At 43.5% G+C, this 56,474-nt stretch overlaps 2 protein-coding genes across 2 annotated transcripts; both read left to right on the forward strand.

The window, feature by feature from the left end:
• Positions 1 to 2,963: 2,963 nt before the first annotated feature.
• On the forward strand, positions 2,964 to 21,061 carry FKTN (fukutin). The gene is made up of 9 exons (XM_015849615.2): positions 2,964 to 3,280; positions 3,717 to 3,776; positions 7,781 to 7,984; positions 9,520 to 9,797; positions 11,057 to 11,189; positions 12,272 to 12,401; positions 13,518 to 13,651; positions 15,633 to 15,760; positions 18,546 to 21,061. Exons 1-9 carry the CDS (start codon positions 3,176 to 3,178, stop codon positions 18,757 to 18,759), a joined length of 1,386 nt encoding a protein of 461 aa, XP_015705101.1. The 5' UTR covers positions 2,964 to 3,175; the 3' UTR covers positions 18,760 to 21,061.
• Positions 21,062 to 36,023: 14,962 nt separating this feature from the next.
• On the forward strand, positions 36,024 to 47,259 carry TAL2 (TAL bHLH transcription factor 2). Its single transcript, XM_015849639.2, has 2 exons — positions 36,024 to 36,219; positions 44,591 to 47,259. The coding sequence occupies exon 2, from the start codon at positions 44,601 to 44,603 to the stop codon at positions 44,952 to 44,954; it is 354 nt and encodes a 117-aa protein (XP_015705125.1). The 5' UTR covers positions 36,024 to 36,219; positions 44,591 to 44,600; the 3' UTR covers positions 44,955 to 47,259.
• The last annotated feature ends 9,215 nt before the right edge of the window (positions 47,260 to 56,474 follow it).

The raw sequence follows: 56,474 nt of genomic DNA on the forward strand, positions 1-56,474 counted from the left end.
GTACAGTGTTCAGTTTTGGGCACCTGAGTGCAGAAAGGACATGGAGGTACTGGAGCAGGTCCAGAGAAGGGCAACAAGGCTAGTGAAAGGCTTGGAAAATCAACCCAATGAGGAGAGGCTGAGAAAGCTGAGGCTGTTTAGTCTGGGAAAAGGAGGCTGAAGGGAGACCTTATCGTCCTCTTCCAGTACCTGAAAGGTGCTTACAGTGAGAATGGGGCAGGTCTCTTCTCACTGGTGACAGATGACAGGATGAGGGGAAATGGCCTCCAGTTGTGCCAAGGTAAGTTTAGGTTGGATGTTAGGAAATACCTCTGTACAGAAAGGGTAGTTAAACACTGGAATAGGCTCCCCATAGAGGTGGTTGAGTCACTGTCCCTGGATGTGTTCCAAAACTGTTTGGATGTTTGCTGTGGATGCCCCGTCCTTGGAGGTGTTCAAGACCAGGTTGGACGGGGCCCTGGGCAACCTGATCTCGTAAATATGTATGTTTGGTGGCCCTGCCAGGCAGGGGGGTTGGAACTACATGATCCTTGAGGTCCCTTCCAACCCGGGTCATTCTGTGATTCTGTGTGATTTTGTGGATGTGGTGCTCAGGGACATGATTTAGCAGAGGGTTGTTCAAGTTACACTAGATGGTTGGATTGCAGTTGGACTCGATGATCTTTGAGGTCTTTTCCAACCTGAGAGATTCTGTGAAGAGAACTGTAATGGGAGGTGGTATTCCACCCTCTGCTTTGCTCTTGTGAGGCCCCATTTGGAGTACTCAGTCCAGGCTGGGGATCACCCAGCAGAATAAAGACATGGAGGTCACAAAGTTGATCAAAAGGATTGGAGCACCTCTCCTGTGAAGAAAGGCTGAGGGAGCTGGACTTGTTCAGCCTGGAGAAGAGAAGGCTCTGGGGAAGCCTCGTAGCAGCCTTCACATAGTTAAAATACTTAAAAGTGGGAGATGAGCTTTTTTACATTGTCTCCAAGTGATGAGGCAAGGGAAAATAGTTTTAAACTAAACAAAGGGAGATTTAGCGTTGATATCAGAGTAACCACTTGGGGTGGTGCCCAGGGTGCTTATGGCCAGGTTGGATGGGGCCCTGGGCAGTCTGAGCTGATGGGGGTAGGCCAGTGCAGAGTGGAACTGAGTGGGCTTTAAGGTCCCTTTCAACCCCAACTATTCTAGGATTCTATGGTTTTAATTATGAAATTGTTTCAGAAAGTTGTAGTAAAACCTGATTATATGTGAAGTGTTAAAGTGTACGAGGGCTGCTCAGAAGGTAATGCCTCCTATTTTATTATATTTACACATCTGACAGGCAGATGTTGGTGCTATGGCACTAAAGATCAAATCTTCTTGGCAACATTTTGTTGCTGTGTGAGAGGTGGCAGCTGGGGCAGTCTGATGGAGTGCTGTCTGACTTGGAAGTGGGAATGAAGCAAAGTTGCATCATTGAATTCCTCCATGTGGAATCAGTGGCACCCACTGACATGCATCGACTCTTGCTGAATGTGTATGGAGACCAAGCAGTGGATGTGAGTAGAGCTGAGGCAGTGGGTGGTTTCATCAGTGGCCATAGGGGGTCACTTCTGCTGGAGCAGACTTTTACAAGCCTGCATGCTGTGCTCATGCTCACAGCTAGAAAAAATGCAAAGCTAATGAAGGTGATTGTATGGAAAAAGTGTTTGGTAGCTGAGAATGTGCTCTATCAAATAGTATTATCTTTGTTGTATTTTCCATGGAAACGAGAGGCACTGCTTTCAGAGCAACCTAGGTAATTTTTTTCTTTTAATGCTTAGGTTGAAGGAAGTGTGAAGTGTTTCAAAATGTGACTTTTCTGACTTGCGAGTTTTGGTCTAACCAACCTCCTGATTTAACATGTGACTTTGTACTCTTGAAAGATAAGTTTGTTACAATAGTTTGCACAGATCTTTGCTGCTAACAGCTAGTTCCACTGTTTTTTGTTGGTTTTTTTCCAGTAAATGGGGATAATGAAGAATTGCCTTAAGCACTTTAGATTTTTTTTTAGACTCTTTTGAGCTAGTGTCTGTTTTGACTTGAGTACCAATATATTAGTGATACCGTTGATGCACTGTTTGTACAAAGTCTGTTAATGATACTTGTTAAGAACTTGCTCTGTGGGTAAATAGCGATACACACAGCCTTTGGAGCTTCTTTTTCCTAGAGGCTTCCTTGGGCAAGCCTTTAGGGATTGGAGGGGCAGTTCTTTGGGGATTACCTTCTGTCCTACGCATTAATACAGCTAGTGACTTCAATAATGAGCCTCCCTGCTCTGGAGCCAGAGACTGTCAGGTGGCAAGTCAGAGGAGATCTTCTAAATGACCAAAATGAGATCTTACTACTACTTAGCTAAGCAGTTACTGGTAGTATTTCAGCGTTAAAATACCTTCAGCATAACTTGTAAGGAACTGGAGGTTTCCCCTGAATGAATATAGTGGGAGGTTATCTTCATTTCTGTAAGAATCTGCATGAACTTAGGAACGCAGATTGCAGAAAGGATGCTGTAAAAGCATCCGGCTGGTAGGTGTTCCTTTAAATACCAAATTGAGAAGGCAGAGGGGGACTTGTCTTTCTTTCCTCATCGCTTTTTCTCCTCAAAGGACGGCACGAAGCTATTGCACAAACCTCCTTCGCTGCTTCTCGTATTCAGACAGAGGAGGCGGTTGTTCCCAGCGGGGCACACCGCTCCCAGCTATAGGGAGCCGGGCCGGGCCGCTCCACCGGAGCTCATCTCATCCGCCATCACGCTTCAGCCCCCCTGCCCACAGGCCTGTCTCCGCCCGCTGAAGGCAGGGTGCCGTCTCTCATGTGTGTGTGTTGCAAAGCGTTTTGTATTGCTCAATAAAGCTGAGAGCTGACCTATAGCACATCGCCTTCTTTGCCGCGCCGGGGCGGAGACAGAACCGGGGGGAGGAGGCAGGAAGGCGGGCGGGGGCTGCTCCTCAGCGCCGGGGCGGGCGGTCATGCGCGCAGAGGGAGTCGCGGAGGTCGGGGTGTTGTGGTCGCAGTTTGGGGCGGCCTTTCCGTGCCCAGCAGGGCCCGGTGCAGCGGGGCAGTGCCGGCGGTACGGTGTGCGGCTCAGCGCGGCCGCAGTGACGCTGCTGTGGGGAAGATGAGAGGCGCGGCGCTGCTGTGGGGCGGCGTTGTCGTGCGGCCCCGGGACTGATGCAGAAGGTCAACAAGAACGTGGTGCTGGCTGTGCTGAGCCTGACCAGCCTGGTGTTCCTCCTCTTCCAGCTCTACTACTACAAGTTCTACCTGTCGCAGAAGGTAAAAATCGTGCTCCCGCCTTTGGCTGCTTTCCCGCAGTCCGCGATTGTGAACGAGGCCGTGAGTGATACGTTCCTTATCGTCTCTGGAGGCTGAAAGCTGAGTCGCTGGCTGCCGTGACTTCATGGCGTCAATATACTCTAGCAACGTGAAGTTGCTTTTCATCTGGGAAGAGCAGAGCGTTATCCGGCTGCTTTGCCCCCGTGGTGCTCGCCTCACGGTGCCTGTGTTTGTCATCCGGCTGTTGATGTCGGCACACAAATCTGAGACCTGATGCTGCGGTCCTTGCAGGTCCCCACGGCTCACGTTGACCTTCTAAATGTACTGCGCTACAGCAGCAGGCCTCGATTTATGCCCCTGAAAATAATGTTAAGAGGTCATAAGCGGTTGTTCAGCTGAAACTTATCTATTTTCCCCTCTTCTTTGTTTTTGATAGAATGGAGCAGTTTTTTCAAAAGCCAGAGGAAGCCAGTCTGGCCAAGACAGCACTAGATGGGTATGTACATCACTGACCGCACAGTTGCTTTGCGATTCTCAGAGAACTTGCGCATGCAAAGCCTAGTTCTCTCGCCTCATTGCTGGGGCTGCTTTATTGTTAACTGAAAGATGCTTCTTTCACTGGGTGAGGTGGTTACATGTTTCAAAACTGTTCAGGATGGAGCTGGGAGAGGGTTGCAACCTAGCAGTCCTTGCCTGTGCAGTCCTTGCAGTGTTATACACTTACAGTCAGATCTCCTGACAGAAGTTTTGATCTAGGCTTTCACGTGCTTTCAGACACAGTATTGAGAAGATTGGCTTTTTGACCCGTGTCTTGTTTGATAGTGTCATGGTAGAAGAGTCAGCTACAGGTTACAGGGTAGTACTCCTTACTTGCTGCACACGCTTAGCCATCTGCTGAGAGCTCCATGTTATCTGGTTATGCTCGATCATAAGGTTCTTCATTTCAGCATTCGCTACTTGCTGTATTCCAGCACTCAGGACATGTTATGTGTTCCCTTACATACTCAAAATTGCATGCTTTTGTTATGTTTTGCTGAAGATTTACAGGATGCATTGCAGCTAGAAATATCATCTTGGTCCTGGGAAATGGAAAACTCAGTCAGTTAAATACAAGTTTGTATGTAGTATACCTAAGTACAGATACTCAGGTACCTGTAGTTAATATTTATTTACAGAAGTCTTTTGCTGACAGATCTCTTCCTGCAAGACCAGCACAGGTGGTTATGGAAAAGGCATGCTGGGAGCTGACTGTCCTTTGCTTTGGATGCAATATGATAACGCTGCTAGTTAGAGAAATAGCCATTTAAGTGCCTAGTTTCTGCTGAGCAGAAGGAATGGTGTTCGTGTTAAGAACTGTACTTGGGAATAATCCAAACCAGCTGCTCCGTGGACTGCTTGCTGGCACTAAGGCTCTTGCAGTTCTTGGTTGGCATCCTCTTTGGAACCACTAATGTGGCATTAGGTGATAAAGTCACAGCTGAGCTTCCAGTCTGCCATTCTGTAAGCAGAGTTCTCTTTAGCTCTAACTTGATCTTTTGGCTGTGTATAGTGGAAATCACTAAAGGGGAGGGCGGGGAGGGGGTTCTTGCCTCTGCTTGTAGAGCACATGTAGTGTGCTGCTCTCTCAGTTACAGCTGTTGATCCATATTCTGTTTTCGCTTGTGTTTTTCTGCTTCCCTGAAGCCAGAATCCTATACCAGAATTGGAAGCTGGCATATGAAATCTGTTTGAGTGGACTTGGCAATTTGAATGTAAGAGTATGAAAGCTTGAGTTGGAAGACCAGGGTCAATCTGTTGGACTCTTAGCTTGGAGTGTAGGCTGTTGTTTTCCCTATCGTGCCTCATCTAGAAATCTTGAGATGTAACAGACATAGAGCTTAGCAGAGGTGTTGCAGTCTTTTTTTTTTTTTTTTTTTTTTTTTTCCTGATTTGAACTGTGTTTTCCATCATGAAATTGAATTCTTGCAGTTAAACAGCTACAGTTCTAATATCAGTTGCAGCTGTGATTGCTGTAAATTGTCCCTATGCCATGGGTGTTTAAATGTGCTTGTTGAAAATTCTCTTCTGCGTCAAGTCAGTAAATCCTCTCACCATGCACATGGCCTTCTTGGTACATCTTCTGCTCTTTAGGCAGTGTGGCCATGGTTGAATGCCCTGGGTTCTTCCTGCCTCCTTGCCAAATCACTGTGTGCACATTAGGCATCAGGGGTAGTTAGTGGTACTGGCAGGCAGCTGATAGCACGAAGCCTCTTTCTCTTCTTATTGGTGTGAACGACAGTGGATGCTCAACACTGTTCTAAAATTCATCTTCTATTTCTCGCAATTCCTAATAGTGTTACAATAAATGATAATTGACTTTGTCTCTCAGGAAAAACCATGGAAGAAAGAATTGCATTTCCTAAGAATGTTTTATGATTAGAGTAAGGTTATTCTCTCCATTTGTCTCATCAGCAGACTAAGCTAAGACTATCATGTATTTTTGACAGTGATAGTGATTGATTTGTGACTGTGTACAGAGATTTAAGCTTTCAGGATTCATAGAAGTCTTGATTTTTTTTCTTTACTTGTTAGTTGCTAAAGCCCTTCCTGGTTTCAGTTTAGAGTGACTGCATTATGCAGTCAGTGTTTGCATAAAGCTTTACTGTTTGAGAGCATTCCATGAAGGATTACTACCATACTTGTGAACTGAAAATGGTTGTCTGGGTCTTTATAATGATGCTGTAAAGACTGTAAAGTTTCCTTCTTTCTCTCATTTGCCATTCTTACGGTTGCTGGGTGGTTGCCTTTTTTTCTTTTTTTCCAAAGGCTTAGCCTCCTTCTTTCCAGCAGAGGTCTCTGTTGACCTAAGGTGTAAAGGATAAACTCAATTGAATATAATGAGATAGGAGAGATCTGTCTTGTCTGCATAAAGAATCTGCCACAACCAATTTGTTGCACATGAAGTCCAGACAGCCTGGGTGTGCTGCTTTTCAGTATTTACCATACGATTGCTCTGTTGGATGCACAGAAGTGGGTGCAGGTTCAGCACTTTCTGCAGAGTTGAGCCAGCCAGGTCTGGTTGCTTCAGGCTTTTGCCAGCTGAGCTTTCAATAGCTCTAGGAATAGAAATACTGCAACCTTTATGGGCACCTGATCATATACCGGGGAAAAACTGCCCACATCTGATTGCTGTTTCCTGTTTTCTAACCAGATGCCTCTCAACCTGCCAGAGTGCACCTCTGAGAAGAACTTGGCTTCATCTTCTCTGTACCTCCTAGTTATGCTGTTATTAAAACTGGGTCTCCAGATTGTGTCTTCCTAACTCTGGATTAACCCACCTCTCTTTGGCCCTTGTTTTCCACCAGAACACTTAAGTACTTTTCTGCAGTTTCTCATGTTATATGCTCCAGCCTTTCCTATTGGGTAAATCTCACCCATCCCAGATGCCAGGCTGTGCCTTTGCCCAGACTCTTTGTTGCTCTTCGTGTCACTGTCAGTATGAGTCACTGGAGCCTTTTTTGGTCTCTGTGAATGGCAGTCCTGCCCTCCAACATACTGAATGATCTTCTAGTTCAGTGTAGCCTTCCAGATTTCTGAGAATGCACTCTTTGCTACTGTAGAGATTAACAAAGTCACAAAGCAGTGTTGAGCAGAACTGAACCCTGCTGAAGTGCCAGTAGTAACCAGTGGTTGGCAGGACATGGTACGGCTGATTGAGAGGACTGTGCCTGCTGGTCAGCTGGTTCTCCATGCATCTTCTGTCGCACTTATCCAGTACATATCTCTCCACTTGAAGATCAGGGGCACTGTGTGGGAGTAGGTGAACAGACTTACTAAAATCAGAGTGTGAGCAGCACCCATTGGTCTCCCCTTGCTCACAGGGCTAATTATTTCTTCCACGGCAGTGAGTTCATTAGGTGCAGTTTGCACTTGGCTGACATTCCCAGTCACACTTTTGCCATTTGTATGCTTACACATGACGTTAGAGGGGCTTTTGCTCCACAAGCTTCTTGGAGGTTGAGATAAAGCTGGCCAGAGTTCCCCACATCCTCCTTTATGAAGTTGGTGTGGAATTTAGCTCTTTCTAGACTTGAAATGTAACAGAGGAGCCTCAGAAGGACATCAGCCAGTTCCCTCAGTACCTGATGTGTGTTCCATCTACTTCTGTCATCAGCTAGTTTATTTAAGTGCCTTCCAACTTGATCTGGAGATGGAAAGAATCAGCTTAATTTAGAGGTTATTCTAGATTACAGAACTCTGAAGCACTTTAACTTCTGGAAATTTTTAAGTGAATATGAAAGATTTTTCCTCTAGTCTCAGAGACAGGGATTGCTTGAGAGCAGGCTGCTCTTCTGAAAGAAGTTGTTTCAATTTCTGCAGTTGTTTATGGAAGTGAAGGCACACTCAGAACATGCATTGATAGATAAGATTTCCTTGTCAGTTGGTCAAGAGTTAATGTACTGACTCATGTACACTTACAAATGATGTTTCTAACTTCTGGTTTTCTCCTTTGTCAAACAGCATGTGGTTAGGAAGTTCCTAGGCTTAATATCCAGTCACAATATACCAGTATATTTGATTGATCCTTTAATTCTGGGACTTGTTGATAAAGACATTGAACAGATCAGAAGTTCTTCTGATGGCCCTAGTCCAGAATGCAAGTACTTCTGTGCTCCAAGAGACTTCACTACATTTGCGCTACTGGACAAAGCATGGAAACACGAAGTGAGTTTCTTTTCTTTGGTTCACATAGTGTATTTTAACACATTTAACTGTACTAGCATTGTGTATCATAGTGCTTCCGTGTTTTTATTAAGGACACAGAATTTGTTGTAAGTCTCCTAAGAGTGTTGGTAGAAGAAACTCTTTTGAAGTAAAAGGTATTCACGCATTAGCTTTTGAGGTTTTAGAAACACATCAGTTGTTGAAAGAGAATGGTAACACTGACTTTGAAGAAAGCCACATAACTGATTGGGAAATAGGTATTGAGAGTCCTTCCTGATGACAAAAGGTTCCTGAGAAGCTATCTGTAGTATTCAGAAGCAACTGTAATGAGGGGTGCCATCCCCTAACAGGAAAAAGAGATTGGTGTTTTAAAAAGGTAGGGGAAATCTGTAAGCCTGTCCTGTAGATAGAGCCATAATAAATTGTTGAGAAAATGCAAGTATTGATTTGACAGAGCTAGAAAGATTATGATAATCCGCTCATTTACGTTTCATTTAGTGCATCTGTGTATTTGCACCATTTTGTTCTGTCACTTAGTGTAGTAGCACCTGCTAATATTCTTCAGTAGCATGAGATTTTAAAGTGGGTGTGTGGAAGTGTAGTAGGGAATGAAGGACAAAATTAAATCCAAGATAATTTCCTCAGCCTTGGCAGCTGGAAATACACAAAGGATGAAAGAATACAAAGTACAGATGCCACTGATAAACAGCTTTTTTCCTTTCCTTTTTTTTCATTCACGTCCCTGTCCACATCCCCATCAAGAAATATTAAAATGATCTGTAGCCATTTTACTGAAGCAGTCCTAACCAAGCAAAGAGTGGTGGTGCTCTGTAGTTGATCAGACAGTGGTTTTAGCCATAGCAGTTAAGAAATTAAAGGAACTGAGAATAAGATTGTGTAGCAGAACACTAATAGAACTCCGTCTCCCCATTCCTTTGTAGCTTATTGTTATTATCTGTACCATCCAGAGGAGTAAATAAAAGGGTTGTCAGGTGCTGATTGGTTCTTACTAGGCAGAATTTTGTCTTGTTTTGGGTTTTGTTTGTTTGTTTGTTTTGGTTTGTTTGTTTGTTTTTAATGAAAATAGGAAAGTCGGGCTTAACATTAGTACATTTAGAATTTCGAAATCTGTTGATAACTGCACGTGAGTGCTTTTATTAGAGTAATGAAAATGGCTTTTAATTGTGGTAAAGATCATGGATTACACTTCATAATATTTGTGTAGATTTTCAGCAAAGGGTTATTTTGTTGATGCTATAAAATGCACAACATAGTGGCTGAGAAAAGCCTTACAGCCTTTACGTTGTTGTTTTATTGACAATTTGCTGGTCAAAATTTAAGAAAAAGAAATACAGCAGTTGATTATGGCTCCTGATTTTTAAGTTGCAACAAATTGTTGAGTAGTTGATGCTTAAATCTGATTAGAAAGTGGAAATTGGGAATCATGTCAGTTAATAACTTTAGCATTCAGTTTTGGTTTCTCTTCTGTTTAGCTTCTCTCCCTCTTCCTGACTTTTCCCGTCTCCTATTTTTAGGTGGGACTTTTTAGAACTGCTGAGAAGATGGGGTTCCAATGGCTAAAGGTTCTAAATAAGGACCCTCGCTTGGATGGGATGGATGATCTGTCTGGGACTGAAATTCCCTTGCACTACATTTTTAAGCTGGCTTCTCATGCCATTCACCTGGTGGTGTTCTATGAGAGGAGCGGAAATTTCCTCTGGCATGGCCCCCTAAGGCTTAAGCAACATATGGACAGAAAATTTGTGCCTTTCCGGAAACTCCACTTTGGTCGTTACCCTGGAGCATATGAAAAGTGAGTTCACAGCACAGGAGGCAAAAGGCTATAAGCATCGTTTCCAAAATAATTTCTTTCCCTTGTATATTAAGTCGACCTTTTCTATAAGTTTTAAAATGTAGATCATGAATATTTTAGCTCTCAGAGTGCCTGTAAGGTAAATTTTTGAAAGTAAATCTGATTCTGGTTATTGAAAATGAGAGTTTCTCATCATTTATAAATGAGAAATGAGAGAGGTAAACTTTAAGTGGCAGGAAATGTAGTAATAACTGATACGTATTTGATGTTCTTCCTGCAACCATATGCATCCAAAAATTTAATGAAGATATAGAACATTGTTGAAAATGGAAAGCAACACAAAAATACTTATTAATAATTTACATGTCCAGACCAAATAAAGAGAAGTGACATTTGTATCTTGCTGAAAAGTAGCAGCAAATGCTTTTTAACTCACATTTGTAAAGTGCTGCTCCAACTCCTTTTTTGCATAAATGTTTGAACTGATGGCATTATCTGTCCCTAGTCTTATGCTTAAACTTTGCACCACGTTGGTGAAGTTACTGTAAATGCCTGCCTTTTGCTACAGCGCTTTCAATATCAGAAAATACAGGTGACAGCAAATCCTGTTACTGTTTTCAAAGCCAAGCGCGTGCGACTATGCTTTGAGAGCTGTATCTTGTATGACATGTGTTTATACTAAAACAGCCAGTCATTTCACAGGTCAAAATAAATCCATTTAAGTTTTTTTTTCCTTAAAGCTGAGACTACTTTTTCTTCCTCTTAAAACATGGAAGCTATGTGCACTGTGTTCCTAAACATTTTAAAATGACTGTGTAAGCTGTTAAATATCACTTTTCACTCATTGTGACGACTTCATGGTTTTTGAACTTTAAAAGCAAATAGCCTCTGTGGACAGGTTGAAATTTGGTTCTAAAGGTGTATCCCATATTTAAACAACCAAATAAATAACCTGAATTTTCAAGAGCACTGAGCAGCAGATCTGAACAAATTTAGTGGAAGTTATGGGTCAATAAAGGAAATGTTGGTCTGAGAAGGTAAGTATGGGCTTATGGGCACAGAATTTCTATTTAAATGAAATCAGGAAGAGTATGAGGATGTATTGGAGCTTTTCCTTCTTTGTTAATGCATTTTGAGTAAGTTTGGACAGAGCAGTCACTGACAGAGGTATGTTTTAAGGTTTCAGGCACTGCCAGATGACAAAATGGCTTGTAGTTTGTAAAGGAGTTGAGTAACCTATTGTCTTTCTTTCCATGCAGGCCTGAACTTCTGTTTGTTTCTATTGATGACTTAAAAGTACAAATTCCAAAAAATCCATCCAGTTTTCTGGAAGAGATGTCACACTCTAGATTTCTTGAATGTAGGTACAGAGAAGCTCGGGCTTTCTTTCAGGTTAGTGGTCATCAGGTAGTGTCTCTGAGATGTAATACACTTTTTCACCAGTTGACCTGAAACTACAAACAATTCATTGCTTTTCTATTGAAACACAACTTTTCACATGCACAAAGCTAAATGCAGGATCTGGAACTCAACAGCACTTAGTATATGGTAATAAACCTAAACTTTATCTGAAGAATCACAGTCTTTCTTTTTTACTTATGAGTGCACTGTTTTTCCATTTTTCAAAACTATGAGAAGATGGGATAACTAACCTGCGCACGGTTTTCTCATAGTCTCACTGCTAGACAGATTCCATGAGATCTTTTGCATCTCTGTAGTCTAAAATTTTACTTAAGGCATTTCTCAAAGTTCTAAGCAGTCCTTACTTTTACATTCATTTGAGCCACATATTGCAGTGCTACATTCCTAGTTCTGATTTCAGATTCTCTGAAACCTCCAGGCAGTAATTATCACAGGTAGAGAAGGTGTGCTTGGGTAAGCATCTTGAACTTCAATGCTGAAATAAGCAGCTAGCTTCTATTTTGAAACTTACCGAGGTGTCTGTCACCCAGGAGCTCCTTGTAACATCGGTTGTGAAGTTGAGTGGTCAGTGCATCGTTTTCATGTTTGTTTTGGGTATGTTTGCCCGGACTGCCTCCCTGGTTTGGGCTTTTCCTTACGTAATATGTTGCTGAGCTGTAGTTGGCATAGTTTTCCATTCACGTAGCAGAAGTTCTCAACGTCCTGTTTTAACACTTGGTGGCGCCAGATAAACTTGCGATATGCTCAGTATTGCTTTCCTCTTGACTGTGAGTACTGGCTTCTCTGAGAGCAGTTAGGAGTTATGTGTGCTGTTACCACCTACCTTTGTCTAACACATATCACATTATTCTGTTTTACCGTGACCTTACAATTCACAAAAACAAATACTGACATTTCAGAGTTGAAATTTGACCTGTGATTCCAGAGCACTTTCTCAAACTGAACAATGTGTGAGAGTAAAGGATAATGCCCAGATATTACTTAAATAAATTTTCAAAGGTCTTTTTTTCCAAGGATGCTGAAACATCCTACAGCTTACTTTTGCTCTCCAGATGTATCCCGATGATGCCTCTGCTGATGCAGTGGAATTCAGAAAAAGAGCAAAATCCTTGCTCCACCTGGCTGCGCTGACACTGAATAACTTGGGAGTGAAGTTCTGGCTGAGCAGTGGAACGTGCCTTGGTAAAACATTTTTAATTCATCTGAAATCTGAAACATTTTATCCTCTGCTGCACCTGTGATGCCACCTGAGGCTAGCCGCTGGAAGGTGGTATCTGTGAAGTGTGAAGCAGATGATTATTAAAATAAGGCCTTTATTAAAATAAGGCCTTTTTCTCCTGATCTGATTTCATGATTTCTCCTGAAAAACCTGAGCCTTGGAGATGATGAGTGTATTCCAAGTAAAGATTTATGGATTGCTAGCAGTTTCTGTATTGTGTTGATCTCTGCTTAGAAAGCAATTACAAGTTCTCTGAGTTGTGTGGCTTAAAATTTGTTTTGTGCTGGCTGGCAGATGCAGTGATGAACATATTTTTCTGATGTTGTTGTAGACTCTCACCAGATTTTCTTCCCATGCTCTTTAATGTTGATCACTGAGCTTTTATGCATATTTAATATCTATTTATATATTTTAAAACACAGTATTTTAATAAAAAAATTAAACTAGTAGAAAAGGCACTACAAGTTCTTAATTCTGTTGGAAATTGAAAGAAGTATCTTCTTATTGGTGAAGATCCTCCTTACTGAAATAGGCTGTGATAACTCACGTGTGCAAGTCAACTTCTTTTTTATTTCTGGCTTAGAGAATATTGTTTTCTGAATGAACCATCACCAAAACTGCATTAATGGAACAAGCAAAAGAATGTCCCAGTTCTTGTCTTACTGTTTTTCAGCAGTGCTTCACATTTATTTGAAGTAGTTGAAAATTATAAACATGGCTGCAGCCCTATGACTATTCATTTCTTATTAAATTTGAACCCAAATAAATAATGTATTTTCTTGTAAGAAATCCAGAATAGAAAGATGAGGATATTTTCACTTTAAGAGTTAGTTGTTTCTCATTCCTAACTTCATAGAGAAAGTAGGTGGCTGTAAGTGCATTAGTCCTTCTGTTTTCTTCAGTGTGATTCATTTGTTACTAGAGAAAGCGGAAGTCTTATTTTTGTCCTCATTTGAGGATTTCAGGCTGGTTACCTTTCGACAGCTCATTTTTGTTCTGCCTTTGTTTCACAATATATTTCTCATGCTCCAAAGTTAACTAATTATTATTTCTTTTTCTTGTCTTTTTTCTCTACTCAGGATGGTATAGACAGTGCAATGTCATTCCTTACAGCAAAGATGTGGACCTGGGGATCTTTATAAGGGACTACAAAGCTGATATCATTCCAGCTTTTCAGAAAGCAGGATTACCATTAAAGCACAAATTTGGCAAGGTATGCAGATAAGGAGGAATTCACGTAATGTGTCTTTTTGTAGGTTAGTAAGTTTGTGTACTGCTGCAGTTCATTTACATAGACTTGGATATATGAACTTTCATCCTGCAGCCTTTTATTTCTGAATGTTTTACATACACATACAGACTCCCTCGTGTTCACTGGGACACTGTGTAAGAAAACACCATTCTGTCTGGTGTCAGTCTTGTGTGGGGAGTCTGAATTTCACACAGGAGAAGTTTTGCAAAGTTCTAGAGGGTTGTCATTTGTGTCAGTGCTGCTAGAGAAACTTAAGATAGAATTTAATATTTGATATTGGATGTGGCTGAGTGTAGGAGGGGATAGGTAACAGCTCTGAGATTATCTGTGTCCTTGTGTGCAAAGATAGCAGAAAGTGAAGGATTGCTTGAGGTGGGTACTGGGCTAGTCCATTATCAGCTTATGTGGACCTTTATTATTTTTCTCTGGAGTGTAAGCTTCTGAGTGGGATGTAAAGGTAGAACAAAGAAACAAAAGTACAGGGATGCAAAGGTTCAGCCACAGTTAATGTTACCATTGCTGGTGCAAGTGAGTGTTTTATTGTCAAAGAAGATGTTATCGTAGGTGTTGAGTGAAGATACTTCATAATTGCTTGCTTATTCACTGATATTATTTTGCTCTTTTATGTGAGCCCTTTAGCAAATGGCATCCTCAGGTGGTGGCAATTTCTGTATGGATCACAGTAGGCTGTTCTGTTACCTGTGTGAGGATAGCTGGGAGCCCTAAGCAAGCCATCTTCTGTTCTTGGTGCAGAGCAAATGCAGCTGTAAAAGTTAATTTTTTTTTGTGGTGTTAAGCAGACAGTACTGTTAGAGCTAACTTGAGTTTTGTGTGACAAGCCATATTGGTTTGTGCTGCCATAGAGTTAATTTTGTTCCTAGTATCTGGTGTGTATTTTGGATTTGCGACCAAAATAGTGTTGAGGACATACCAGTGTTTTATCTGTTGCTCATCAGTGCTTATATAGCATCAAGGCGTTTTCTGTTTCTCATGCTTCCATGCTAGCATAGTATTGCACAAAAATTCGAAAAGGGCAGAGGCAAATGCAGATAAACTGATCGAAGGGATATTCCATAAAGAAAGGTAGGATAAAGAAGAAAGAAGGGAAGAGTATTTGGGACTGTGGCATCTGTCTTCTCAAGTATCTGTTATGCATAATAAAGCCCTGCTTTCCTGGAATTGCCAGGATGTCTGCCTGCCAATGGGAAGTAACAAACTAGTCCCCTATTTTGATGTGCCTGCATGTGCAGCTTCTGCTTTACCTATTGCTGCCCTTATATTGACCCACAAGTTTTCTTGCTCTTCCTTTCACTCTCCTTTTCCTGCTCCCCTGTCTTCCTGGTGGTGAGAGGAAAAGTGAGTGAGTAGCTGTGCAGTGCTTATCAGCCTACTGGGGTTAACTCACAACAAAGGCACTTTTAAAATTCTTATTTTAAACCCTTACCATAGTACCTTTTCTCCTGAAAGGGCCATGTTTAAGTGCTTTCCAAATAGAGTAGCAGACTTCATGGCATTGAAAGGTCATCATTCTCTACTTTCATCTGTTTTACCATAAGCATCTAAATGGAAAATGGTTTGCTTTAGATTCCTGCCTTTCTTCACACAGCTCTTTTGTGTTCTCCTGGAAAACTGCTGGAGTACTGGCTTACTTGCCTAGGCTGATAGACACTGCTGTTGATCTTTGAATAGATTGCTCTGTGTTCACTTTGTGGCAGAAAGCAAGGAGATAGTGCCAGAGCTTTGGTGAGGGAAAGAGAAGACAGTCCCACTGAGGTGCAGAAAACTAGTTTTCTGAAGGCACCAAAAATAAAGGAATTGCTGAGTTAGTGTATTTTCTACACTTCCACTGCATCATTGAAAATAAATCAGCTCCCTGGAACCTGCTGGCTTCAGTAGCCTTGTGTTTTTATGAGTGCATATAGTCTGTATTTCTGTCTTGCAGGTAGAAGACAGTTTGGAACTCTCTTTCCAAGGAGATGGTGATGTGAAACTTGATATTTTTTTCTTCTATGAAGAAGATGACTACATATGGAATGGAGGAACTCAGGCAAAGTCGGGCAAGAAATTTAAGTATGAACTGGATTTATACCTCTAATAGGAAAGAAACAGAGCAAGTTAGGTTTAGTGTTAGTGCTCTGTATCTTGTGTTTTTGTTTGGCAGTGTCTCTTCTCTTTGTGGCTGGTATCAGAGGAGAATCGGAGATTTTGTACTTTGAGACTACAGAAGTGAAAAGATAACAATACTGTGCCTTACTAGAGAGGTGCTGGGCCTGTCAAATGCTAGTTTTCTTGTGAAATCTGAAACAGCACCATCATGTCATGTGTGAGGCAGATGCTATCTGGAATGTGCAAGCACTAAGTTAAAGATTTAGGATGAGAAGGAAGTCTCTTAAATTTTTTTTTTGTTGCTCAAACATGTAATGTGCAAAACAAATCCTTAGGCATCTGTCTTGACAAGTGTTATGCCAGAAAGCCTCAGCTGTTCTTCCAAAGTAAACTCCATAGTTTTGGATGTTGTAATGATTTGGAATACTTCATTGACTGTAATGATGTGACAGCAGTGCAGGTAATTATTGCAGACCTTCTTGCTGTTCATGTTCTGAGGATGGGATTTTAAATAGAATAGCATATTTCTTGCTTCCTTCTTTTCAGTGCTAAAAGAGCCAGTAAATACAACAGCTTCTTAATCTATTCAGCAAGCTGAATAAAGGTTTTGATAGTTTGATTTGTTTCTTTCCACTACCCATCTTCTCCCAGAGACACTTGCAGACTAGTTGAAAGCTTTGTTGATTTACTTAGAATCTATCGTTATCTTCCAAATTTTGCCTGAACTGCATTTGCTTATAGTTAGCTATCAGGAACTTAGTGTGCACTGTCATCCAGACAGTGATAGTGTGTGACTCCTTGCCATAGACATATTTGTTCTGAAATGATAAACAAAGATTGGGGAAGGTACTTCGACAAGCAGAGTCAAAAGGTGTGCTTAAAAATAGACCAGGGGAGGAATTACTGGAATATTTCTGCATAGGAAATGTAATGTTTCATAGAATACAGCAACAGTTTTATGGTTGTCCAGAGCAAGTATAATATCTGTTCTTTCTGTACAAGATGATGGAAGATTTTTTTTGTTTTATTTTTCTAATGTATTTACCAGGCAGCTGACCAGAAAGTTCTTTTTTCTTTGTTTGTGTTTCACATCTGTTTCCATTCCGGTAAAGCCGACATCCTCCTTCAAAACTGCATTTCAGTAGCAGACTTTGGGACCCTCAGTTTTGCTTAGCCCTCAAACTTCCAAAATTTTGAGGCTGGCTGAAGTAGAGAGGTCAATCAAAAGTGAAGTGATTTTTGGGTTGTGTTGAATCTGAAATCTCACCTGCTGTTTGTTTGTATCAGAAGAGAGACTGATTGCTGCTGGATCATCACAGATGTGGAAGGCGGCTCTATTCAGAGATATTTATGATTTTAATAAGTGGAGGGTAAAATATTTTTTTTTTTTTTCAAAAACCTAATTATTTTTGCCAATGTATTTTCTATAGATCTTGCTAAATAAAACTATGAAGGATGAAATTATATCTCATTTAGTCTAGAGTAGCCATTTTTCTCTCTGCAATACTCAATTGCTGTGTGCAATTCAGCTTGATAGGTGAATGATTTTCTGGGTTAATAAGAAGTAAATATCTTCCTGATGATTATAAACCCACTAGTAAAGTTTACCTACCTTCTTTTCCCCTTGGTAACTGGCTTTTTTTAGTTCTTTTTAGTTCATTTTAAAGCTAATTGTCAGTCCCTAGATATAAATTAAAAAGCGCTTGCTCACTCTTTTTCACCTCCATTTAAAGCATGAAAGCAAGGTTGTTTTATTTTCTGAAATTGTTTACTCAGCTCTTAGAAGAAGTATTGGCTTTGTACCTGGAGGTACTTGCTTGATTTTTAATTCCTGCAAACGCACAAATCTTTTAACTCTTTTTTTCTCCTCAAAGTGCTAATTGTTTGCAATTCCTTTCTAACCTATGAAAAATTAATGTTGAGAATACTTATTTTTTTTCCCGTGGAAGACTTAAGGAGTGATCCTCTGCAGGAATGGTGTGTAGACTTTGGTTTAACACATAGGGCTCCTATCAGATGTCGTTCTGATCAAGCTGAAATTGACCTGTCCATTTCTGCTAGTATCAGCGTAGGGTGGGGCCTACACTGAGCCCTCTGCAGGAAAGAACGGGCACAAAACAAGGTGGGTTTGGTGGAATATATATCAATTTAAATGGGCCTACGTGGTCTCAGAAAGTACAGAGTGGCAGCAGTATCTCAATTCTTCACAGCAGCTCCGAGTCTGGCTCAGTGTTATAAGCGGGGTTACTGAAGGTTAATGGAATGCTTTATTTCATGAGATTGAAGAAAGGCAAAAACTTATTTGTAAAAAATTATACATTCTGTTTCCATGCCTGACTCATAGCAAAGTCTTCCATGCTGTTTTTGAAGTCCTTTTTCCCCAAAAGTGTGTCAAATATAGTGTTATCCTTCAAACAAGGTAGCTTAATTTCAGTTTATACAAGGAAAAGTAGAGACAGGGACTAATTTCTCTTACATGGGAGAATTGTATGGGAGTAAACAGCAGTAGAATTAGAAATGCTCCTCCTCAAGAACATGTGCCAAATGTTAAACAGCTACTGCTGATTAAAAACCCCATCCAGTTGGTAAATGATCCTTAATAGGTAGGGCACTATGAAATAAGAAAACAATCTGCAAATGTAACTTGGCCAGTCAATGGTATTGTTTGGTGGTTTTTTTTTGTGAACTGACTTACATGTGCTAAGCTAAATATGTCTTCTGCTGGTGATCATATCCTTTTGTGGTGCAGGTATCTCTTCCCAAAGTTTACTCTGTGCTGGACTGAATTTGTGGAACTCAAGGTACATGTACCCTGTGAGACCCTGCAGTATGTTGAAGCCAACTATGGCCCAGACTGGAAGGTTCCTGTCAAGACGTGGGACTGGAAGAACTCACCATCCAACGTGCAGTATAATGGTGTCTGGCCTGTTGACGAATGGGATGAAGTCATTCAAATCTACTGAACATCTCTTCACTCCCAATAAGTGTCTGGTATCCTTGAAACTGTCAGTCTGTAATTTCCTGTCTCCCAAAGGCATCAACACCTGCTACTTTTGTAACTCCTCATCTGTTTCCTAAAGAGACATTTTCCATTTTTGTCTTAGCAGATAATTTTTACACATTCATTGTGAGTTGTCCACATAGTTAAAGGCAGATTGTGGGAACTAAGGAGGAGGAAAGCTGAAAGGAAAAGTATACAAAATCTTGCAGTGAACGTATGGGCAGTTGACTGTTAAAGTAGAACCCATGGCCAAGTTGCTTGATCTGGGGATCATCAAAACCTTGGGACCATTCGCTTCTCAAGAAAGATAGAATGGAAAATCCTGAAGCTGTTCTGTTTTCTTCTGAGGAGCTTATATGGATTTACAATTCTTAAACACCCAATTTGTGAGTGCATTTAATTTGTGACTGATGTATTGCTATAGTGTGTAAGGGGGTTGCCTCTTGGAGTGGAATGTTTCAGTTCAGAACCTGTGTGACCCACCCACTCTGTATGCGTTGGGTTATGGTGTAATATTAAGTGAGGGAAGAATCAAAAGCACAATCTGCATCAGACATCTTCAAGTAACAGTTGTATTTTTTTTTCATGAACTAACCACCACATGTATTAACAACAGGGAACATTAGGTGTTTTTCTCTCTCTCTCTCTTTTTTTTTTTTTTTTCCTAGAACTTGAGGGTGTACGCTGCAGGAATGTTTTTCCCATTAGAATACACTACCTGGCTTTGATGTCCCAATTGGTGTTCCCTCTGTAGGTGCCAAGCAGAGTTTAGAGGATCATATCTCTTTCTGCTCTCTAAAAATGAGGGAATTGATACTTTTCTGCTAAACCTGGGCTTACGGAAGGTTGATATGAATCATAGCTCTTTTCTGTAAGCATAAGCAGAAGTGTGTACAAATACTGACTGCTCCATCAAATTCACAACAGCATAATTGCAAGTGTATGTTAGGCTTTGAATGGGAAAGGTGCAAGCCTGATAGCTCCCTTGTTTCTAGTTGCACTTTTGGCCAGTGAAATGAGCTTTTTTGTTCTGTGTTTTGGGGAAGGAAAATAGCTTTCATATGAAATATGAAGTGAGCAGGATTGTTCCAGTCCTGCTCTGTAGGGAAGATGAGACCATTAGCATTAGTGGTGAGTTAGGACTAGTATGTGATTCGTATCCATACATCACTTATGAACTAGCATCAAGGTACTGAATGTTTGTCTTATTTTCTTGCAACAGATCTGGATTCCCACTTTCCTTGTTAAAGTAGAAGGGCTATCTATGATCTGCAGCTCTTCCACACTTTTACTGGCAAGACTGAGAGTGTGATTTGCATTCTGTTGGTGTGCAGTTTTCAGCTCTGTATTCAAATACATATAGTTCTGGAGAGATGAAATGGCAGCTGTCGTGGGGCTGTTCCACTACTGTATCATTCCAGCTGCACTCTGGGTCTTCACTGCAGTTTCCATCCTGGAGTGTGTGGCATACGTTTCCCTACTCGTTCTCTGTGTTCCAAAGTTCTCCTGACACTGAGGCACTGGAGTGAATTATGCAGCTTCTGACACAAACTTGTCATGTTGTCTTGACGTGGTATTGTAACTTTACCTAACTAGGAAGAACAAGGTGTGAAATCCCACTATTGCCATTTACCTGCACACAGAAACATTGCGTCATAAGGGGTAATTTCTCAGGTGGATTTTTTTTTGTGGATTTTTTTTTTCCTTAAAATGGAAAAGCCAATGTCCTCATCATTTTACTGCCCAGAACTCTGTTGTCATTGACTTCTGTGTTCAGCAGTGTACAGTAGGCCTGCAAGTTTTACAACTACAGTAGATCTTTTAAAAGAATCAAAGGACTTGATTTAAAAGAATCAAAATTCTATCAGAAAACTGTAACCCTGTCAAATTTGTGACTTCATAGATGGAAAGAATTTGTAATGGTAAGAATGCATGTCCCTGAGAAGAGAGGATGTCTTAAATATTTGATGATAACCGTGTATAAGTTATTCAAGTTAAAATATTTTTGGAAGATACAAATAAATATTTAACACTGATTAGAAGAATGAGAGTCTTAGTTTACTGCTCAGTTTGTGGTTTCATGCCTCATTTTGTCATCTTGGGCTGCATTTCTGACAGTCATTGTAGTTGCTGTGAAACACTGTAAAGGAAAAAGAAAAATGTGAGCTGTTTCTTACACTGCGTAGTGACTGTTTATTTTGAGCTTTTTAATAAACTTGATGAGATGTCAGCTATGCCAAATCTGATTTGGCATTCTGATTTGATTCGCTGTGTGCTGGCGATGGTGTTTTATCGTTACACTTTCATGCCACTTGCAATGGAGTGCTCCCTGCTTTCCTCACGGTGGAAGCTCTTCACCAAGGAACGCTTTAATTCTTCATTAGCATTCATCTAGACTTGCAGCTCCTATTGCAAAGCTGGTTTTCAAAACACTGGAGTATTTAATATATTCTCCTTTAATGTTCCCTTTCCAGTGTCCCCTTCATGAAATAGATTTTTTTTTCTTAAGAAAGAATGCAAAATAGCATCAAGTGTTGGTGCTTACCATAATCTTGTGGTCTTAATTTTGCCTACTGAAAGTACTTTGGTGTATTTGCCTTGCTTGTCAGCAGAGTAAAAACTCCCTCTGAGTTCAGAAGGAGAAGTTGTAAAACCAGGAGCAAAACAAGTCAGCGGGCAGAGAGCAGAAAGCTGAACTTTGAAGGATAGCTCGCACCTGTTACACAACATTTGTTGGTTCTCATTAAACCAGAACACATTTTTTACCTGATATGATTCCAAATTGATATACCAGATTGTTTCCATAACTGAGCACACGACAAAGCAGAAAACTACGAAGTTATGTTGCTTTTCTCAGTCCAGGAGTATGTTATGCATAATTCTGCAGTTAATTTGCAGCAGAAATAAAGCCAGTCTGCCAGTGCATTGACTGGTGCTGGAATCAGATTCCTCAGGCTATTGAGTGCCATGATGATCAAGATGACAAATACTGTGTCTTGAAAGACCGTCAGACTGACCTACAGGGGAGCCCAAACTTGTGTATGTTGCTGTTTACATTTTTATTGACTTCAAAATATAAGTAATCAAAATCCACAACAAAGATGGTTGGAATAAGGTAGAAAAAAGGATCTTGCAAATACACAAACACATGACAGTTCTGCATGTCTCCTGATGTGCTTTGTGCACCCAGCTAAGGAGTGGTGTAAAAGGAGTACAGCTGGTTCTGCTAGGAGGCACACTGTGACGTGGTGCCAAAGAAGCACCCAGACTTAGGGGTTTATTTCATGCTAGGTTCCCCTGAATTGCCCAGTTCCAGATATATTCTGAATTCTAGTGCTGTTTTACCTTCCTAATTTACTACCTTCATTTTGAAAATGGACAGGGGCAGCTTCAGCGTTCTCTCCACTGCATGTATTTAAAGTCTTAACTGACAATACGTGGAGTGCTTTCATTTTCATGTGGCAAACAAAGCATACTACAGGCTGCCTGCGTAGATTCTGGGGTGTGTTACACATGGAAATGCACAAGGCTTTTGATTTTGGTGGCCACTAAGAACACATCAGCTTAGACTTAAGGATTAATTGTAGCTAATCCTGTCTTCCGGTTGGAGTGAGTTAACTGTTTTCCATGGTTTCCTACTTCCATAAAATTGCAGTTGAAATCATTGTTTGTGTATGAGCCTAAGAAGTGATATTTCTGGAACCTGGTAGTGGAACTGAGCACCTATGAGCACTAGCTCATAATGGGAATGATGGTGAAGCCAGTCCCGGTACCGCTGTGGAAATGATAAGAAAGTGCACAGTCTTAAACATTTTACAACATCAGCGAAGCACAGCTTTTTGGAAGGATATGTCTAAGCCAGACTGCGGCTGTTGAACAATCCTGCTGCACAGAGCAGACGATGCTTCGCTGTGCAGGGCAATAAGTGTTGGAGGGAGATGCTGTCTGGAAGGAATGTTCAGATGGCCTGAACATTCAGGGTTTGTGTGTGATTCATCCCAGTCTTCTTTTAAAGCAAGAAATGAGAGGCAAACAAGACTGTGTAATGACACAGATATAAAAGAGTCGTGAAAATATGCCCCGAGTCTTTCTCTGCTGTCCAAATGAAAAATAAATAGCTGTTTTTCTTATGCCCTTTCCCTTGAAACAGACTCTGGGAGATGTTGGCTCCTGGTGTTAAAAACAGTTTGTATCCTTCGCTGCTTTAAAATTCTCTCCCTTTGTCATATGCTGTGAAGTCTGCCAGCTCAAGAGAACAACAGTCTCTGCTTTTCGCTGTCACTCGGAATTGTTTATTTTGCACAGATGAATGAGATGTTGAGGGGGTGGCATCAGTGTAACAACAGATACCTTCCTTCTTACCAGCCAGTCCTCTACTAACAATTCTGTCCTTTATCGTATGTTTGCAGAACTCTCCAAGTTCACGCAGCTGCTCAAGAAACTCTGGTGCTTGAGCCTTATTTTCTTTAACTACATGTCTTGTAGTTACATCGCAGTGTATGGCTGAATAAAATACAGAAATGAGGTCTGTGTACAAACATGTAAAAGAAAGATACCCTCCACTTGCACCCTCAGCTTTGGTAAATAAGCACCAGCAGCTGATTTCCATCCATTGGCGGTTTTCCCTAATGGCATTGGTTAGCCTAATAATCTCTGTGGAGGCTGAGTTTTATACATGAATGTTCTACTGATCTAGCCTATAGCAGAGTACACGACTTAAGCACTGAACGTGTATTACCAAATCCAAGTCACAGCTGTAATTAAGGAGCCTGGGTAAAACCCTTCTCCTTGAGAAAGTGAAGGGTTGTTGACAGTTCAGTTCTGAACAGAGGGAAATGAATGCTTGTGGTAGTGCCTGCTTTCTCGAAATAAATCTTTCCTCCGGCTGAAAAGAGTAGTCAAATATTTTGTACAGAAATAACGGTGTGAGATTTCATGCTTGGTGCACTGCAGATCATGCAGTGTGCTCACAGCATTCCCCCTCTGGCCCGAAAATTTATGAATACCTTCTCTAACCATCAGTGTGAATGTTTGTGTGTACAATGCAAAGGAAATAATGTGCTCGGAATTCTAGAACAACCTGGCCAGTAGCTGAATGACTGTTTTCAAGGTCTGTGATAGATTTTTTCCTTCTTGAGTCTTTGAAGCAGAAATTTCTGATTTGATGCTCCAAAATGAAACCTTCATGATTCTGAATGGAAGCCTGGCAAGGCTGAGCAGAAAGCAGTCTTGCACACTTGCTCTCATTACTGCAGTTATTTTTTGAATCATCAGAAAGCAGTCACTGCATCATTTAAAATAAAAACCCAGATGAATGATTTAGGAATGTGCTGCAGATGATGCTTCTCAAGTTGCGGTAGTTCATGAAGACTCTGCAAATAATCTCATGACTGAGTGCCTGCCCAAGGCACTGCTGCTGGGGTGGTGGGGAAAGCTGAGTGCTTCACGCCATGTAAAGCGAGAGGCCTGCAAATTCTCAGGCTGGATTTTACAAATGTGTATTAAAAACAGGCCCAATCTGAAATGCCAAGAGCAGAGACTGCTTGAGTGTGAACAGAACCTCTTCAGACATCTGTGGAGCTCAGTCAAATAAATTATGAAACACAGCTTCATGGAAGGCTTTTACATCCAAACATTTTGTTGTTATTTATTCAGAGGGCAGTGAGGCCCTGGAACAGCTGCCCAGAGAAGCTGTGATGCCCCATCCCTGCTCAGGGCCAGGTTGGATGGGGCCCTGGGCAGCTGAGCTGGTGGGGGGAAGCCCTGCCCATGGCATGGGGTTGGGGCTGGGTGGGATTGGAGGGCCCTTCCAACCCAAACCACTCTGTGATTCCATGACTATGTTTCCGTGCTATTTTAAAAATGTTCCCATCTCCATGCAAACAGATGTCTGTCTTTAGGTGAAGTGGAGTGAAATTGCTGCAGGCACCTGCCTGAAGGAGGGCACAGGTCATTTCATTAAAGTTCAGAGTGAATGTCTGTTCTGGTTTGTGTCCGTTGACTCTTGTCCTGTACAGAAACAGACACTAATGTGATCCCTCTGAGCCTCCTCTGAGCCAGGTTGAGCAGTGTCAGATCTCACATCACCGTCACCATCTTAGTGGCCATTTGTTGGGCAGTCTCAACTATGTACGTCTCTCTTGCAGTGAGTTGTCCAGAACTGAACCGTGCATTCTGGGCGCAGCCTCACCAACTGCCAGGGGAAGGATCACTTCCCTTGACTTGCTTGGTGACGCTCTACCTAATGCAGCCAGGAGGCCTTTGGCCTCCTTTGTGACAGTGGCACACTCTAGTGTGCACCAGGCCCCCCAGGCCCTTTCTGCAGAGCTGCTTTCTTTCCCAGTCCTTGTGCCTGGGATTGTTCCTCCCCGTGAGTGGGATTTCTAACTTCTTGCTGAGTTCCACAAGGTTCCTGCCAGGCCCCATCCCCAGTCACCATACCCAGACATCCCCCTGGATAGCAGCACAACCCCCAGCCACTCCTCCCAGTTTTCTGTCATCTGCAAACCCTAAATTTCAGCAAGGATTCACACATGGCAGATTGTGTCCTATGGGTTTTGATTCTTTTCTATGATGACTTTGGTGCAGTTTGGATTTGATCTGCTATCTCAGCATGTGACAAATACATTCCAAGCAGTCCATGCACCTCACTTTTTTCACCAGCTCAGCCATTGCTGTTCCTACCACTTCAAAATTAATCTAAAAGATCCTCCTTGACATCAGTAAAACAATTACAGCCCCTGTTAGCCAGTCACCCCCAGTCAGAAGAGTCAAAACTCTTGAGCACAGCAGCTTTCCCATAGAGCAACTGTTGAACCCCGTGGCCTCTCATCTTGAGTTGGCACTATTCCCCATTCATCACCAGTGCTGCCTGGAGCTGTATCTCAGAAGCCCATCAGAACAGCAAGAGCATCTCCTATTGAAAATTATGTGTGTTTGCTCTCTGGACAGTTGTAATCATCTCACATTGTCAGCATTCAGGCTTGGTTGCCCATTAGTAACAACCTTTCCAGCTGCACTGAAAGAGAGAGACTTCTGAACAAACATGGAAAAGGAAAGAAGATTAAATAGGTGACAGCCGGTAAAGACAGGAGCCAGGCCAGAACTATTTATTCCCAACTATTTTATTTTGGGAAGCCATGATACATTGACAGCAGGCAGGATGGGCCCTGGGCCCAGCTCCATGACTGACCCAACATGTCATACCTTATTGCCCAGGAAAATGTTTTGTCTATACTATAAACATGGATGCTGTGCAAACTTCTTTTCATTTATTCCTTTCTAGCCAATGTTCAGAGTGAAATGCACAGAAACCCCAGGGAACTGTCTCTGCCTGAAAAGACACTGCTTGAGATAAGCCATGGTGTTCCCCAGCACACCGATGATTATGGCAATTATGAGGGTATTTTGGGCATTGACTCCAGAGCAGATAACACCCTTAGCAGGAAAGGAGCAAACCATGCACGCTCATGCAATGTTAGCTCATATTCTTGTCCACAGAGGCATGAGAGCAGCACAGCTCATGCTCCTGTATCCACCATGTAAGGAGATGCAGTGGATTCAAACAGATTATTTGTGGAGAAATGAAGCCCCAAGCACCCTTGTGCTTCAGCTGTGTAATGAAGCCTGGTCTCTTCTGCAGCCATAGGATGTTACTTCCTGATCCACTGTTATGGGGCTCCTAGTCCCAACAACAACAGGAAAAAGGAAGTCAGTAGGATTTTTGACTGGCAGTCAGAGATGACTTTGCAGTGTTCTGCTGCATGAGCCTGACAGAGACATGCAGCACCTTGGGAGCACAGGAGCACTACAGTGAGGGTCTGGGCCTGTCTCCAGCTCAGAGCTAAGGATGCGCTGTCTGCAGCATCTTTGGTGCTGTCTTTACACCACTGATGCCTTCAGCAGCCAGTGGATGCTTGCTGCAGCCACATCTCTTCATTAGCAATGCCACTGCAATGCACTAAACATTTCTTCATTAAAAAGTACCTGTTGTTTAGTTGTTAGGAGCAAATGATTACAGCCACTTAATTATAAGCAGTTAATGAAGTCAGCCAATCCATCTCCTGCCCCTTAGCCCACCTCTTGGCTGCTTTTTCTCGTTGTACAAGTAGAGCTGTTCAAACCTACAGGTCCACGGTATTTCTTGTGAGCAAACCAAGGAAGGGCCCACACTGCAGCACGGCCCCATCCCCCACACCTTCCCCAGTGCCATTTCTGAGCTTCTCTAAATGTTACCAGTCCTCACTACTTCTGAAGGCTGACACGGGGCTGGTTGAAATCTGGAGCTGGAAGCTTTCCATTTTAGCCAGAATGATGACCAGACAGGCATATTTCTTGTACCACTTCTTAAAATACTACTTCAGCACAACTTGCATTGAAGAGCCCTGAGGCTATGTCGCTGAGAACATGGCACTCCTCCCATAGCTTTGCATTACTCAGCAAGGCTGGTTCGTAGGAGAGCCACTGGCTAAAGAGGTGCCTTCTGACACAGCCAGATTGTCAGGGAAGAGAAGGGACTGCCAAGGAGTTGTGAGTTGCCAGGAATTTGTACACTAGAGGCCAGTGTTTTCTGTGCAATGAAAGGGGAAAATGCAGTAGAGAGAAAGAAGATTGTTTCTGCGCGTGACAGAAACCATTTAAGGAGAAGACATAATGGCCTTGGATGGGAGGTAGAGACCTCAAGTTGCACCAGAGGATGTTCAGTTTGGATATTAGGAGCAATTTATTCTCCAGAAGAGCGGTGATGCAGTGGCACAGGCTGCCCAGGGAGGTGGTGGAGTCACCATCCCTGGAGCTGTTCAAGAACTGTGTGGATGTGGCACTGAGGGACATGGTTGGTGGGCATAGTGGAATGTGCTGACAGTTGGACTGACTTGCTGATCTTAGAGGTCTTTTCTAACCTTGATGATTCTATGATTCTATGCAGGTACTCATCCTTCCTGACCTGACCCTTGGCTGGCACAGAGGACAGGCTGCTGGGGCCAGCCCTGATGCCCTGGCTCCCAGCTGGCAGCTCCACATTGGCCAGACATGGCTGCCCTCCTGCAGTGGGGCTCAGCCTGTTCTTCATCTCCCAGCCCTGCCCCCTGCTCATCGTCCTCAGTCCTTGCTCTGTACTGACGAGCTGAGGCACAGGCTGCGGTTTTTATTTATGGGGGGTAGATGTCAGAGGGCTGTGAGTGGAAATGAGCTGTGCTGATAAGCTTTCTGACTGTATTTTGTTTTACTGAGGTTCTTAACAAATAATCTTTCTGCAATGCAAACCTGGCTTATCAGGCTAATGCAGATTGTCTGAAATCCTTATCTCCATGGGCCGGTTAGCTGGAGTGATCCCCTTTTCACAATGAATAGAGAATGAAGAGCCGAACACAAGCCCTCCCCTCCCTCCTTCCAATCATTGCCATTTACTGGCAGTGAACCAAGTGGCTCTGATTTCCAAACTCATAAATAACACAGGGGCTCTAGAGCAGAGCTGCCCTATGCTGCAGAACAGTTGATCCATGGCACTGGGTGCCTGAGCCTGGGGGAAAGAGCTGAAGGGGAGGAGGTGGTCACTGGTTTGCTGTAGGCTTTAGAGCAGCAAGGTCTGGCTTTTCGTGCTAAGATATTTCTTCATTTTGTTCACTGTGTATATAGATTTCCCGTTTCTCTTAAGGGTCAGCATACCTGGCATTTAATGGCAGCTAAAATAGTTCTGCATGAGCAAAAGTAATAGAACAGAAAGAATGATAGAATCATTAGGGCTGGAAAAGACCCGTAGGATCAGCAAGTCCAACCAGCAGCCCACCCCCACCATGCCCACTGACCACATCCCTCAGTGCCACATCCACACAGTTCCTAAACACCTCCAGGGGCAGTGACTCCACCACCTCCCTGGGCAGCCTGTGCCACTGCCTCACCACATTTCTGAGAAGAAATGTTTCCTAAAATCCAGCCTGCTACATCAATTAGTAACAGCTGAGGGGAAGTTTTACTGTTCTGGCTGTTGAACTCCAAGAAAAAAAACATAATAATCCACATCTGGGAGCACATGACAGAGTAAGGAGATACTGCTCGTCTCCACATGTTTCCGATCAGCAATGATGTTCTCCCTTCCTAGAATAACATGAGGCGCCCAGTGGTTGCACTGGGTCCCTGCCTTTAACTTCCAAAATACACAGAAAGCCTGTATTAAAGGAAGGGCCTGAATTTTATCCACCCACATGTGCAAGTGCCTTCACCTCTGTTTTCATAGATGCACAGAATCACAGAACGGCTTGGATTGGAAGGGACCTCAAAGGTCATCCAGTTCCAACCCCCACCATGGCCAGGGCTGCCAGGCATTGGATCACTTTTGCTTCTTTCCCTTTTGACTGTTTATCTGCTCAAGAGGCACTGGTCTTAGTTCAACTTTCATTGCTCTGGAGCCTTGCTAAGCTGTAGTTGTACAGAGAAGCAAGCCTCTGCATGAAGCTGGTTTCCCACAGCAGGCAGCACTGATAAATGCTAGCAGAGCTGCTGTCAGTCCCTCCTGGCACCTGGGCAGATGCCAGTATGAAGGATTAGTTTAGCAGCAGAGATGAACTTCCTCAAAGCAAGAGAGCTCTTGTACCCCAGGATGCTGTTTATCCCCTTGTATGATGATAGTTAGCTACTAAAGCCAGGAATATGAATTATACCAAAGCACAGAAGTGTCTTGGGGATACCTCTACTGTGAAACACAGTGATACTGATGCTAGGTGATATGTTGGGCACCTTGCATGATGTGCTGTCTCCTGCAAGCACCCCATTTTGCACAAAGCAGGCCAGCCAGCAGCCAGAAGGAGCACCTGCCTCCAGGCAGCCCCAGGTGTGAGCCTGAGTCTCTCTGCATCCAGTCTCTCCAAGAAGATGCCCCATGGAGATGACTTTGCACGTGCTGATAGCACCTGCAGCACCCCCCCCCCAGTGCCTTTTTGCAGATTTTGCTCTTGTGCTGCTTCCCCAGAAATCAGAAGTGATTTTCTTCTCTTACTTCAGGAGAGCATAAATTGTACAAACAAATGAGCAGGATGGCTTCCTGATGCTCTGCTACGTCCCTATTTAATTAGACAACTATTTAGCTTCTGACGTTCACACTGCTGTTGATAGGAATGAGAAAGATATATTGCACTGCAAGTCTGTGGAAGAGATATCTGTGAATGGCAGCTGTCATTCAGAGACCCCAGGCAAATACAGCAGGCATGAGTGAAAAAAACACCAGCATCTCCAGCCCTAACTGTGTGGATGGAGTGTGCTTCTGGAAGCAGAGGGTCACCATTACTCTTGAGTGATTTTATTGGAGGAATTCTACAGGTGCTGTACCTCATTTCTTTCAGAAACTTGAGCTTTTGTTTACTTGCAAGGTTCAAAAAGCTTTTCTTGCTGCCCGGGCTTGGAGAAGTCCCTCTCTGCAAAGGAAAAATGTCCAATTCTCCCTCTTCCCCAGGCTCTGATATGAATGTATATGAGAGGGTCCAGCTTGTGCTACTTAATGTTTGACCTAACCTGGAGATCTGTATCTCAGTTTCTTTCCATTCCCCAACAGATATGTTTCTCAGCTTGGCATTTCACTTCTTCCTCATGGGTGGATGTTTGGGGTGCAGAACTGGCTTGGTTGAAATCCTTCTGTCCCACCAGCACCTGGAATTCGTCCATCTCCCCCTCCTTCTGGGAGAGCTCAGCTCAGCCGAGTCCACACTGCTATGATACTGAATTTTCTGGAATATCCTAAGGGTGACCATGTCCAACTTGCACTCTCTTGAGGGTTTTTTAGCTTGCCTGCCAAGTCTGGACTGCTGTCCCATACAGAGATTTGGGGTTGTGCTTCTGGGTGAGCGGCATTGCAGCCCTACTACTTGGTTCTGAGTTCTGCAACCACTGCCTCAGCCAAGTCACATGGCCATGTGGCAGCTCACGGGCAGTAGGACAACATGGCATGAGTCTTCACAAGCTCTGAGTGTGCTTGTTCCCATGTCATGGTATGGCATTTTTCCTTGAGGAGAGGTGTGACCTATACAGCCTGATCGGCTGATACCAGCTGTTAGAGCAAGATAGGGTCCAGTGTGCATCTGGGTGAGCACAGCAGAAACCTGACTTGAGGTTCTGGCATACAGAGGACCCTTCTGTCTGACTTCTTTCTGTGCAGATCATGATAAAGCCCACTGGTTTCTCCGTGAAGGCACATGGGGGATGTGGAGAAGCTGTCCATGTTCAAAAATGGTGTGTCTAGTAATGTGAATGGGCTTGGTTGCGTTTTAGCATCCTCAAGGCGAATGCAGACAGATCAATTAGAGGCCGCTCCGCAGAAAGCTGCAGCTCCTCAGTCCTCCCCCAGACAATAATAAAAAGATGCCCTCGCTTTTCTCCTTCCTTGAAGACCCCAGGAGAGAATTAGCTGCTGCTGCAGGTGCAGTCGTCCTGCAGGGTGGTGAGAGCAATGAATACTAAGGTTTTTAGCTCAAGCACACTGAGGCTGTTCAGCAGCCATTGGATAATCCCCAGTTAATCAGATTATGTAAATTCCTACTTCAGTATCCCTATCCCATCTCTATCCCTGCTCTCCAAGCTGGAAATAAAAGGCACTCTAAAAAGGAACATTTAAACCGCAAAAAGGCAGTGCTGCTGAAAGGGGTGGGCAGAGGGTGCTGAGATGTGGAGCAGCAGCTCAGGGCATTGTCTCTGAGCAGGCGGGTGCTGCTGCTTGGCCAAGAACCAGAGACACTACCAAACCATGGGCCAGGGCAGGCTCTGTCCATGTGCTCACCCTCCTGTGTTGCAGGAGTAACAACAGGATGATGCTTTTGGTGACCAAACCAGACGGAGGGACAGATAATAAAAAATGGCCTTTGGCAATCTGTCCGCTGAGCCTGAATATGTAGCACCGCATCACCCGAACCTGCATTTTGGCTGAGTGCATGCAAGGTAATGACATCCTCGAGCCCTGGGATTCACATGCAATGGCGTCTCCCTGAAACGCTTGTCCAGAGCTCCAGCAATCACAACAGTGTCTTACAGATGTCATAATGAGCACCAGCCCTCAAACTGTAGCTCACAACCCTCGCCTGGTCTCTGAGCCTGTCACTTTTTCGTCTCAGCAGGACTGCTATTTTTTCACAAATTGGAGTGGAAAGCTGAGAAAGGCAATAGAGGTCAGCTACAACTCTCAAAGAGGAGCTTATTTATTCTTTGTGTGGCCACTGGAAATCACCCAGGAAGCTAAGCTGACCTACATTTGCTGTATAATAGTCCTGGCTGAAAGCAGTCCCTTTTGTTTGTGACAAAGATGGAAGCTGCTCCCCCATGGCAGATGCAATGCACTGGAAATGAGCTTTTCCACTCAAATGGGGATTTCCACCAGTTCTGCAGTACTCATAAATGGTCAGGAGAATTTGCTCCCCAGTCCTTACAGTTTTCACCTTGACAAAAATCTGTCTTCCCTGTGGAAAGCAGAAAGAGGTGTGGAGTAGTTGTGCTACGGATTGGCAGAGTGAGAAGAGCGAGGAGTGATTTCTGCATGCTGTGCACCACTGCTGCTTCACAGCAGCCAGTGAAGTTGCATCAGTTGACCTCAGCTATAGAGATGTATGTGAAACCAGTAGAAACAGAGCAATTGAAATTTGAAACAGACGGTATGATCTTCAGGGCAGCAATAAGGACTTGCATTTATCACTGACCAAAAATAGGATGGTGAATATTTAAAAGTAAGGGGAGAAAGCTGTATCTATGGGTGAGAATAGTGAGCACGTCCAAGTTTTCTGTGTGAAGTGGACTGCAAGATCATATAGCACTTCTGAGAGGCTGGGGTTGTTGCCATCTCCCTTTGAAAACAGACACATTTCTGGACCCGCAGGGAAGCAGGGACCTCTCCTTTGAGTGCTGCAACCTCACCCACACCCTTAGTGCAGCAACCTGCACTCAGAAGAAACGTTCCGGAGACTCAGAGCTAATCTCCCTCCATCAAAGAGCAAGTCACATGGTTTCACTGACTTGCACATGAAGGAAGAGAACTTGCTAGACAGCACAAAAACCTTGGCACTCCCAGCACATAAAATGCATTGAGGGTTTTGCTGGACATTACTGGAAATTGAAACTCCTGGTCCCTACTTTTTGCCATTGGTTACAGTGCTGTTGCAGGAGGCACAAACACTTCTGTGGCAGAGACCCTTCTGGACCTAAACGATGGTGAGGAGCTCCCTTGGTACTCAGCTCCTCATTCCTCTGAATCACTCCTTTGACTAATACTTACAGGGTGGCTTCATATGGCTGCACACAACCTGGTCAAGCTCCATGTTGTGTGCCAGCAGAGATTTGCTGAGGTGAGTATCTTGTTCTTCTCACTTTTAGGTGAATTCCAGAGAACTTTTAATGTCTGGGCACTTCTGTGTCAAAGGAGCTGCTTGCCTCTTCCCTTGCTGCCAGTGTGTGGTTTAGAAGGGTGTTAGGCCTGCAGCTCCTCTCTTCTGTGGCTAAAACATTTCCTTTGAGGCTATCAGTGAGTTTCAGCATTAAAAAGGAAAAGATTTTTGGCTTCTGGAATTAAGCTGAAAAGTGTGGCCAGAATTTAAATCACCCCCTGATGGGAGTGTTTTGTTAGCACTAATAAGAGATTCAAAAGGTTACAGAAAGCTGCAGATGATGGAAGTTTAATATTTCAGCAGTCTGCATGCAGCTGCTGTTCTGAGCCGATGCAGACTCCTCCAGCTTGCTGTACTCAGAATCTATTGATCTAAATTTTAATTTGGAAGGGCAGACGCCCAGATGTGTGTAACTGCTTCTTATTGTTCCCATCTGTAAAATGTGGCTCTGAACTCACAGCAATAATGTTACTGTGTGTTTACAGCTCCTTGTTGTCCTTTTTCTATCCACTGCTGTGTCCTGCTTTCATCAAACTGAAAGAGGTCACCCTCAAAACAATTTGAACCCAGGACCCCACCTCCTGAAATTGTTGCCCATACTACAGCGGGGATTTCCTGCTCATCTGCACGAGCTTTGTTGGGGAAATGCAGTGTTTGAGTGTTTGAGGTCTGACCCAGCATGTAACAAACACTTTATTTTTTTTCCATGAGACCGTGGCTGTGCACAGGAGCTGCTTCTGTTGGCCTCAGAAGTTGTGTCGCAGCAGGACAGAGCCCTTCTCTCCAGTTTGTGTACTCTGCAGCCACTTGTTCCAGGAAGAGATTTTCTCCTGTTTTAGGAATAACTGGAATCACTCTCCTAGGATGTTTCAGGGGCTAGAATTTAAAGGCTAGCATGACAAATTTCCAAAAGGGGCACAAGAAACATGGCAGTGAGGATGTTCATCCTTTGCAACCACCCACATACATGCTTTTGACTTCCTTAAAGTGACCAGAATCACATAATGGTTTGGGTTGGAAGGGACCTTAAAGCCCTCCCTGTCCCACTGCCATGCCATGGGCAGGGCTGCTCCCACCAGCTCAGGCTCATGGCCCCATCCAACCTGGCCCTGTGCACCTCCAGGGATGGGGCACATACAGCAGCCAGATGTCCCCAACTCCCACAGCTGTACTTGTTCTCCTCAGCCTTCTCTGTGCATCAGCCCCAGGACTGCCCTCATGGAAATGTCTGAGGAGGGAAACTGGCCATAGCATGAGCAGGCATAGAGGCAGAATGCAAATTACCAATAGTATTCTGTTTCTCTTTGACTTTTCATGCACTGATTATGAGTGGCTGCCAAAAACCCAGGTTTCTTTCAGTGAAGAATTGCCTCAGACTCCAAAGAAGATTTCAGGATGGATCCCTGCAGAAATCTTTGTGAGAAAGAGCCTGGGGCAGGATACAGCCTTCACTGCTTTCATTGCCCTGGTTCCCTTCTCCCTGCCTGCCAGCTGTCCCAGCATCTTGGCTGCAGAGGTGCCCTAAAGAGGCAGCTGGGGCATACTTAGACCTTGGAACTTGCAGGAACAGAAGGATGGGTGGTGATCCCCCTTGGAAGGATGAACATGACCCTGCAGAGGGCATGAGTGAAACCCATATCTGACAGCAAACAGAGCAAGATGCAGCTCTCTGCACTCAGACATGAATGTGAACATATAGCAGCCTATGCAACCATTCTCACTGAAAGAACAACCACTTTTCTGGCTGGGTATCTCTTATATCTGGCCAGGGTTTGAAAACCGTGAGCAGTAGGGCTGTCCAAGCATTCAGGGATGAGCAATTTTGGTCCTGCCCTTTTCTGAGCTGGCCAGTCCCGCTGCTGCAGGCACCGTGCTGACCAGGGGATGCCAGGCAGGCTGTGGGTAAGCGATGGGCTGGGGACGCAACACAGAGAAGGAGCACTCTGCAATTTTCCAATGCAAATTACATGGAAATTAGGCTGCTGTAAAGCCAAAGGCCCCTCTGGAATAGGACCTTTAGTTAACATAACACTTGTGCTAAATGAAGCGGTTGACACAGCTTTCAGGCTGTAGTGCCACTGTTAATTCACCGCGTGAAAGGGCTGAAGCTTCGGTTGAGCTCCGCGGGGGAGGAGCTGCCCCGCCGGGACTGAGAGCAACGCTCCTATTGCTGGGGCAGCCCTCTTAACAGAGATGTGCAGCGCTTTTAACAGCCCTCCGTGCGTTTGTACCAAGGCTGCGCCTCTGTTGGCTTGGGTCTGAGGAAATCCTGCGACTGTTTTCCCACAAAGAGAACCGTTGTCCAGGGGCACAGGACAAATCAGTCTGCGTTACCAACAAGGGGATATGACAGTGGTGTTCAGAGGTCTTCTCAAACATCCCCACACCCTCTGACCTTCTCTCTGGAGATTCAGCCTGATGGAGAGAGGGTCTGGGCTACATCAGGACCCCACAGCATCTCCTCTGCCGGCCCCGTGCTGAGAGGCAACCCTGCACACAAGGCTCACTCCTCAGTCCCTCCTTCCTGCAGTATCAGCCTGTGTTCTGTTTCTTGCAGTCATATGTGAGCTTGTGGGCTGCTGTCACTGAGCTGAGAGGGTGTCCAGAAACATTTGCAGGCTCAGAGCTGATTAAATAAATAAACAAATACATATTTTTAAGGGAAATAATTGATTCTTGCCACAAGAATTCCATTTTTTCCTGACAAAGTACATCTGACCCAACCAGAGTTGTGCCTGGGATAGTGGGAGCAGTCCCCCCTGTCTCTCCATTAAGAGGCAGAGTGGTGTCAAGGAAAGAAAAGGCAGGACAGAGAAAATCTCCTGGGAGATGCAAAGCAAGCTCCTGGATTGCTAGGACCAGTGGTGACACGCGCCAGACAAAGGACCTGCTATTCTATAAATGAGGCAGCCAGGACCAGCACTAGGCTGACTCCATCCAGAGAGAGCGAGCTCTGCAGCCAGGCACGGTGAGAGCTGCTGCAGAACGAGAAAAGGACGTGCCTGATTTTGCTGTCCCTTCACCCGCTGACCTGGTTTGCTGAGCCTCAAGCACCTGTGACCAGAAATGTAAGTGACAATTTACTTGTCTCTGTGCAGAACTGCATCCCATCTCCCGGGCTTACCTTGCAACTCTCCTAGGAATGCTGATGTTTCCTTTCTGAAACACACAGCGGGAAATATCATTCAGAGAAGGAATTTCAGCGATTACCTTTTACCATCCCCTAGATTCCTCTTTATTTTCTTGGCACTTCAGAATCTTGTCATCAAAAAGTGAATAGTAAGGCACGTTATCTGACGGAATAGTTGCAGAAACGGCTGCGTTTAGTCAAGCAAAGTAACTGTATTCCCCTAATTTTGTGCTGGGAATTTCCAATTCTTGGCATCCACTGAGAAGACTCGGTGAATCAGCCTCATGCCAGGAGAAATTAGTTTTTGTTTTTGACTGTTTTGGAAAGAAACATTCTTACATTATGACCTCACTATTACACATTAGGCAAACTCATTTACACCACCAGAAAGTGCTGTAAATCAGTTGTTGCATTCAGAGAAAATGATTGTATAGAACATTGTGGGCTCCCTGAGGAACAAATGAATTCTACAGTGTTTGATACTTGAACCAAATTATTTGTGAAAACATAGAGAAGCATGCACTTGCCAGAATTTGTTGTGTGATTATGAACTAGATAGATTGTATGGAAAACCTATGAATGTGTAAACAAATAAGGACGTAAAGAAAGAGCTCCAAACTTCAGTCCTCACATACTTAACAATGTCCCACTGCTTTACTGGTTGTATGCCTTACGGCTGGTGTGTCTGCACTATACATCACATTCCAATTTTGTCCCAGCTCAGTAGTCTACTTGGCAGGAAAAGCTTAAGGACTTTATTCATTTAAGCTCAGGAGTCAAACACGAATAACTCTCAGATTTCAAAAATAAATAAATAAATAAATAAAAGATAAAAGATAAAAAATAAAAGATAAAAAAATAAAAAATAAAAAATAAAAATAATAAAAAATAAAAAATAAAAAGTAAAAAGTAAAAAATAAAAAATAAAAAATAAAAAATAAAAAATAAAAAATTTGAAACGGTCCTATACAGAACAGGTTAGTATCTCTGGGCTGATAGAGCCTTATTTGCCCAAGGTTGACAATAAACAATAAAAGCTTTTTTTTTTTTTTTTTCTTAAGTAGCAATCCCTATTTTTCCTGCTTTCCATGAAACAGTAAAGGATGACACATGGTTTTTAGAACCCTTCTCCACTGTGTGTCTATCATTTCAGACACACAAAACAACAACAACACTCCCCACCCCCCAAAAAACCCAGCCAAAATAAATGCAGCTTGCTCTTACTGCCTGTTTAAATATATTATTACAGTGGCTGCAGCACGAGCAGCCAATCCAGCAAATGAGAAGCTCCCAGTGCCAGCAAGCTTGGTGTATGACCTGGGGATGAAACCCAGATGCTCAAAAGAGACCTGTGGCCATGCAGACCTGAACGCTGACCTTCCTATCAGGAGCTGTCCCATGCAGGTTAGCAGTGTAACACCTGTGAGAAACCACAGTCCTTGTTTTGCATTGATTTGTATTGTGCCTCTGGAAGTGAAGCTTTGTTGTGGTGGGTATGTTTCTCCACACTTCTTCTAACCCAATTAGTTCCCAGTATGATGCCATGGTACCCTGTTTTAAATTGTTTTTGGTAGGAAGGGGACACATTGCACACAGATAATAATTTTTCAAACTTTTGGTCCTGCTCAAGTCAGAGATTTGCTATCAGCCTCAGAGCACACCTAGATAGAATGGAAAAGCCAAACATCATCTTGTTTATATTCTAAAATAGCATCATATCCACATTCTCCTGAGGCAAGTGTCCTTATGGCATTGTCCTTCTTCCCCTGCTTCTCACAGTGCCTTCTGACAGGGCCAGCTGCTGCAGAGTGATCTTTACTGAGCTGAGAGGAAGGTGGTATCTGACCACCCTCCATCTCTGCATGGTAGACCTCCAGTGAGGACTGCCCTATGTAAGGAGCCAGTAGATGATATCTGTGTTCAGCAGGGCTCCGCATACAAGTCTGGCAAAGAACAGAGTCCTTGAAGAGCTCCTGGAAGAAGATCTAGCTGGTTTTTTTTTGTTTTTTGTTTTTTTTTTCCCCCTCCATGTTAACCCTGTGGCACTGCAATAGTGTCCAGATGTAACGTTTGGGAAATTAACAGACACTGTTTTTAAATGAAACCCAGTGGAGCTGTAATTGAGGCTTTGACTCAAGAGGCCCATACTGGAGACTGGATGAGGAGGACATAGAAACTTTATTACAAATTGTCTCCCAGATCTCCTTGAATAGACAGTAACATTTGTGCAAGTTTAGCCCCCCCAAAAAATAATAATAAAAAAGGGTAGCTAGAGTTCCTGGGCAAATGCCCCTTTCTTTGCTGTGGTGCGCAGCAAGCTGTTGTGTCCAAGTCAACACAGTAGACATCAATTTAACAAGAACTGCTACAGCACAAGTGGCATCTTTGCACAGGGCTGTGGTGTAATTCAGTTTTACTGCAAAGGAATATAAAAAGCTTGGCAAGTGGGAATTTACAGGAAAAATAATCCTGTGTGCACAACATTTATGGCGTGGTGTCAACCTCATATTTTGCTCCCTGCCAAATGCGTGCTGGGTTACAGCCCACTGCTTTCCCAATCTACCTTTTGCAAGGCAGCCTTAGGGAACACAACAGGAAGGTGCCCAAGATCAAGGGCCAGCAGGGAAGGCTGATTTCACCGAAACCACATGTAGTTTAGGAAAGTACCCTTCATGCAGAGGCTGCCTTAAGCTTGTGGCCATTGCAGTGCTCTTTTAAAGATGACTCCAGTGATGTGCCTTTTCAGAAGGTCTGACAAATGGACAGTGTAGCTGGGAGTGCTCTTATACAGAAGAGCTCCAAGAAGCAGAAATTTCACTGCATACATTTTGTCCCATGTTTACAGACCCTACAAAAGGTAAATCACCATGTCAGTGCTGACTATTCATGATGGTGCTTTTGCTGCTCTGCTGCACTTTGTACTACATGATTGCCAGAAAACACTCCTGACAGAGGCATGAGGCAGTGAAAGGAGCCTTTGTTTAACGCTGAAGTAGCTCCTTTTCCTACACCTGGCTTAAAATGAAATGAAGTTCCCTTGCAGATGTCTGGAGTCAATCTGTGAGTGCTGTGAGCAAACACTCAGCTTCACTGCACCAGCCCAGCAGTACCAAAACCTGCTGTAGTTGGGCCACTGTGAACTGGGCCATACACACATATAAATGCCTTCCACTCCAAAAGCACAGAATCATAGAGTCATAGAATCATAGAATTACTCAGGTTGGAAAAGACCTTAAAGATGAAATACAACCACAACCTAACTGTACTATCCTAACAACCGAGCACTAGCTGAAACAGACTAATAATGAGCAGAAGGGATATGGAGGGGCAAAGAATTATCAGGAATGAGGACAGCAGCAGATCCTGATGGCCAGCACAGGTTTGTCTCACTGTGCTGTGCTGTGCACTCCCCATGACTTGTCCACCAGTGTACTGATGGGACATGGGGAGGCAGCATGTGAGGAGGGTACGAGGGTGCTGAGGAGAGCTGAGAGGGACACGCTCCAGCCTTGAGGTGTGTTGCTCCTCCTGCAGCCTGTTGAACTGGGGGGTGTTTTCCCCTCCTCTCTCCCTTCCCGTCTTGGCCCAAGAGAAGTACTTCAGACCTGAACAAAGACAGCATGGTTCAGCTGCAGAGATCAAGATTATTTCTCCTACAAAGAGGAGGAAAAAAAAGTCATTCTTATTGATAGGCAGTGTAATGTCCTGTGACATCTGTCCTCAGCCTTCCCCTTTGCACCACAGCACTGAGTCCTGTGCTCCATGGCTGGCATGAAGCTGAAGAGGAAAACAATGAGCTTCCTCTTTCTCCTCTTCTCCACCTTGCATTGATGCAAAGTGAACAAAGCATGACTGTGGACAGCTCTATCTGGCCAATCTCTGCTCCCTGTGGCAGATCAGGCTGCCAGCACTGGCACCGCCTGCTGCTCTGTTGCCATTTACTCCGGAGCTGAAGGGACTTAACAAAATCAATGTGTTAAATAACCAATTTTAGCAGGCACGGGGTTTCTTCCCCTATGGAGTAACAGCATGGCATTACAGGTTTACTAGCAGCACTCCAATTCTTGCTGGCAGCACGCATCTGCTGTCTGATTAAGATTTGCAGGAGTAGGTCTCCAGTGGCTAGTTTCAACATGGATTTAACTTCAGCGAGGTCAAAGGTATAAACTGAGGGAGGAACTTTCTCCTCCAAGATCTTTATTTAATAGCAACCTGCTAATTATGATAGAGTGCTGGGCTGCTGGGAAGTCCCCTGCCAGCCCTTGGACATTAAATGCTGGCTCAGGGCCGTTTGCCAGGAAGGTCCTTGCAGAGATGGTGCTCTGTCCCCAAGCTGGAACTGCTGCTGCTGGAACTGCCGGAGCAACTCTTGCACAGAAAGAACTGCTGCCACCGAGGGAGAGATCTTCATCTCTGCTATTGTTCAGTCTTTTGTCTGGTGACACTTGCGGCTCCATTAGCCGTAGCCATAATTTCCCCCTCTTACCTCCCCCCATTTTAGTGCTTTTCAAAACGGGGGGGCAGGAGCTGGGAAGAATTTCAGTCATCTGTTCGGTGGGTGGCAGTGTTTTGCTTTTCTCTTGCTAACTGTCAGGGCAGATTCACTGCTGGTCTGTGGTTATGGCTCTGCACAATTCTCTTTACATGCTGCAGATGTGGATCTCAGCTCATGGAGATGCACTTAACCACTGCTTCTGGATTTGCCTTCCTGATCCCTGCGAAATCCTATCCTCAATGGCAACGTTTTGAACAGCAGAGTTACTCCTCCAGTGAAAATGGTGCAACACTCCAGATTTACACTCCTGAGAACAGAATTAATCCTCCTGGATCTACGCAGAATTGCCTTCCTATTTTCCTCCCTCATCACATAGATGTGGGCTGTTAGCCTGTGGCTGGCAGAGGTGGCCAGAAATAATCCAGGTGCAAGGTTAAAGCGATTTGTCTGCAATATGTGGGAACAAAGTGGTGATTTCTGCACAGATTTAAAACAGGCTGGTGCTATACAAATTGCACGCAGTCACCAGCCAATACATATTTTACACACTGCACCAGGAAAGCTAAAGAATATATTGCTCAGATGTGCAGCATTAGCAAAGATCTGAAGCTGTAAGCAATTCCATATTGAAAGCCAAGCTTGGTGGGGAGGGCTGGAGAAAAGGAGGGAGGAGGAGGGAAGGAATGAGACAAAAGGAATGGAAATCAGATGCTTTGTCAGTGGGCTCGCTGCTTCTTGACTGGAAGGTGCCATAGTTAGAGAAGATTGGAATGGTTTGTAGGTGGTGATGTGAGGAACTGAGCTGTGCTGAAATGTTAATGCTGGGCAGCAGTGGACCAGGCACATTCTTCTCTCACCTTTCCAGCAGAACCTCCAAGAGACAATGTTGTTGTTTCACAATTATGTGAAACACCAAGACACTGAGGAAGAAGGGTAGTGAGACTTAAGGTGGAGAGGCTGTGGAAGTGCCTTACACCCATGGGGACCTCTCTGTGGAGGTACCAGAGCAGGAAGAGGCAGTGGGGTGGGGAAGCTGCTTTTTGCTGATTTTGAACAAATGTCAGAAATATAAGCACACACTTTTGAAGTGTAAAGTAGGCACTGGTCTCAAAAAGGCATCTATTTGCTGACAAGGCTTGTGACCACAGATGGAGCATTGTCCTTTCCAAGCGAAAGGGGAGAGAGAAAGGCAGCGTGGTGCAAAGGCACAGTAATGCTTCTAAATGATGAGGTGACATGCTCACAGCACCAGGGCTGTGCAATGACCTGTTCTCACCAAGTGCCATGCTGGCTGCTATGCAGCAGGAGGAAGGAGCTGAGCTTCCATCCACATTCATGGCTGAGATGCAGACAAGCAGGCAGGGAACAAGAGCCATGTACCAGAATGACAGCACAGAGATAGAATACAGTCCACCCAGGCCATCAGAAGAAACAAGGAGACCCAAATAGCCTCCTCTAGTTTATAAAAAACAACTGGTTCATACACGGATAAATTTATCCTTAAACAAGCAAACAAACAGAACCAAACAGAACAGAAAAGGGTCAAGAGAAGTGGGTGGTGCTTTGAATTTCATATGAATCCAAGCATCTGCTTGGAAGAATAAAATTATGTAATGGCAAAAATTTTGCCTTGGGGAATGAACATGCTGTGGCTGACAGGAGCACTGGAGGACAATGTTTGAAATCTATTTTCCTGACTCGGCAGCATTCTTTCCTAAAAGGTGCATGCTAGCTCTTCCAAGCGGGTGCAAAGGACAAAGAAGGATTGTCCACAATGCACAAACTCCAAGTAATACTCAGGGCAGAAAGGCTTTTTTTTTTTTTTTTATTTAAATAAAATATTCTTTGAAAAGACACAACATCCATTTGGATCAAGCAATGGTGTCAGTGCATTTCACAAAAAAATAAACAAAACAGGAAGAACTCACAGCCACCTGAAATACCAAAGCTAGTTTTTAGCAAGCACATTCTGATGAGACAGCTTTCTTGTCCCCTAAAGGTGGTGCAGACAACTGGGCTGATGGTAGTTTCAAGCTTCTACCAAAATAGCAGTGTGGTAGCTGTGTAGAGGCTACAGCTGAGAGGAGCCTGGGAGCACAGCCATATATAGTCTATGTGAGTGTATCTCCAATGGAGGCCTCTGAACATGGCTCCAACAAGATTTATGACCCTATAGCTGCCTTTGCCTGGTGATTTGCAACCAGTGTTATACCATGATGTGAAGGTGCTGAGAGGGGACTTCTCATCTGCTGTGCATGTCTTGTCTCCCTGCCAAGGAAGACCCACTGACCTCTGTGTCACAATGGGATTGCTTTACTCTCTGAGAATTTTGCCACATGCTTCAATGAACATGAGCATCTTGCACAGCATGTCACTTCTTCAAATGGCCACGGCTTCATAGCTGGGATCTCACTCCAGTTTTTTTCCCTTCTGGGGGTAAGGAGTTCTGCCTTCCCTGCTTCCCACCCCTCTGGGACTGCTTTGGGGGTGGGTTTGCCAATGAATATAAAGAGCTGAGGGTTTCACATGCATGAAAGAGGAGGTGGAAGCATTTGTCCTTTAGTCCCTTGGCTGTCAATATTTTTCTCTGCTCCAGCTGTCTGGATGCCATTGGCATAAAAAAACCGCTTCAGAAATGGAAGAGTGAACATCTCCCATGGGGCTGTGAGACAGAAGGGAAGGCTCTTGAGGGAGAACTACAGCTATCAGATGTTTCTGAACAGACCTTGAGGGCTTTCCTGGGAAAGGGAAATTGGCAAGAATATCAGGGTGGTCTGACAGTCAATTTAAATCTCCCATTGCCTGGTAATGTCAGTGAGCAGGATTAGGTGAACTCCAAAAGTTTTTGGCAACCTTTCTGCTAAATGCTAAATGGCATTTAGCCCCTTGCACCTAGCACAGCAGCATCCTGTTTCCAGGTCTGTTCCAGGCACTGGGTCCCCTTTGTTGCTCAGCTCTGTGAAGCAGCGCGGCCAGGTAACATCTACATGGACTTTTGGAATGCCTGCACATTTTGTAGGCATCACATTGTCCCTCTGCACCCTGGGAACCCTGCCTGGGAGCACTTGTAGCATTTGTGGCTTAGTCTTAGCAGCTCTCAGAGGCTAAAATAGAAGTCTGAACAAATCAAAGTGGTGAGCCCCCATCATCAGCAGTGAGCAGTCAGTGTGGGCAGGGAGCCAGGCCATTGCTTCCCTGGAGAAATCTCCTGAAACAACCATAATCACGTGTTCATTAGCATCAGCTGTCTGCCTTCTGTAGTCCCCTACTGTAGGTCCACCTACGTCTGGCTTATTTCTTGCTATGCTCTAAAGCTTGGGACAGATGGGAACAGCCTCCAAGAAGGTGTAAAATGGGCCTTGATAAGCATGGTTGTATGTGTTCTGTACTGGTTCTGCCCACCCCTCCCTTCTTATCCTGCAAGAAGTGCTCAGGTGCCCCACAAAGCCTGTTGGAATGACTAACATGGAGGCTAAAGGGAATTCTTTTGCAAAGGAACCTCAGGAGGCTGGAAAAGCTGGGCATCAAGGGGCTGTACAAGAAAATTAAACTCATTTACTCTTTTGTGAAGTTCTTATTGGACTCTGGTGTCTGCAGCTGCTATGCCTATGATTGTGGATTTAAATAGAGACATAATTTATAGGACTAGGGTGGGTGAATCTATGTGCAGGACAAGGACATCAGCCACAGAGGGCAACAATTAGGAATTCCTAGCATCATTGCCAAGTGTTCACAGCTGGCAGAGAGGTAACAGCATGCCTGCAGGAAAGTCAGGGATATCTAGCACTCAATCTCCATCTCCTTTATTTTACAGCACCTTGAAAATGACCAGGAAGATCTTCACCAACACCAGGGAGCGATGGAGGCAGCAAAATGTCAACAGTGCCTTTGCCAAGCTGAGGAAACTTATTCCCACCCATCCACCAGACAAAAAGCTGAGCAAAAATGAAACACTACGACTAGCCATGAGATACATCAACTTCCTCGTCAAGGTACTGGGAGAGCCAGGCCTGCAGCAGACAGCAGTGGCAGCACGAGGCAGCATCCTGGGGTTATTCCAGCAAGCCCCATGCCTGCAGAGCATGGAGGAGCTGACTCTCATTGAAAGCTGTGGTGCCTCCTCTCCCAGCATGAGCAGCAACCTTGCAGAATGCTGGTCAGAGACTTCATCTCCTTAGCAGAGAATGAGAGATGCAGTCTTTGTGTTAGTCTGATAGTCACCGTCATTATGGGTTGTTTCTCTATATACAATGGTTATTTATTTGTATTTATTATGGCTTTATTTATGTTTCTATTTAAAGGCAAAGGAATTCCTTGGTCAGTTAGCAACTGAAAGAGCAGAAGGAAAGCTGTTGTGCTCTGGGAACTAGGAAGGACTCACTGCTGTAACAGATGACAGGGCCTCTGCCCTGACCTCCTCTATCAGTTGGGGCCATAGAAATCTATCCAGTATTTTGGCAGGGAAAGAGATTATTCTCTCGTGGTATTTTGAAGAAGCACTCTGAGCTTAAGAAGCAATGAATGTGCCACAAAATGTGTCCAAAAAGGATACCTGGCCATGGTAGAGAAAGGTTTTGAGGGCTATAATATTTTCTCCATACCTCCACCACTGGTTCTAGTCGCCACCTGCACCCACTGTAAATCTTATTTCCAGCTTGAACTTTTTTGGAAATACAAATCCTGACCCTTGAACCTGGCTACGTTTTTCTCCATCAGACTGGAGAAATCCCTAATGTTACAGAAAAATTCTATTTAACCATTTAAAAATTAGCTTAAAACAAAAATGTTGTTTTAAGATAAAGGAAGAGTCACAGATGAATTTCAGTATAATCTGTGAAGACTGCCTAGCACTGACAGTGTGTACATGAAGGAAACTGTCTGACTACACTCCAGCTGCCATCAAAACCCATCAAGCAGGCTGCTGGCTAAATGCCTTTGTATTTTTACAGCTGTAAAAATAGGGGAAGTCCTTGTTCTGAGCAGGAGGTCTCAGAAAAAAGGCCTGACTGATACTCTCAGAAACTCTTTATGAACACAAGCGAGCAGCGCCCTTCTCATGCACAGGTGGGATGTAATCATCAATCTGCTTCAGTGCCTGTTTGGCACAGGCTGCATGCCAGGGGTCTTGGCAACCACCATGCATTAGGAGTTCAGTCAATAAACAGGATGAGCAAGAGTTTTATGTGGGTTGGTGCACACAAATCAACTTCCTGAATTATAACCTATGTCAGAAAAGATTTGTCCTGTTCATGTAAGGTACAAAGCTGCTGAGAGCAAGAGAAAAAATGACAGTGGGTTCAAGTAGATCTGCTTCCAGGTCAACTCATGCTCCCACTGACAGAAGTCCTTTCTATTTCTAGATGAAACAAGGCACGTGTTAGTGTTTAGAAAAAAGCTATTTGTGACAGGTAAAGAAATGGAGCCTCCACATGCCAAGGCATCTCCCTGGGCTGTTTCTTCTTATTTGTGAGACAAGGAGCTGCCTTCAGGAAGCAGAGACAGGGCTTGTTTATGTAACACATACAGCCCTTCTGCCTGAGGGTATTTGTCACCCACAGCTCAGCTGCGTTTAAAGTCTCACCAAACAGCAAGCATGCTTTTCTCCTTCCTCCTTGGTGTCTTTCAGGGCTGCACCAAAAAAATCAGGTCTGGTTCTTGTGAAGTGTGTATTGTGCTGTTTAGTGCACTACAAAGCAATACCGCTCACTTGGTCCAGGGTTAATGCTGTAAGGTACAGGAATATCAGTTGAAACCTTTGACCAAAAGAAAAAGGAGTATAAGTGGTTAACGACCGTTTTGTTTCTGAACACTACGAATCTTCACTTGCTTATTCCTGCATTATTGAACTCTGAGGGCTAAGGATGGTACAAGAGAGCAGCTGAGTGAAAACACATAGGAGACTTTCACATGGTCTGTGCAATTAGCACTGCCTTCTCCCCACCTCTGCATCAGAGGTAATGAGCCAAGTCCTCCTCCTAGCTTTCTGATGAACTAGTCCAAATAAATCAGAGTGCTTATTGGTGAGGCGTGATGGTATTCTTTGTTCTAACAGCCACTTGCTATCCTAAGAAACATGTATCACCAAGACAAGTCAAAACGTCTCATCAGCAGAATTATTGCCTAGGGAAAGCAAAAGGAAACCTGCCAATTTTGTAACATAACATACTTGTAATATTCCCAACCCTTAAAGTTCCTTTCTCATTATTGTTTCAGTTCTCATCCACATTTCCTTTTTTCTCTTTTTTTCCATCTAGGAGCTCCCTACTTTCGCATCCCATGTGTGTTTGACTAGATCTATTGACCAAAGAGTTTTTTGTCAATTGTTGTTTTGTTGTTGTTGTTGTTGTTGTTGTTTTTGCTTCGTGTTTTGGGGATTTCTTATCTGTATGATCAGGAACTGATATGATGTACCTGATCACATTTTGCGCTACATTATGTTAATTAACATCTAATATATTCCAAATAAATTATTTAAGAAATGAATCTCTCTTCATCTGTAAAATTTCTCTAAAATTTCATTTTACATTTGCATGCCACTTAGCAGAGGACATCAGATTCATTGCAGTGTAATTTCCAGTAAATAATCCTTCTTCTGTTCATCTCTCAAGCAAGTTTCTTGATCTTAGAAGCAACTTGGAACCACTATCAGGTGATGAATGACGTCAGGAATTATTTGTTTTTTGTCACTAATACTTTCTGGTGATTTTCCAACTCAAAACATTCTGTGGTACTCTATGATGTGCAAGAGAGGCACTTCTGTACAAAACGTGCCTGAGAAATATGTTGTCCCAAGAGATTCTACATAAAAATAATGAAATCAGCAAATATGAACTCTAAGGTATGTATTTATACCATGCAAGGCAATGTCAACTCAGAGAGGATCTTCTGCTGCTGCAAGTAATGCCACATTAACTGGTATGCTCAAAATTGTCTGTCAAGATAATGGCTCCTGTGGCATGGAGATCTACACATCACTTGTAGCTGGCTGAAAACCTTAGTATAAATGACATAAGTGTCCCTAATTGTAAGGCCCCTACTGTATCTCCTACGGGTACCTAGTAGTGCTAAACTAGGTTGAGTGGCACATTTTTCCTTGTTCTTTGTTTCCTTGTCCTTGTTTTTTTTGTGGGGGAGGGGACAGGTGAGGAGGGAAGGTGTAAGGGGAATAACACGGCTCTCAATACTGCAAGGAAAGCTAAGGTGTTCATCTCATAGAATAATTTTTTTGTATCTCCAGATAGCAAAAGGTATGATGCAAGGTTAAAAAGTAAGTTATGTTTCTCTCCAACACATGATACGCCCTACCCTGAGTAGAGTGAGGTGTCCTCACATGCCTTTGTGAAGCAGAAATCCAGATGAGTCATTCCTTTACTCAGAATTTCCATCAAGATCAATAGAAGAATATGCCTTCACACTGCAGACTGAATGAGCATTACTTTTTTCAGAGGGTGGCTGCCAGGTCTGCCAGAAGAAAAGTGGCACAATTCTGCTATTGTAGAACCTAGGGGAACTGTTGCTAGGAGAGTTAAAGTGTAAGTTAATCACAGCACCCCTAGGAACAAGCTTGTTGTCCAAACTTGTGTTCATCATGCGGTCTTCCACATTCTGCTTTGTGCCTATGGACCGTAACTGAAGTGCTCCTTAGAGACAAGGGTTGAGTAAAGAAAGAAAAATGCTGAGACTATGTCTTGCAAGAAGGCTCTAGTGCTGTGTGAATTCTAGTGAGGGCCAGCCTGTGGTCAGAGGGAGGCAGGGCGTAAAGTCAGGGTTTTGTCCTGGGATGCAGTGGATTCAAATCCTAGCTGACATGAAACACATTGCATCTAGCACTGCATGTTGCGCAGTGACCAGGACGGTGCTTTTATTTTCCTTCCCCAGGTGTGTTGTCCAGATTGGGAAAATTTTGCAGTAAGGCAGGCCTTATTAGTTTTAGTGAGCCTAAATCAGGGGGGTTGAAGTTACAGTGGACTCAAGGGAGACCCACAGGATTCTCAAGTCACTCAAAGTAAATGGCAAAAAGATGTTTAGTACACTGAGATTAATCTCAGCATCTTGCTCTGAGCTCAAAGTAGAAGCTGCAGCATGATGGTGTTCAGAGACACACAACTAAGCAACAATTTAGTAATTTATCTTCCTATATCAAACTGTCTTCCATGAATTTATCTGCTGCTAGGGAATGATATGCAGTGACCATAGCTAAAGTAGAGAGAGCAAGGCAGATCTGACTTTTGTTCTTTGAAGGCTGGGTGATGAAAGGAGGTGGAGAGAATAGGCGACTTAACTACTGACCTGTGGGGCAGAGGTCACTTGAGAGCCAATCTTAAATCTAAAGGCCAAAGACAAAGTGTCAGAATAGGAATCCACCAGTTTTCAGGGACATAATTGTATTTTTAATGCAGCAGCTGCTAAGAGAATTGAAAGGGGGAAGGTGGATAGAAGGGAAGAAGCTCAAACAAGTAGAGAGGTTACAGAAGGTAGATAGGTTACTATGTATCTGATCAACAGATGTATCTCATTGAATTCACAGAATATCACTGTTCTGTTGATAAGCCACTGCTAGAGTATTATTGCACTCTGGGTTGATCCAGGTCTTTTCTGTGAGAAACAGACTCATCTCATTGTATTCCCTGCCAGCCCCCTTACTATGTGTGTGAACAAGTGCATATCCTGTCCCTCCTCGGTCTGTTTTATTACCACATATTGCAAAACCAACTGTGCATAACTGAGGGTCCCTGCTAAGTTCCAGCTTTAGCATCTTTTGGAAAGGGATCCCCCTGGCAAAAACACAAAGAGTAGCCATCTGTGGGGTGCCTGGAACACAAATCATATGAAGAGCAGCTGAGAGAATTGGAATTGTTCAGTCTAGAGAAGAGGAGGCACAGGGAAGACCTTACTGCTCTCCACAGCCACATGAAAGAGGTTGTGGCAAGGTGAGGGTTGTTCTCTTTTCCCAGATAACAGTGATAGGATGAGAGGGAATGGCCTCGAGTTGTGCCAGGGGAGGTTCAGGCTGGATATTAAGAAAAACTGGAAGAGGCTGCCCAGGGAGGTGATGGAGTCTCCATCCCTAGAGGTCTTAAAGCAAAGTGTAGATGTAGTATTTGGGGACATGGTGTAGTGGGTAATACTGGTGGTATATGAATGGTTGATCCAGATGATCTTAGGGTTTTTTTCCAACCTTAATGATTCTATGATTCTGTGTTTGCAATTCCTCTGCTGAGTGTCAGTGTCACAAAAGAGCATAGGGATGGCTCAGGATGAAGGGTAGGAAGAAGTCTTTGTTGTGGTCCTCAGTATGGACTATGTTAGGCCTCAGATATGTCTTCTAACTTTTGTGTTGGCAAGCAAAGCAGGGAAGTATTCACAAGTATAGATAAGAAGTTTCCCATGACTCTACCTTTCTGTTCCATTACAGCTGGCTGGTTCTGAACAACACTGAATAGCTCAAACTGGGGTAAGATCCTTCACAGTGTTCAAGGTTAGCCATGAAATACCACTGTATGATGCCCAAGAAACCTGTTTGTGCTTAACAGGGGTGAACCCAGGATGCAGATCACTGTTAACAGTGGAGCTGGTTTATAGTACTGTTTTTCTCTTGGTGACTGTTTTTGGCAAACCCTGGATGCCCTGGAGCTGAGGGAAGCTAGCAACAGCCAGTATTAAATCTTCATGAAATCAAAGCAAAATTACTGTGTTCTGATATGTAGATATACAACCAACTAAAATATAATCTACAGAATTACCAGATTCAAGGCTACATTATTAAATTAGAAGAAGTTTTAGAAGGTTTTACACATACTGGAAAGATGTGAGGACTTTAAGAAAGAACTACAATGGCTAAAAGCACTTGGACTGGAGGGAGGCTATTAGACCTAGTAAGCTAGGCACAGAAACTCATGCCAACTGACTGTGACCCAAAGTATTTTACTGCCTGTAGGGTAAAAAGTGTTTCAGAAGGAAGTATTTGGCCCTACTAAATGCTGAGTAACAGCTTCAGTTGTGATCTCTGTCACTCTGAATGGAAAAAGCCCATTGCCAGATGTAAGGATGGCTGCTGGCTCTCTGGAACAAGTGAGCCTGGCAGACTGGGTTTGCCAAAAGCATTCAGCACTGGCACTGGCTTGGATGGGAAACATTCCCTCCACTGCAAAGGCAGCAGAAATAACTTGGTGCTGAAGGGAGCTGCCCTTTCTGGATCATCTTTTCTCTGCGATTCCAGGCACAGAAGAGCTGCCAGCTGCTGTGTGGTGAACATGCCCAGCCAATGCATTTGGCAGAGGATATCCCAGTCTCAAAGGACACATTACTGCACAGACACAGTGCAAACGGGTGTTCCCCAACACCTACATATGGGTATGGGGAGAGAAACTCATTATAGGCAGAGTTAGCAGACAAATTTTATCAATCTATTTTGAACTTGTGAGCAGATTATAAAACATTTGTAAATATATTCCTCTCATCATCTCTTGGACATCTGCTAAAGTTCACTTCAGGTCATGTGCAAATTTTGTCTTTAATATCTAATTCTTCTTTCAGATGAGGGGAAAAGAAAAATAAGAAAAAATGAAAAGGAAATACCTTTGAAAGTGAGAGAAAGCACGTATGATGATTCTTACATGTCTGGCACACTTGTCTTGTAGGTGCATAGACTTCCTCTGTGTTACTTTTGTATATGTCACCCACAGAAAACAGAACACCTCATTTCTGCTACACTGAGTAAATAAATCAAATTGTCAGGTAATTCAGAAAGCCCTAGTTCAGAGACTCCTATTAATTTCAAAAATTTCCACAGTGTCTTTTAACAGCACAGGCTGCTGAACCAATACATATAAGTATTAATTATATTTTTAATACCCTGATACATTTTATGTTTTTGTTAATATGTTTCTTACATCAATTGCCTACTTCTAAAGGTAAATAAGTGAAAATGATGGTAAAATGATTTTAAAAACCCTCTTCTTTACTTTTTCTCACTTAATCATTTAAACACTTTGCACAGATCCCAAGCATGTGCTGTTAAGGTAAATAGAAGCGGAAATAGTATTTCTTGAAATTCACAGGTTTGCATCAGACAGGGGCTTGTCATAAATACTGCCTGTAAGCTTGACTTCCTCTGATATTTATGTTTGCTTTTATCCTGAAGAAGTCTAAGGCTGAGGTTCACAATAAAACTCTTGATCTTGAGGGCTCAACTTAAAACATTTCAGGGCTGTCATGAGTGCTTTTTGGGGTGCTTTTTGGTTAGGGAGATTTTATGATTTACCTTGTAATTTTTGACCATGTGTGCTTTTAAGATATCTCAGAAAGATGAATGTGAATGGAAGAGCTGGCAGTGCAGAAGCAGCACTGGAAGGCATGTGAAGACTTCACTAAGTGAGGCACCTAAAAATAATTTCATACAGCTTCCTGTATATATAAGAATGTGAAGTCTCAAGCTGCTTTTAAAACCTGTGACTCTGGATTTGTGTCTTGAGTCCTGTAGGAAGGTTCTTTTCAGGGAAAGAGCAGAAAGGTGCTAATTAGAGCAGGCACTAAGGCAATCAAGCAGATTATTTGCCCATTTTAGCAACACAAGCTCACTACAGGAAAAAACAAAAACAAAACAAAACAAAACAAAACAAAAAAAACAAAAAAGGCCAAAAACCAAAACGATACTCTCACCACACTCCGCCACCCCCACTCAGTAGGCTTTTTTCCTACAATGTCTCTTATCAGTCTCTTGCAGAGATTCTAAAGCTCTTATCTTGATAGTCCAGATTACCAAACTGATCTCCTCTCCATGACAAATAGAATCAATATTTTCTACTGTCAGCAAAGCTTCATTCCCAATACAGATAATTCAATTTACAGGATTCTCTCCTCTCCTCTCCTCTCCTCTCCTCTCCTCTCCTCTCCTCTCCTCTCCTCTCCTCTCCTCTCCTCTCCTCTCCTCTCCTCTCCTCTCCTCTCCTCTCCTCTCCTCTCCCTCTCCTCTCCTCTCCTCTCCTCTCCTCTCCTCCTCTCTCCTCTCCTCTCCTCTTCCGTCTCCTCTCCTCTCCTTCTCCTCTCCTCCTCTTCTCTCCTCTCATCTCCTCTGTCTCCTCTGTCTCCTTCTCCTCCCCCCAATTAATTCCTATGCTTTAATACCATCTAAGAGTCCTTAGTGAGAAGAGGATCTGCTTGCTATGCAGGTGCAAGTTTTCAGCACCACAGCACAACAGCAATATCACCCCTTTCTGCCCTCCTCAGGGCTTCTCTTTGTGAACCACTTTTTCTTTTTCTTCCTTTTCAGCTCTACAACCCCATGAAGCTAATCTGATTATGCTAATTTGTACTTCATGAACCCAAACACTGTAAGGGATCTGTGGAGGGTAAGCTGGGCTGGGGATGAGGGTGGTGAGGACAGGATTGAGGGTGTGGGAGGGGGGAACACACCATTGTCTAACGGGTTCAAGCCAGTTAACAAAAAAAGCTGTCTGCATTGTCAGACAAAGCACACTCTGGGTAACCCCTTGCAGCTCTTGACAACTTAAGAGTGTTCCAAACCAGCCTGCGTTACTGAGCAGAAATGGGAGCAAGGAGAATATACAATGAAGGCACACAATGGAAAGTCTGTTTCCTGTTGAACGCTGCTTTTCTTTCTCCTTAACTAATCCTTCCCAGAATCTAGTAGTTGAAGTATGGTCCATGGATTGTTAGTCAGGTGGTAGCTATGGCACTAGACAGCTCCTGATACAACCTCATCTGTCCTACTAGACTGAGGCTGCACTCAAAAATTACTGAATAATGGGCTATGAGTTTTCAGGCATGCACACACAACTGCAAATTAGAAGCCACCCCTGCAGGAGCTGACTATGTTCCCTGCCTTGTTTTACCAGCATTATCTTTGCTATAATTGAAACTGCTAAGGAAACTGTGCTGCAAGAATAGAGAAAATCTGTTTTCAAGATAAAAGCAAATTTATTGTAGAGTTTAGGCAATCACAGAATCACGGAATTGTTTAAATTGCCAGTGACCTCCTGAGATCATCTGGTTCAGCACTCCTGCTTAAGCCATGCCACCAAGAGTAGGTTACCCAGGCTTACACCAGTTGAACTCTGAATCTCCACAAACCGAGTCCGTAACCTCTGTTTCCATCCTTACACACACTCACAGTAAGAAAATATTTTCTTGTGCTCAGATGCATTTCAAGTTTATAATTCATGCCCATCACCTACCATCCTGTCAGCAAGCAACAACGAGGAGTCCAGGTCCTTCTACATCATTGCCTCCCAATACACATTTTCACACACTGATGAAATTCCCCTCAGACATTTATTCTCCAGGTTGAACAGTTCCAAGTCTCAGATTGTTCTTCTGAAGAAAATGACCCAGTTCCTTAATCATCTCTGTGGCACTCCAATGGGCATGCTCCAGTAGCTACATCTCTCTCTGGGGAGACTAAAAGTGGATGGAATACTCCAGCCTCACCAACCATGACTGCTGCACACAGTGACTCTGCTGAAGCATTGGAGTAAGCTGATGTTTAGGACATAGACAACACAGCTTCTGCTAACTGTATTTGTCCAGATTTCAAGAATACCTTGTGTTTCATGTTGGAAGGAGGTATCTCATTTTCACAGATAACAGAAGTGCTGCCTATTGGATGCATAGATTACAAGAGAGGGAAGGGGGCACTGCAACATTTCCAGCAAGAGATGGGCCTAAGCTTGCTGTCTCTAAAACTCCAATGAATGTGGTTTGCCCTTTATTAGCCAAAAGAGTATGGGAAAATACTAGATGTACTTTGTTGTTTACTTTTTCCTGCACTCATTTCAGGCATAAATTCTGAGTGGTGGTTTTTGAGAGACAATTCCTTCCTCTGCTAAAAATAAATTATTTGCTGTTGGGAAAATGGAAGGAAGACATTTGTTCTACACTCCACCTTTAGTAGTATGGCTCTCATTTTTCTGCAAAGCAGACTGGTTAGTCCTGCAGCCCTAAGCTGAATGTTTAAGGACAATATTTTATGAGAACAAATGGAGGAATAAGAATGACTGTCTTAAAGCTGTCATCTCATGTTCAGTTTGGGGCTCAGCTGTATTTGTACAGTGTTTCAGGACAGGCATTACATCTAGGATATTTGATAGGGTAGGAGACATCTAGCATCTTGCCAGCATTGCTTCTCTGTATCTTGAGATCTTTTTAGTGGAACGCGTCATGCATTATAAACCAGCATATAAACCAGCATATAAACCAGTTGACAGTTAACAAAACTAGCACTAAACAAAATAATGAGTGGAATGACTAAGCCAAGAAGCAGGGAAAAAAAAAAAATCAGAAAGGCAAAATTAATATATTAAGTGCAAATATAAAAAATATGCTTTCTGAAATTACTACAAGTTGATTGGATTTCACATGAAAATCTCCTTTGTTTTTCTTTTTCCTGGGAAATACTGAAGCTTGAAAGACATGAGCCAAACTAAACAGTGTTTTTATAAGCTATGCTACATTGTACATGAATACATCCCATTACAAATAACATGATATCTGAGACAAAGTAATCACAGATCCTCTGCTTCTTGAAGGCCAGATTTTGGAAAGTACTGAACCATCTAAAACCCTCCAGTGTCTACCAAAATTTAAAGATCCATGCTTTTGCCCTACTGATGCATCCAACACAGAAAAGACAATTTAAATAGCAGTGCTTTAAATTCTGGTACTCATCTGGAGTACTGTGTCCAGGCCTGGGGCCCCCAGTACAGGAAGGATGGAAGCCGTTGGAGAGGGTGCAGAGGAAGGCCATGAAGATGACTGGGGGCTGGAGCACCTCCCCTACAAAGAGGGAGCTGAGTTTGTTCAGCCGGGAGAAGAGAATGCTTTGAGGACACCTCACTGTGGCCTTGCAGTATTTAAAAGGGGATAATAAAAAGGAGGCGAATCAACTTTTTACAAGGCTAGACAGCGATAGGACAAGGGGAAATGATTTTAAGCTCAAGGATGGAAGGCTTACACTGGATGTGAGGGGGAAGTTCTTTACAGAGAGAGTGGTGAGGTGCTGGAACAGACTGTCCAGAGGGGCTGTGGAAGCTCCATTCCTAGAGGTGCTCAATACCAGGTTGGATGAGGCCCTAGGCAGCCTGGTCTAGTACCAGACCTGGAGGTTGGTGGCCCTTCCAGTGGCAGGAGGATTGGAACTCCATGATCTTTAGGGTCCCTTCCAACCCAAGCCATTCTATGATTCTATGAACACAGCAGAATACTCATGAGCCCACTTTAAAATTCCTTATACACACAATATTCTTTTTATCATCTCACCCACAAGGAATGAGGGGAGACCTGTTCTTCTAGTTTAAAAATCAGAAAAACACCCACATTTTACTAATACGCACATACAAAGCATAACCAGCTTATAAACTAATGCCATCCTCTCATACTGACAGCAGAACCTCCAGTAAAGGATGCCATATGTACATGAGGATCTGAGTAATCCAGGCAGCTGCTGCCAGAGGTGCTGCACGAAAAGATGAGTAGCTGTGCTGGCATTTCATTGTAGCTGGGTTTATTTACGTGAAGGGCAGGCACAGCAGCACGCACCTCTGCGGTGTAAACACCGCCACCGAGCACGTGTCGCTGGCCCACATTTTCTTTCACGTCACTCAACCTTCGTTGCAGTCGCTGCCGATTTATTTCCCTCCCTCTCGTTGTTGGCACACAGAACCGAAGGGCTGCTGGTAACG

The sequence above is a fragment of the Coturnix japonica genome, chromosome Z (genome assembly GCF_001577835.2).
Source record: "Coturnix japonica isolate 7356 chromosome Z, Coturnix japonica 2.1, whole genome shotgun sequence".
Lineage (NCBI taxonomy): Eukaryota > Metazoa > Chordata > Aves > Galliformes > Phasianidae > Coturnix > Coturnix japonica.

Excerpts from the sequence above, each read along its gene's own strand:
- TAL2 (XM_015849639.2), top strand. The coding sequence starts at position 44,601 with ATGACCAGGAAGATCTTCACCAACACCAGGGAGCGATGGAGGCAGCAA.
- FKTN (XM_015849615.2), top strand. The coding sequence starts at position 3,176 with ATGCAGAAGGTCAACAAGAACGTGGTGCTGGCTGTGCTGAGCCTGACC. Across the intron at positions 3,281-3,716 it reads AGTTCTACCTGTCGCAGAAG|AATGGAGCAGTTTTTTCAAA; the intron begins GTAAAAATCGTG and ends TGTTTTTGATAG. Across the intron at positions 11,190-12,271 it reads AAGCTCGGGCTTTCTTTCAG|ATGTATCCCGATGATGCCTC; the intron begins GTTAGTGGTCAT and ends TTTGCTCTCCAG.